The following is a 72,089-nucleotide window of genomic DNA, read 5'->3' as shown; positions in this document are numbered from 1 at the left end:
GAAGGCATCTCTCTTGCTGCTGAACCCCCATCCTCCCTGCACTGTAGGTTCTGCCACAGGTGACCTGTGCTTCTCTAAGGAGACCTGCAGTTCCTTGAATCCTCTCCCCAGTACAGACCCTTACTTTTCCAAGTAAGCACAGAGAAAGATGATTTTATAACTTTATAAGTGAAGACTAACAAGATAGTTTATCTCACTTTGCATTGTTTTGCAGGAGGACCACAGTGGTAAACTGAAGATCTGGTTTGTCTGTTTATGTTATTTACAGGATTTCTTTGGATCATTGTTTGAGTTGTTCTGAGAGGCTCTCAAATGACACCTAGAAGATGGTACCTCTGGCTCACCCAAACCTGATATCCTCCATAGACAACCTATAGGCCATTTATCCAGGAGCACTTTTCCATATTTAATCTAATTTAAGGACATAATTAATAACATAATAAACAGTAATTAAAACATATAAAATGTTCTTTTGCAAACATGACAGGGCTAAAGCAAGTGTGGTAAACCGTGAGACACTGATATTCTCCAACCAAGTTTTTTTTGATTTAAGACCTTTATTTGAGAAAACATTTCCTGGAACTGCTCATTGAGAGAACAAGGCCTTCATTTTTCTTCTTGTCATCCTGTATCAAGGTGCTGGAATTATACTGTATATATTTCTACATTTTTAATTCAGCATGAGATTTTTTCACAACTCTTGGCTAAACTCGGCTCAAGTTCAAATATAAGGAAGCTTTAGTGTTGATTTTGCTGGGGACAGATAGACCAATGCCTCTTAACATCTTGCTCCAAATGGACAATCGTAGGATAAATCATCAAGTCTGAAAGACTCTTGGCTTTAGCATGAAAATGGATTGAAGCTGAGCATTAGATCTACATGAGCATTAACCTTTCCCTCTGTTGCTAAAATCTAGGGGCTGTGGGAGAAGGTTTCAGCCTTGCTCCAAATTGCAAAGCTCTAAGAAAACACTTTGCACATGCCAAAAATTATTTCCTTTAAAATATGCTCAGATTCCAGTGAAGTAATGAGATTTGCCTTGAAAACCTTAATGGTACATCCAAAGATTTAGACCAAGACTTAGCTTTTTGTGTTGGAAGCAGGCTGAAGATCCTGGTTTAATGGCTTATAATATACCTGCAGAAGTTAGCAAGTAAAAATCAAGGAAATAAACCTGTTTTTTCTTTTCACCTCCATTTCAGGGTCATGCAGCTCAAGGAGAAAATATCACAATGCTATAGGGGCCACCACCGGTATCTCGAGAGCAATTAGTACTACTTTCTTTTCAACAAAGTTATACACAGCTGTGAAATTCAAAACATACAACAAAACTGAAAGTCAGTTTACTTCTTGGGAAGTTTAGATGTAGTTTTCAGTTGCTTACTTTAAACACTAGTCTTCTTTTATTACTGTTACACTTATTTTTCCACAGACATCTCCCTGGCTTCAGCCAACCATAACAGCAGCTGTCCTTGTAGAAATAGGTATATGGAACTTAATACAGGGAGAAACCAACAGGTATCCAAGAAAATAAATCTAACAGTCTTTTGATGTATGTGTTTCTATCTACATTGCAATCTGGAGGTGGGTGGCTATCCTGTGTAGATATACCCAAATTAACATCATTCTAGCTGTGTCTCCATGGTAGCAAGGACTTCTTATGAGATGTACAATCCCGCAAGATATGGCATGTGTATGCTGGAAAAACTGTATCTCCTGCGATCCACAGCTGTCAGATTAAAGCTCGCTTGGAGATGTCCATGTAAGACACCGTCACACAAGAGTTTTGGGTGTATTTTTTTTGTTGTTGAACATTACTGAAAGAAGGCTAGGTCACTTTTGAATGATTCAAATCCTTACAGCTTGAAGAGAGAATGGAATCTGAGGTGTTTACCCATCTGGGGCAAAAATCAGAAGAGCTTTTATCAGTTCTGATTTTCAAACAAGGTCTGTGTGGAGACGCTGACACATATCTGTAGCCCTGACTGAGAAACCTAATTGCTAAAGAAACATTCTAATGTTCTTCTTCTAATGCTTTCCTGTAGATTGAGCTGCTCAATTTTAAACATTGCTCTTCTAAGTTGTTTATCTTGTGAAATTCATTGCATGGCAAGCCTATGTATTTAACTCCAAATTTGGGGATTTACTTTGAAAACTCCTTATATCAAAACAGAGATGCTGCAGCCCTTAGAAACACAGACACTGAGGTTTTATTCTACCTAGTCCTCAGACCCTAAAATTTCCCCATTCTGCTCATCCTCAATGACAGATAGATGTATTTCATTGTGTTCCATAGGATTTCTCTCCTCTGTGCTCAACTCAGACAGGATTAATTCATATTCTGGCCCTTAACTAGCCGCAACCTGACTAGAAAAAGTGAGATTACCTCTCAGAAAACTTTCCAGGCTGAGGGTAGTAATATAGATATTTCATGTGTCACTCTCTTACCCTTATCACAAACATCTATATAAATGCATTTCTGGCATTCCCCTACTTAATCTTTTACACAGCATTACAGATTTGTAAGATTACGCTTCCTGTGGGCTCTGAGATTCCCTCTTGAATCCAGACATTCAGCATTGTTTTGATCACACTTGGACTTTGTTCCACTTTTAGTAGCAGCATGATGTCAGTCACATTTAAATCAGATGAAAACCTGAATTTTTCATATTAATTAAAGTTCAATAGATTCCTTATAAAGAATAGATGAAAGGAGCAGCAGTGACAGGGGAGTCATGTAGGCCGGATTTTCTGCAGATTAGCTAAAGCTGGTATGAACTTCCTCCCTGGCTTTCTGGAATGTTTCCTGATTTTTTGAAGAGATTGACAAATAAGGTTTTGCATAATAGCACGGGAGCAATTTCCTCATCATTTCTACAACGTAAAGAGGAGACAGGAATAAAAAGAAGAAAAAAAATAAAAAACCCCAGGGCTGTCTCTCCAAAGCATTTTTTTCTTGAATTGCTGTTAAATGCACAGAAGCAAAATTAATCTCCAGTATAATTCTCCCAGTCACACTGGGTTACACCAATGATGAATTTGGCTTTGCTGTACTTAGGTGTGGCGTCTTGGAAAAAGTCACAACTACAGTCTTTTAAAATTGTCAATTTTTGGAGACTGATAATAACTGTTGTTTCCGAAAGGAAAACCCCCACATTACATTAAAAGCCCTACTTTGGGTATAATGAGCTATATTAACAGTGTGTATGCTGGTGGATACCTGCATGATCTTACCTTCCCCTTAGGACAGTGGGTTCAAAGTCACCTCTTAGGAAGCTGCACAACCACATCAGTACAGTGAAGCAACCAAGCTAAAAGCCCTGCTGAGAGGTGCATAATCCCTCCCATACACCATTTGGTTACTGAGGTTGGAGGGCTTCTGGTCCCATGGACATGGTGGGAGTACACAAACACCTGCTCCCAATAATCTTCCCATACACAGGTTTATACACTATATTCTTCCTGGGATGAGGAACTGAGAAAACAAAGAATCACATCAGTGATTCAGTTTCACATCAGTGAAACTCAACTCTAATGTGAGCTACATGAACAAACCCTCTTCAGACCATACATACTTCAAATTATACGTACCATAACTGAAGGTTGTGTCACCGCAGATTCACATCCACCCTATGTACCTATACAAATATCATTCAGTATGTTACAGACAAAATTTTCTTAGAGTTAACCAGGACAGGAAGGCTGTAACTGGAGGCTGTACCTCAGGATTCCTGACATGAGGATACCAACTCCAGGAGTGAGGTGAAAAAAAAGGACACATGACCATTTTTGCCAGTACCTGCCAAGCTACTCTTATCACAAGTGCTGTAGGTCCATTTATTGCTTCTTGCTACAGAGTGAAGAACTTGTTGCTAAAATATTATGTCTCATTTGTCCGCAGTTTCCTTAAGTCTTCAGAAGAATCTGGTAGTTGTACATCCAGAAATAAGGCATCAGGACAGTGGGTTCAAAGTCACCTCTTAGGAAGCTGCACAACCACATCAGTACAGTGAAGCAACCAAGCTAAAAGCCCTGCTGAGAGGTGCATAATCCCTCCCATACACCATTTGGTTACTGAGGTTGAAGGGCTTCTGGTCCCATGGACATGGTGGGAGTACACAAACACCTGCTCCCAATAATCTTCCCATACACAGGTTTATACACTATATTCTTCCTGGGATGAGGAACTGAGAAAACAAAGAATCACATCAGTGATTCAGTTTCACATCAGTGAAACTCAACTCTAATGTGAGCTACATGAACAAACCCTCTTCAGACCATACATACTTCAAATTATACGTACCATAACTGAAGGTTGTGTCACCGCAGATTCACATCCACCCTATGTACCTATACAAATATCATTCAGTATGTTACAGACAAAATTTTCTTAGAGTTAACCAGGACAGGAAGGCTGTAACTGGAGGCTGTACCTCAGGATTCCTGACATGAGGATACCAACTCCAGGAGTGAGGTGAAAAAAAAGGACACATGACCATTTTTGCCAGTACCTGCCAAGCTACTCTTATCACAAGTGCTGTAGGTCCATTTATTGCTTCTTGCTACAGAGTGAAGAACTTGTTGCTAAAATATTATGTCTCATTTGTCCGCAGTTTCCATAAGTCTTCAGAAGAATCTGGTAGTTGTACATCCAGAAATAGGGCAAAGAAAAAGTGGGTGTTTGAAAAAAAACCCAGTAGTTTAAAAATGGAAAAATGTGCAAATATTTTAATTTAGTTTAGGAAATAGGTAAATGAACAGAATCATAGAATGGTTTGGGTTGGAAGCGACCTTAGAGATCATCTAGTTCCAACCCCCCTGCCCTGGGCAGGGACACCTCCCACCAGACCAGGTTGCTCAAAGCCCCATCCAGCCTGGTCTTGAACACCTCCAGGGTGGGGCAGCCACAGCTTCTCTGGGCAACCTGTTCCAGTGCCTCACCTGAAAAAAAAAACAGTAGTTTAAAAATGGAAAAATGTGCAAATATTTTAATTTAGTTTAGGAAATAGGTAAATGAAGAGAATCATAGAATGGTTTGGGTTGGAAGGGACCCTAAAGATCATCTAGTTCCAACCCCCCTGCCATGGGCAGGGACACCTCCCACCAGACCAGGTTGCTCAAGGCCCCATCCAGCCTGGCCTTGAACATCTCCAGGGATGGGGCAGTCACAGCTTCTCTGGCCTTGAACACTTCCAGTGATGGTGCATCCATGACTTCCCTGGGCAACCTGTTCCAGTGCCTCACCACCCTCACAGTAAAGAATTTCTTCCTAATATCCAATCTAAATCTCCCCTCTTCCAATTTAAAACCGTTGCCCCTTGTCCTTTCATTGCATTTCCTGACAAAGAGTCTCTCCCCAGCTCTCCTATAGGCTCCCTTCAGATATTTGAAGCCCACTATAAGGTCCCCCCAGAGCCTTCTCTTCTCCAGGCTGAACAATCCCAGGTCTCTCAGCCTGTCCTCATAGGAGAGGTGCTCCATCCCTCTGATCATCTTCGTGGCCTCATAGGTGTACTAGTGACAGATTGCCCAGTGCAGCCCTTATTTTAATAAATTCCATTTTAAGAAAGCCATTCACTGTTATTACTTAAGGAGAGTCTGCTCCTGTATTTACCTACCCTTTTTTTAAGTGAATATTTGTAAAACTACATGTAAAATAGTAATTCTATATTTTTCACAGACAGGTCAATCAAGAGTAGTGTAAATTAACTTTGCAGGGGGAGATTGTGGTTGTTTCTGTTTTTTTACCTTGGTCTAAAATCTTTAAGGTACCAGCGTAAGCCTCGGCTTGACTTCATTTTGGATGAGAGTCTTGAAAAGAGGCAATCCAAGTAGAAGCCTTTGATTCGGAGTTCACTTGCAGCCAGGGAAATTGCAAGAGTGCCTGGTACTAGAGATGCAGTGGGGAAATCCCTCCTGCCTTTCTCCTTTGAGAAAGAGGAGAGGTGGGATTTGGGAGGTAAGTCTGTTCCCAGCAGGAGAAAAGATACGCATCATTATGTACGACATACAGTATTTCTGACACATATAAGAAAATATTTCTGTTTTCTAGGAGGAGAACCATTTCTTCCCTTGCTAACAGAGCTATGAATAGTGAACTTGCTCTCTTCTCAGCTAGCCCCTCAGAGGACAGCAACTCAGCACTTATGGCCTTGGGTCACCTAGAAACCTCCCAAGGCTCCCTTAGCAGAAAGAACAGTTTCCTCACCCATCTAGGGTGACTCTGAAGCTGGCAACCATGGAGACCCAAGTCTGGGCTATCAGGGCCCTCAACTACTCCCAGTAATTTACGGGGCAGCTGGCTCACAGGTCCCTCAAGTCAAGCCAGAGAGCATGAGACAGAAGAAGCATCTTCTACCACAGCCTCTACAGTCATGTATATGTCACTCTACCTTATTTCTTTAGTCTGTACATTTACCAGATGTACATTCCAACATGACAATTTTTAGCATATTAAAAAGCAATCCAGACTATTAGCCAAGGAGTCAGGAAGGCAGGGATGTCTTTAAATAGATTAACTGCTTTCTCCATCTCTGCCAAAGCCACCTGCGCTCTGGCTTTTTACAAATAGCAAGGCTGGACTGAAGTTGCTGCTACACTGATTCTTAACTGGCATTCCTGCAAAGGAGCCAGTGAGATAACATCCATTAGACAGTGGTTATGAATATCATCTTTCCACTAAGCTGTTCCTGAGAGTGTGAGCAGCAAGGTCCAGCTGGTCTAGTATTATGGGGACCATGAAGAGAAATTCTCAGCAGAAGGATAATGCCATGCTCTATTAGCTCTCCCTCATTCATAATCAGATCCCCCAAAATCTTTGATCTTTTTCGATCAAAGCTCTGCTTTGAGAAGGCAACTTCTTGTTTCACACAGGCTTAAACACCTTAAAAAGGTTAAGCTAGACTAGGCTGTGGTAAAGACTGAGACCATCCTCGGGGATTATTATCGTCTCCTTGCACAAAACCTGACCATTTCAGGACAAGATAATACAGATGGCTTCGTTTCTGAAGTAGGTTTCTACATGGGACAAGAAAGCATGGGTTAAAAGGATCCCTAAGCCATTTCATCTTGCTGCAGTATCCTGATAGTACAATATGAGGGTGTGCTGAGAATAAAGATATCTCTGGAAAGCTGGAAGGTAACCCTCAGCAGCAGCAACAAGCCTCCAGAAAATGCTGATTTGATTTAGATCTGTAGATAATCCACCTTGCCTGGGATTTGTCTATGGCATAAGGGAAAAGCGCATACACCTTTGGTCCTGGTGTATGGGTATCTCCACACTTCCCAGAATGAAAGAGAGCCTGCTGCTCATTTCTGTGGACACACAGACCCAGAAGGGCACAAGACCACTGTACAGACCTGTAGGAAATGTTGGTAATCCATGGGAGATCCAAGCAGTAGCTCTCTCAGGTATGTGACCCTCAAAATTACCTGAAAGAACACATTACAGTGCACCACATGTCAGGTGCTCCCTACACACATCGCTCACTCTTCAGGGTAATCAAGACATTGCCATCTAAAGCCAAAGGGCAATATGACACGGACTATTGGGAATTTGCTTACTCTGTCTCCTGGAGGAAGGCCCAAATCCTCAAGAAGCATTCCGCAACTCCCTTCTAATTTAAATTCTTCCAAAGATGGAGGTCCCAGCACTACCATAACTCATCCTACAAGAGAAAGATGCAAATGAGTCTTCAACCAAGGGAAAACACCAGCTTTCTCTATTGTTATCTACTGAAATTGTATTTACAGATATTTTAAATAAGCAGTAGTATAACACGTTTCAGAACAATTTGATAAGAACTCGGATAATGTTCATTTTCCAGTCAGAAAGAGGATTATTGCTTAGAATTTCTTTAAAGAGCTAAAATAGATACGCTAGTGAGCCATGCGAAGAGAAAGTCTACTGACTATTTTATTAGGGTTTGAGGGGCTTTAGTTTTACTTACCATTGTTTATAACAGATATTCTAAGGTTGAAGAAGCATCTTTTTATTGTCACTCGCATTGAGAGCTGTCTAGAGGATTCTAAATGATGGGTAATGCAAAACAAAGTGGAAAGTTGCTGGGAGGTATCTAGCAGGTACCACAAGAGTCAGGTCAGGCCTTAATGTCTTCATTTTGGTCCAGGGGAAAAGAGTAAACAGAATACTAATGAAAGTTGCAGATGGTACCAAAATCAGTAAAGGTTATCAACACCGCTGAAATAATGCAGGAGGTTCTGAATAGGTTAGGAATGTGGGCTTAAAGCAAAATTATGTTTAGCCTGGAAAATTGCAAGCTAATCCCACTAGAGAAAAAATAATTAATGTTGAGTAGCAAAGGCAGGAAGGTAAAAAAAAAAGCCTGAAATGCTGGGTTATTGAAAGAGATCTGGGGTGAAAGAAAACTTAAAGTTAGATATAAATTTGCAGTGTGAAGCAGAAACAAAAAGTGGTGTTGAGTTAGAGACTTAGGCAAAATTCACATCTGTCATAAAACAAGATGAAACATTGTAGTTTTCTGCGTGGCAATATCTGGCAGACCATCTCTAAATGAAAGCGTCTCAGTACCAGGGGGCACAGTACGAGGAGTGAAGACATATTTTGTTCTCTTCAGGGATAATTGTTTTGTAAGAACACAATAAAGAACTTCTTGAATAAGTCATGTAAAAGTGGGCTTGAATAAGTGATGTGAAAGTGGGCATGTCCCTCCAGAAATAACTGTTTTCCCTCTTCTACTAATTCTTTCATTGTAGTTGGCCAAGAGAATGAGATGAATTTAAAGAGATCAAAATCAAGTAGCCAGTGCAACAGCCACAGCTAGAGAAGACATAAGCTTTAGCACTTCAGGCATCTGAAGGAACAAGCAGGCAATTTTAGAGCTGTGCAATAATAAAGTTTGGTAAAATTGGAAAGTAAACTAAACAGCACAGCAGATCTTTCACACCCATAACCTGTGCTACTTCATTCTGATTTAACCTTTCTTGTCAGATAAAATGTGAATTCTAGGAAAGCATGTTTCAAACTCACCTGGTCTCCCGAAGAGCCTTCCTTCAGTGTTTTCATATATGATAGAGATTTCTTTTTTGTCAGGCCACATTAGTCTAATTAATATGATAGATGACTAGATATGACCGAAGATCAGCCCTAGTATTTAGTTATTTACTGCTCCATCCATACAGCTTTGGAAATAAAACAGTAGTTGTGTGTCCCAAGGGAACGTGCTCTGTGTTCAGAGGTCTGTCCTGTTTCCTGTCCCTGATTTTCTTTGTAGTGAAGTTATTTAATATCTTTTAGACTTTCTTTTCATAATGACAACATGGAGATAGTAATATACATTTTCATAAACTGCTGTCAATGTATGGAATTTTCTGTATCAGAGAAATATTTTACATAATGAAATATTACATGTATATAGAATGACATTGTATTCTAAATTAACCATATTATTTTTGTTTTCAGTTAAACTACTGATATTTGTTTCCAAAAGCTCTTAATTCTGAATTGATAGATTATTTTTTTTATTAAATATTTTCTAGTCCAGAACAGCTTCCTCAGCAAATAGCAATTTTCAGATCAATCAAATTTTAAGCCTAATTTCTGTGTTGGAATTTTTTTTTTCCCCTCTGACATGTCCAGTTGCCATCACTTCAGTGAGAGATTCCTGTTTTATGTACAACACTTAAGAATGATTAATGAGTTTCATTGTTAAGGCCAAAACTTTAATAAAATCTATCCTAAGTGCTGTAATAACTAATAAATAGTTCCACTGAATTATCTAAAGTCAATTGAATTGAAACAAATATTGTTAAAAAAAGAAAATCACTTGCTGCTTCATTACTTAGGCTGTGCAGCATGCAAATTCCCAAGTTTGCACAAGCAACATAAATGATTTACTGCAGAGAAGTTAGTGCAGTTATACCTGGAAATGCCTGCGCTTAAGGTGATTGCTTTTTCTACTTCATGGCAAATGGTCATTTAACATCGTATAAAGGGGGTAGGGATTTGTGATGAGGCAGACATGGGGCGGACCGATTGCTGTTTTTCATGCTTGTCCTCAAGAAAATCCAGTTCTGCTCCTGCCTCATTAGATAACGGAGGGATCTGGGAAGGGCGTCAGGCTGAAATCTTGTAAGGATTAAAAAGAAAGGTTGTTCAGTCACGCAGTAGGGTTTTAGCACATATTTTGACCCCTGTGTATCTCTCGAGCTCTGTACAGGAGACCGTCACAACACTGTTGGAGGACAATTCTTTCCCTGAGCCACGCACGGAAGCTCTGGCCTGGGGACCATGGCAGTGGCACAGGATACGAGAGCAAAGTGAAGATGAACTGCAGCCTGTAAAGTGACAGCTAGGGTGCACTGATACATAAGTGCCTGGCAACTGCTCTAATTTATTGCAGTCGCTGTTATGGCTCTCTGTGAAGCCCAAAATAATCTATGAGCATTTCACATTTTAATAGTATTCATGTTGAGGGCCTCTGTGTGACTGCAGCTATATGATAACATATGCCCCAATCGGATCTGCCCTTTGTGTACAAGATGACACAATTTGTGCATAGTTAGCCATGAGGGAGACAGAGATTACCCATTTCCAGTGCAGGCAACACCAGGTCTTCTAGCCTCTCGTATACACCAAAGAGAGGAATATTTTCCTTTTCAAGAACATTTACACCCTCAGAGCTCAACAGATGGGATGTTCTTGCCCTTCAAGGCAAAGCTTTGCTGTCAGAAGAGACACACAGAGGAGACAAATATGTATAAGGCACAGAAACTACTTAAGAGTTTAATGGGATTTGGCTGATTATTAAGTTTTCTTTCATTATTATTAATTCATCTTTTCAATAACACCGAGGACCTCAAGCAAGGGACACCGTTAGGAGTCTGCACGGTTCCTAGCAAAGAAAAATGCATCTAAGAACTTTTCTGTTTATAGAAGCCAAGCACTTCTAAAAGTTCAGAAAAACTACAGTTGAGATCACTAGCAGTATTCATTCCCTCCTCTGAAGTCTGTACTGTACAATCATGCAGTCTTCACTATACAATTCCTCTTTCCAACAGTGTAGCTCCAGTCTCCGTGACTGAACCAATCCATCTGACTGTCTATTTCCACCTTACTTCCAGGCAAGCAGCCCTGCATAAACAACCTATTCTTCTCTCCAACAGCCTCGCAGTTTTACTTCTCTTTTTCCAGGCATTTCAAGTGTCCTTCCTTTCTCTGTCCTCCTGAGTACCTGTCCAGATTTGCTCTCCTAACGTATTGCCTCCAGTCCACTCTTGCTTCTCTTGTCTTTAGGTTCAGAGCATTGCTACCAACAGTCCAAGTGTTCAGTGCTTACTGAGATGGCCATAACTACAATAGTGATTGAATCATAGAGTCGTAGAATGATTTAGGTTGGTAGAAACCTTGAAGGTCACCCACCTCCAGTAACCCTGCCATGGGCAGGGAGACTCCCCACTAGATCAGGTTGCTCAAAGCCCCATCCAACCTGGCCTTGAACACTTCCAGGTATGGGGCACCCACAGCTCCTCTGGGCAACATGTGCCAGTATCTCACCACCATCTTCGGAGTAAAGAATTTCTTCCTAATAACTAACCTAAATCTCCACTCTTCCAGCTTGAAGCCATTACCTCTTATCCTATCACTACATGTCCCTCTTCAGCTTTCACGTAGCCCCCCTTCAGATACTGGAAGGCCACTATAAGGTCTTTTCTTCTCCATACTCTCTTTTCAGGAGAGGTGCTCCAGCCCTCTGATCATTTTCATATGCAGCTGTGTTAAGTGGGTAGCAACCTTAAGAACAAGTGGAACTGCACAAATCTATATGCCTAAGCCTTCCTCCCTGAACTTTCTCCCCAAAAATTAGGATGGTGTCATCCTGCCATCCCAGTCATGTTGCACCATCCCCTAAACCATGCAGGCTCTAACTTGTGCATCCTGTGTTTTTTACCAGCTTCTCCAGAGGTGCCCTCATTTGTATAATTTTCTTTATGGATGTATTTTTTTGCTGTCTCTGCCATAAATGTCCCCTTTGTGGACAAATTTCAAGTCCCTGCTTGAATCCTGGCAGAAACACAATAGTTGCAGACCTCCTGAAAGAAAAGGCTATAGCCATCTTAAGATGCTTTTCCCCCAACCTGGCTCTCAGCAAAGACTGAGTTGATTTGGCGGAAATTTTCCAACAATCAAAGACAGATCCCTAGCAGAGAAAATTTAATCCCAAAATGTAGCGTAATAAAAAGCCATAAGCAATTGAAAACAGGGTTATATGAAGGGAAACATTGTGAAATTTTGACAGGCTCCTAGCCCTTCTAATAATACATTTTTGACTGGTCTGATATTCCTTGATCCTCTTGTAAAGATTGCAAAAGATAAAGAAGATTTTACAGGCAGGCTCAAAAAATACCATATGATGTCTTTGTCTGTATATTTGCATACTTCTCACCTGTTAAGTTTTAAGCTCGAAGGCAAAAAAAGGTGTTGGTTCGGGAGCTGCCAACCTGCACTTTCTGAACTCATGATGGATCTCTCCCAGATCTATGCAATAAGGTGCGAAGACAAAAGTCAAATATCAGGGTCAGTGCTGCATCCACAGATGCCTTTTTGCTGAGGAGCCCACAGAGCACACTCCTATGGTACATGTCAGGATTTAACTGAGCACATTTAGGGAAGCTGCCAAAGTGTTTGGAGTGCTTTGGCAGCAGAAGAAACAGCTGGTCCCATCAAAGTGATCACATTCTTGGGCATTAATTTAGAGTCTGAGAGGATGGAGTGATGTTTGCCAGGGGATAAGCTTCATAATCCTAAAGGGTTAGCAACTCAGAAATTAGGGTCTAGTAAAGGTGTGGTTAAAGCAGTTGCAACTGCTTTGTTAACTAGTCACTTGAACCTTGGAGGAAAGCATATTCAGGCAACATGCAGTCTCCAAACTGATAACTTCTTTCAGTGGTAGGAGCTATAGATGGGCTGGCATCAGGCTCTGAGCACTGGGAGCCATTTTATGGAGTCTCAGTAAATAACAAGTCAGCACTAATGCAAGAATGAATTATTCATGAATGTGTATTGTGAAAACACACTTGAATGTGTCTGGAAGGTTTTCTTATGGGGACCACATGCTGGAAGTATGTGGGGATATGTTTCAGAAAAAAATGAAAGATGTGTTTGTGATGACCTCCATTAAAATATATAGGGCCTATTGCTGTCTGATTTATTGTGCCATTTCCTAAACACAAGATAAGTAGCTGCTATAAAGTTTTGGTGTTGACCTTCTCATAATGGTAGATATCTTTTCTGTTTTTTTAACCTTCCAATCTATAGCAATGAGAAATGTCCAAATACCTCCTGAGCTAATTAATAAGCCCCTTTCTGCTCTGAGGCTGTTAAGAAGAAAATTTCACAGGAGTCTGTTATGAACACCTGAACTTGATGTTGGTAAGGAGAGCAGTTATCTTCCCTTCTTCTCCTATTTTTACCAGCATAGAAAACATGCCCTTTCACCTCAGATCGAACGCTGCTATTATAACATTGCAATATTGCTGATTAATTTTCTTTCTCTGCTTAACTGTATCCAGGTTTAGCATCTGGAAGTTTCCATCAAATCATCAATTAACATCCCATCAAATGCAACCGAAAATCAAAGCAAACCCCAAAACACATTATGCACGGAGTCAACACCCTTATCTTCCACATCAGTTTTCCTGTGAAAAGAGTGGGAATTTACACACAGCATTTGTGTCTCTCTCTCGTTTTAGGGCTCTACTATCACCCCACAAACTATTCTTTAGACATGAACCTTTTGAAGGCTAACACACAAGGATGGATTAATTTATCAGAGCAGCAAATTCCATAGAGATTTTTTTTTTTAAGTTAGTCCCCTTTGCTTGCAAGAGAGCAGGAGGTACTGAGGGGACAGCAACATAGGTGTGAAAAATGAATTCAACCACAGGCAAGACAACAGGGAAGAACTAAGATGTGTAACTTCATTTATTAAATTGAATAAGATACAGAATTTTTTCTTCCTCAATAAGAAATTTTGATTAGCAAAACTACATATTATAAGATGATGATCTTTTAATGGAAAATGTAACCAGCCAATTTCTTTTCATCGGAAAAAAAAAAAAAATAAGTGATTTTTACCTACAAAGCAATCAGAAGTTTACAACCTTACTTTTCTACTTTACCAAACCATTTTTATGAGCTGGATTTTGCTGGGGGTAGGAGTGGTCTCCTGGTGGGTATTTTTTTCAGCATAGGGTGATTAACATATATAGGTCACCACATCAGATGTAGAAATCCTACAACAACACACTACTTCAGAAATAATGCACTGGATTCAAAGACTACACAGAACTGTACACAAAGTACTCCATTAACAGCAGGTGCTGTACAAAAAAGCTCTCTTTAAAAGAGCTTTTAATTACTGTATATCTTTGTTTAGAAGCCACCTTCAACTACTTTTTCCTTGAGAGCTGCAGGGGAAAGCAATTAAATGTATGAGAAAGCACCCTCAGTTTAAAGCTGCAGAAGGAAGCAATTAGCGTAACAGAAGTCTTACCTTGTACACAAAGAAATACGGTATGTGAAGTCACCAGAGGCTGGGCATTACTTTGACATAATTAATATATATTTTAAATTTTAAACTCTGTGACTACTGAAAGTTGAAAGTCATAGCTGGCTGCATGGCCCATGTTTATTCCCATGTCAACAGAGTTGTAATTTTCACACAAAATCACATTTATATCTCTCAGCTGTAAAATTCACACCTCCTTTAAATTCCCTTTACATTGGTGAAGGGTCTCAATACAGCTGTGTGAGCCCCTTTGCTTCCGAGGGGCAGGAAGGCACAGGGGCTTATTTATTTGAAGTAAGGTCATTTAGATAGATCTGGTTACAAAGAAAGACTTTACAAGAGGAGGAATGGGATCTTTCTGATCTCATTTGGTATTTGCCAAGTTTACAAGTCTTGACTTTAATGTGGGGACTAATCTCATACTAGGCTAAAATCCCTTCTTCAACCCTTTTCCCACTACAATATAGCAGCGTCTATTTAGACATAGTGCAAAAAGGGATTTTGAAGGTTTGGTGTATTGGTGTTTTGTTTTTTTTTCAAAGAAATAGGAATTTACAAAATTATTTCAGTGTTTTTAGGAGCTAATCCTTGATGGTCAATGACACAAAAGCTTGTGAAGAAAAAAAACCACAAAACAGTCGATATGAACTCCATTGAAGTTAAAGGCAAAAATATTCCTGATTAAAACAAGACCAGAAAATGCATCACACGATGGGGTTTTGGAAAAGGTACAAAGGTTAATTAGATAGTTTCTGTTGCATTATATAGTAAGAAAACACCATTAATTACTGCTTCTTTAATTTAACCGATTCATTAAAACCTGACTATAGAATCACAAAGAAAGTGTCATCTTTCCCATAGTACCCAACTTCTACAGCCAAAGCCAATGACCCTTAATCAAAATTAGGTTTTAACAGCGACACTGAATGGTTAATAGCAATGTACAGCATCACTAAAACCCTAAAATGAATGAAGCTTCCAGTCAAGTCAATCAGACTCCGCTCTTCTAAACACCTCAGTGTTTGTTCTTGTGTTTTCATGTGTCCTGTGTTACAGGAGAAAAGGTTGATATTAACAGCTTACTTTACAACTATTTTTATTTCAAGTTAATAGCACAAGAAAGGTGATTCTATAAATGTTTGATTTTATGAGCTCTTGTGCATTTTCTCAACCAATTAGTCAAATTGCCTTCTTGACTCTACCTCTTTGCTAAATCTAGCTTTTTTAGTTTTTGTTATTTAGTGCAATACCGTATTCCATTAAAGGCAAAGTTTAATTATTTGTCTTTTGAAGGTCTGAGTGCCTTGCTTAAAATGCCAAGTGCATTAAAAACAGACCACCCTTGACTTTTGCAAGGAGATATAGAAGGATAATAAGTTAGTTGGATTTAGCGGAGTTTTGAAATTGAGCACGTATGTGTATGTGTGCATGAGGATACCAAAATAAGGATTAAATGCTGTCAAGTCATCAAGAATACTTTTTTTTTGTTTCCTTTTACCATTTTTTCCTTCTTAACAAGGAGCAAAACCAAGGAAAGTCTTGTGGCTAAAACAAAAGGCAGGGAGTCAAGAGACACTGAACTTGGACAAAAAACATGTACTGAAACATTTTACTAGCATAAAAAAGCTACACAAGTGTAAAAGGAAGCAAATTTTAGGGAAAATATGCTGCATTTTTGTTGTGACTACTTGGGGAATCTGCCATCGCACCTCTTCCGTGTTATGTTTGTCATCTTTATATATTTGTATTTCCATTTTGAAGGTAAGTCTCTATGTTGTATTTCCCCTCTATACTGAGACAGAACCCACTAGGGACAGTGAAAATTCTTGTAGGCAGCATGAGTCTACTAAGAAGTCTTGGTGTTCTTTGCAGAGAGGTGGTTCTTGGCTATGCCAATTTAAACCTCATCTCTGGAATGGGGGAGATTTCTTCCATCTGTAGAAATGGCTTCAGGCAGTCATCCCTTAAAAGGGTCTGGAGGCTTTAGAAGAGATGAAAAACAACTTTAAAGTTGACTGTTGTACCAATTTACCATGGCTGGCTGTTCACGAACAGGAGCCTTATGAGGGCTCTAGGGCAGACCCTACACCTCGAGCCCTGTTGTGCAACTCCTGGTGGTAGGGGGTCATCAGAGCACCTTCAACGAGTGAAGGCTGCAGAAGGGATGATGGCAGAGTAGCAATTAGTTTCTGCAGAGTTTTTAAAAATCTATTTAGAAGCCAATTGTCTATGACAGGCATGTTCAGCCTGCATGTGTCTCTTCCTGTCTAAATGGCAAACTTCGAGTAAAACAGAGATTAATTTAATTAAGTTTAAGCATTTCAGCTTTTTATTTTATGGTTACACACATAAGTAGAGCAATAACTGAATACAAATGTTGCATATTTACTGTGGCATGATCCAAGCAATTACTACTAAAGTATTAAGGAAAAGCATCATTTCACTCTTTTAATTTTATTTTATAATTAGGTGGGAACCATATTTTGGTGAATACATTTATAGTTAGAAGTTATAGATTATGCTTCTCTTTGTTTTGGTACGATGATTTTAGCCCTGTTACTAAAAGCCTGTTAGCAACAATTAAAATAGCTATAAAAAGGCGTTTATAGCTTTTGTACTTGTTTTTCTTGTTAGCTTTCATCAAATATTTCACACTCATATGATGTATGCAGCCTGCTAATAGTTGCTAGCACAGACCTTCAAAAATGGTTTTAGACATCTGGTTAAAAACATAGCTTTTTATGTACTGTGATTGTTAGTTCACCCCTTTTACATGAGTGTTATGCCAGTTGTTCATTATCCTTCTGACTTCTGTTAGTTTTTGTTCTCAAAAATAATTTGAAAAAGTTTAGAAGGAGAACTTAAAAGCAGAGCAAAAACAATGCTGGCAACTTTTTTAAGTGCCAGAGTTTTAACTGCCTACTGTTGAAATGCTTTCCTAGTTTTTCCATTCAAACAAACGTTTTTGTACACAATATTACAGGAAGGGCTGAATGCACGCAGGCAAAGTGCAGCATGGCGAATGGCTGTGTATATTCTACATATACCATACTGCTAAAATTAATCTGTTCAGGTTAGTTTCCAGTCTGAGCAGAGCTGAGAAACACAGCCACCGGTCTCTGTCACGTGCTGCGTCGTATCAATTAAAAATAAATTAAATTTCACGCAAAGAACCCAACTTAAAAATCCCAGCAAACAACAACAGAACCTTTCCACTAATGATTTTCAGTCATCAGAAGTGGAGAGAGACTCAGACAGCAGACAGCATGGTCCCAGCATGCTTTTTGCCTTTTTTTTTGTTTGCACAGTAGCTGTCAGTTGCAGCCCTGCAGGTAGTAGAACCCAGTGGGAAGAGGGGCGGGACAGAGCGATGCTGCCTGAACTGACAGCAAATTTAAATTACTGAGCTTTCTTTTTCTTTTTTTTTTTTTTTTTTTTTTTGCGTGCCTTTTTTTTTTTTTTTTTTTTGGTATTTTTCTACTCTGCGACAAACTGAAAAGATTCTAGCACACGCTAATTTAACAACCCTGCTTCGTCGTCTTCTTTTTTTTTTTTTCCCCTTCTGCTTCCAGGATAATTAAAAGAGAAACCTGTAAAGGCAACATTCCTTCAAGCAAGTTGGTGCTGCAACGTGCTGGTAAGACGAATTTAATTTATTTTTTTCGCTTCCCCATCTTTTCTTTTCCTTTTTTGGAGCTGAAAGCTTTTGTATATCTAACGCAGTCATAAGTGTGGTTCCCCTGCTGTGGAGGGTTAGGATGTAATGAAAAGGTGTAACTGCTTGATATGTGACCTTCTCCTATTACTTAAAATGGATAATAACAGCTTTCGTGTCTGTCCTCATGATGCTTTTCTCTCTGTGAATTGACTATTTGCTCAACAGAAGCGGTGCTGTGATTGTCGCACTATGACAATGAGGACTTGATTGTTTTTTGGTTACTGTTCCATGCTCCTATCAGAAAAGATACTTGAGTTGGGGGGTTTGTGCGTGTGATTTATTTTTTTTTTTCCCCCGAACGTTGCCTGAAGCACTGATACGATGGGGGTGGAGATGGGGGTGGAGGAGATGGTCTTGGGTATCATTCTGTCTTTTCAGCTGTTTACTAGGCAGGGAAGTGCAACGCTGAAACTTTTTAAAAAAATAAATACATGTTTTTCTGCTTGCATCGAGTGGGGTCAGTGTATCCAGGATTTATTGTTGTCCAGTGCTGGGTAAAGTTCTTGCTGTCCCTTGCATTGTTCTTCTGAAGAAGGGGGGAAGGGATGTTCCACTTCATCTCTTGTCATACCATTGTAGTAGCTAATTGCAAGAAGCTGACAAACTTTGAGACAAAATACCAAGCGTTGCTTTTGTAAAGAATGAGTTTGATGCTGTGGATAGTTTCCCACAAATACAAGCCTACCAGATATGATCAGATCTGTATTATACATCTTGCAGCTCCTGCCTTGCAAGTCCCCTGATTTCCAAGGTCTGCTTTCCAGTCTTTTTTCTGACACTAATATGTTGTTACTTTATGATTTATTTTTTTAGAAAATGGGATGTGTTTTGCTTTTGCTTTGTGTTTACCCTTGTAAAACTTATAAGGTGATGTTTTTTTCTCAGGATTTCTGGGTGTAATTCTGCCAAGTATTAAATGCTACAACACCTACTGAAATCAACAGGAAGGCTGAGCTTGTCCTGTATTTAAGAGGAAATTGCTGAGTACTAACAGAACTGGATCTTATGACTGCTGAACTCTCTCTCTTTTCCTAACTGCAATTAGTTGTTGCTACACTTAAGACTGGATCATGTAGGCTTGTACTGAAATATTTAGAATACATTCTACTCTTCCAGTTACTTGTTCCCAGGTTTGTGGCCATGCTGAGGAAAACTTTTTGAACATAAGTTGGTATTTTTCAGAGAAATCTAAAGGAGTTAGAAAGCCAGTGTGATATAGCCCTCCTTGAAAGCTGTTTTCCTTATTTTATTTTTTTTTTTTAAAGGTGTCTTGAAATTAATCATCTGCAGATTGATATGTCAGATTTTCCAGACTCTACTATTTTGGCAAATGCATAATGTGATCACAGAAGCAAAGTTGTGCAAGGAGATGGGAGCTGAGGAGCAGTCAGGGATTAAACACAGACTCCCTGTCGTGTCCCTGGAGAGAAGGAGAGGATGTGCCAATGCCATATGGGAAATCACGTTCTTTCACAGCAACTTTGTTAGGGCACAGGTTTCAGGGCGCTACACTTGTAGAAGTTCATCACTCCCTGATTCGGCCTCAATTTCAAGCCTTGCAATACTTTTCTGAAGGTTTACTTCGCTTGTGCAGAAAATGTTGGTGTCTGGTGAAATGAGGTCGCTGTAGCTCCCACATCTTGCTTTTGCCCTGACAACTTGCCTCCCCCCAGCAACATCAAGGTCTGCAAGGCCCAGAAAATTAGGCTTTGTCCCTTGTAATCCTAAACTCCCATCCATTTATAACCAGAGAAGAAAAGGATTGAATTCAGTGTTCTTGTTATGGAAATAAGTTTTTATTCACTCAGTATCAACTGACAGTTAGAAGCGTATCTGATGTAATATGAATAAACTGTAGGCTGTCGACAGTAAATTATGCAGCTATAGTCTCACATTCTCCTAGAAACAGTGCTTTTACAATGCTCAAGTGGCCTAATGGGGTGAAACAACTACCAATACTCTCATTTGAGTTTCCTAATCACCCACAGCCATGAGAAGTCCATGGTGGTTGATTCCCACTGCCCATGGTGGGAATCTCAGCAATGGGCAAGCTGCATGGAGTAGAGCCTGAACGCAGCCAGGGGTGTTCAGTCATAGAGGTGATGTCAAACTTACCGTTATAAGGCAACATGAAAACATAGTACAGTCAAGTCTAGATACAAGGGTCTGGGGACAAAAATTTGTTCCTGAAGTCCTAAAGTACCTTTAAAAAAAACCCACCACCCTAACCCAGTCTACCAACCTAATTTCTCTTTTAATTTGATCTTTAAATATATATATTTTTAATTAATCTGTGTACTTTAAATTGCTGCTGGCTTCTAGCAATGCTCTCTTCTACCCAGTGCTTGGAAATTTCTAGTTGAATGGAATTGCTTTCATTGTAACAAAAAAAAAGCAAGCCAGAAAACTTGCTGTAATTTCCTGTCAGTAACACAGAAATAAGAAAACACTAGGCTAATAAAAATGATAATCTGAGTTTACAACTGTTAACAAGATTCCTGAATAGAAATGGTGCTATTATGCACAAAGAACTTCTATCATCACTAGAGGAATGCAGTATAAAATTATGAGTTTTATTATTAGGGCCCTGTCATCCAATCAGAAATCAACCCATAATCTTACTTGTGAAATGTCATAAATTTTGGCATCTTCCCTCCCTGCTTATTAATAAAATATTAAAGAAATTTTATAATTAGGAACTTTGATAACATAGCTATGAATTTTCTTTACAGGAAAAAGCTCGCATACTTCTGTGTTTCTTCCACGTCTTCAACTCTCCATATAAAGTCACTGCAAGTCTGAGTTGCACACAGCAGGTAGAATTGGGGTAAATCCCAGACTTGCCATGGGCAATAACAATGGGATTTCATCAGTTTCTTTCTCCTGAGAGAGGTCAGATTCTCCAACTTTTCTCAGGACTCTGCAGAAGTACTTAAGAATGTGCCATAGCACGTCTTTCCCTGAATGGGATTATTTATTAGCATTACATTTCTGGTCAGCTGTATCATAAAGTCAGCACAAAATGCTTAGATTTTAACCTCTCAGGATTTTTTTTTTTCATTCTAGTAATAAAAGACTTTTACATTTCTCTTCTAACTGCAAATGATTTACAGCATTATAAGGGGCTTTCTGTGTTTCCATCTGATTTAACAAATTAGCTGTGGTCCTCTTTCAGCAAGAACCACTCTTGAAGCTCTGCATCACCAAATGAAGCAAGACCACTCTACCTGGCTCAGAGTGGTCCGAAGCTGCTGATCCTCCCCCACCAGCTGTTTGATAACAGACTGCGCCACATTCCTTCCACAAGCCTGGCAGCTAGTCATGTGTCCTTCATCTCCTGGTGTTCTGTGGACTCCGTGGGACTTCTAACTCTGTCTAGAGGATTGAAAACCCTAAAAATAATTTAATACCTCCTAATTACTTTCATCATTCCCAAGGCAATAGAGAACACCGCATTTACCAGGTCACTAGATATGAATTAGGAGTATAAATAAATATTTTATACCATTAAGGTAAACAGTAAAATATTAGCAAGCCTGAAAGAAAGCGAAAAGAGAAGTAGAGCCCTGGAGATCTCAGTTCTAGACAATAACTATCACACAAAGTCCTCCTTGGTTGCTTTGCATCTCCATGTCCTGTGAGGCTGATAACTTAGCTCCCATCCTAAAGCTGATGTGCTCCAAGTGCTATTGAAGCCACATCTTTCCTGCTCCTGGTGTTGAAGACAATATCGTGTTGCTTGGGGAAGGCAAAACAGGGGTAGCAAGCCAAAAGATCTGCATATCTATTTTTTTAATTTGCTTTCTCAAACTGGGACCTCCAGCTGCATCTATATCCCCCATGTAAGTGTCTCTGTTCATAACACTTGGACACAAGAGGTAGGATTCATCTCATTGAAATTTAGGTACTTATGCTGTAGACACCTACATCTGAGCTAACCACCTCCGGGTCCCATTACAGTCAGGAAACAAGCAAGCTTTCAGGAAGTGATTTATCTGACCTATTTTCAAAGTCTATTTTCTTTGAATCCCACTGAAGGACATCTCGTTCAAGACTCAGATCATTTAACTGCCTCTTCTCCTCAAATTTTCTTAATTAAGCGTACTGTTGCATTGCTTAATTTAGGCATCTTTTCCTCAGCTGCTTGGCTTCTCTTGTAACTTCATGAAGACAGAGGACTTGAAACTCTGTAAATTACATATGTTGAAGAACAGTTATAGTAATATTGACTTACTGAGCCTCATATACCTGGCAGTGGGCTTAAAACTAGGCTAATCATAGTGAAATTAGGACTGGATTGCGTAGACAGAGTAATGTCATTCACATATTTCATTAGTCCTAAAGGGCTGCTGGGGGGATGAAGTCACAAGCGCATGTCAGGCTTTGTGTTTAATGTGCAATTAATCTTGTTTCTCATGGTTACTTTTATTAAGCTGAGCTGATCTAGTGCAAGGAGGTGCTGTGATTGGTTTATTTGTTCTACTTTACAGACTAGTGGCATTTAAATTTACGCCACAATGCTTTAAAAAAATCTAAAAGTCAGGAAACTCCATGAGTACGACGAAGTCTACCTAATTTAGGCACCAGCATTTTAATGAGCTGATGCTCCTGATAGAAGTTCCCTTACCCAGAGGAAGCTACGTGCATTTGAAAGCTTCCAGACAGACAATTTGGCTTCTAAATTTGTACAGCTCAGGCTGCATTTACGGTGCTAAAAGTGTCTGTTGCAGAGAGGTCCCTGGCTCTCAAGTATTACAGTATGCCTCACCTCCACGTCTCACCTGGCCATCTGTGGAGGGGCTCATTGTGTCCTCTTGGCTCTGTGCTTGGCACCAGGCATTTGCTTTTATGTCCTACTAGCTGGCATGGAGGGTTGTGGGTGATGCTATTGGCCTCACAGCCCACTTGAATAGAAAGTTGAATGGAGCAGGGGGAGCCACAACTGGAACAACCTTGTTCATAAAGTCTAAAGGAAGTGATACCTAAGGATGACCATAACCAGATTCAAAACCAGCTTTATCTTCAAGGAAAATTTGATTAATTTAAAATGTAAAGACACGAGCAGATAAATATATATTAATAGGTATAGATACACAGTAGGGCTCTTAGGGACGTAACACCACACTAGATAGGTAAGACATCCAGCAATATGGACATGCTGCACTTCAGACATACATGGTCTCCTTTAGGATTCATTTCTCTCTTCACTTTGGTAACCCTTCAGCATTCTACAGGTTGAGTGTAGGTTTGCTGAGAGAAACTGAATTCTACTATTCATTTAAATACAAAATTACTGATCATCGGGCATGATTGAGGCAGCTCTATTCTGAACCTGAGTTCTGCAATGATTTGCAGAAATAGCTTTTGTTCAAACAAGGACAGTGACCAGGTTTTGAAGCATGCAGAAAATGTGCTAATATGAAATAGAACTGCTCACATAATAAAAGAGTTCTGAACACAGGATTTGATGTCTTATATGTTTGCTATTTTCAGTGATTAATGTATAAACACTGTACAAGCCACTGACATAGTGAGCAATCCAGAAGGCCTGTTGCCTGTGTTTTGGATAACAAGAGACTGAAGTATAGATTAATAGTGTCTCTTAATCAATCTGAGGCAGTCAATGTTTTCCATAGGTGCTCCATTAGTAAGCAGCTCTACTAATGTCTTTCTTTTGCTGTATCCTAAGTCACTGACAATTATGAAGGACATATGTATACTATCATATAATCATAGAAACATTCAGGTTGGAAAAGACCCTTGGGATCATTGAGGCCAACCATCAACCCTACTCTACAAAGTTCTTCCCTACATGATATCCCCAAACACCACATCTAAATGACCCTTAAACACATTCAGGGATGGTGACTCAACCACCTCCCTGGGCAGCCTATTCCAGTGTCTGACCACTCTTTCTGTGAAGAATTATTTCCTAATGTCCAGTTTAACCTACCCTGTTGCAGCTTGAAGCCACTCCCTCTTGTTCTATCACTAATTACCTGTGCGAAGAGACCAGCACCAACCTCTCTACAATGTCCTTTCAAGTAGTTGTGGAGAGTGATGAGATGTCCCCTTAGCCTCCTACTAAACAAAACTTCCTTGCTTGAGTGAGGAGCAACAGCAGCCTACCCGGTGTCACACAGCAAGAGAGACCACATTCACAGGACATTAAAGGCTGGGCACTCTTGCTGAACAGGTTTACACGTTTAAGCCTTGATCCTGCAAGGACTTACACACACGCTTAACCTTACACACTACGAATGAAATCCTGGGCCTCTCAAAATCAATGACAAAACTCCACCGACTTCAAAGGGCCACTCGGTGAATAGAATTTTTGGCTTCAGTGCAGCCACACAGAGTGTAGAAGCGTGTGAGCTGATCTCCCCAACCTTCCTTGCTTGTGTGAAGTCTTAGGAGATTGAGGGAGCTGCTAAGTGTAACTTTCAAAACACTTCTGTCTCACAACAAGCCATAAGCATTCAAAGATGTTTTCTTGTTTGATCTGTCTTCTTTAGGGCTTTTGCCCAAAACCCTGTGGTAAAACCTGGGGGAGTGGTTTCTGCTGGAGAAGTCTGCGAGCAATCCATAATGCAATCCTTTGCCTGCCTAGTATTGCACTCTAAGCAGGTTGTTTTCTTTACTTTCTAGAAGATCCAGTCCCTGGAGTGAGGTGATTATGCTGGAATCACATCTTTCTTTTTTAAAGAAAGAAAAAATCTATAGCTCACATGATTTTATAGGAAATCTGGGAAATATCTACTGAAATGACTTACAGGTCTGAAAAACAATACTATGTGAATTTGTGCAGGATCTAACTGCTGTTTTTCATCTGCTTGGTGCTGGTAATTGAGATACCCTGTTGTGAAATCTAACAGCTGTCTCAGGATCTGTTGGAGACCAGAGACCCAATCCTGGCTCTGACTCCATGTGTAAAACTGTCCCCTGGCAGTGGTTACCCCTGAGACACGCTGTGGAGTTCTATGGAGTTCGGTGAAGAGCTGGGGAGTGGTATTAGTCCCATTTTTCAGCACAGATCTCTTTCCAGAGAAGGTTAAGTCAATGATCCTTCCACCTGCACTGACCTTCTGGCTCTACACATGGTGCAACACGCACCCAACCTTCATGGCAGCTGAGATATTGAAACTAGGGGGGGCGAGGGTTGGCAGCCCTGAGTAACACCAATGCATCTCAGTTCCAACAGCAAAGCTCATGCTGGTAAAAGCAGATCTCTTGAGGGAAACGGCTAACGACTGGTGTGCAGATCCACCAGTGCAACTTGCGGACACCAGGAGCTAGGAAAGCTTTGGCTGTCATCTCCCTTAGCTGGAGAAAAGATTTGTGAGGACAATTATCCCAGCGTAAGTGTATTGTGACAGGGAGTAAGGCTATGGAAAAGAGATTTATGAAGTTTTGCATCCCAGTTATGCTTTTGGATAAGCCTATGTTAGCATTTGTGTAAGCCAAATTATCACTTCTCACCTAAATTGGTGGCAGTCATTTGAAAAGAAGAGTAGTCTGGGTGAGCCCAGTGAAGCTTTTTTTTTTTTCTATTTCAGTATTTTCCTCTGACACGTTTCATTGCTCTAGCAGCAAAAAAAATCCCCAGACTTTAGTCTTTTTTTTGGCTTTTACTGTAAAGATATTTTAATTTTATCTTCATCGTGCTCCTGTACTAATGGGCTTTACATATTCCCAGCAAAGTCCTGTGTGAAATTCTTAACCATGGAGATTACAGAAATTTACTGCTTCACTGGCATGGTCAAGTTGCCACAAAATTGCATTTGTTAATGTAGCTGTGAAAACACATGGCACCTGCCATCTCTGAGCATAAGGATTTTAAATATGGCTGGGAAGAATTTAAGAAGGCCCATAAAATGGGGCTTGGCCATGTCAGTTTAGCTTTAGGAAGGAGACTGTGCTATAAAATCCTCACCCATAATTGGACACAAGTGACAGCTTTACTTAACTAGTGTTCACAAATGAACGAGCAATGAAAATGTTCTGCCTTTCTCACCCCAGAAGAATGACCATGGCAGATGTTAACACTGTTGAGAACAGCTTTATTGTAACTACAGGTGAGACAAATGGGAGATTTATTAGTCTGGGCATTGAGGGAAGGGGAGGGAGGGTAAAAGTCGTATCCAGTGCTGTTCCGAAGAAATGTAGTGTACATTATCAAACACATTGCGTGACACACAGTGCTCTGAACCAGGGGCTATTCCTTGCCCATGCGTTCATGACCGTGCCTGTTTTCTTGTTTGCTTTTTAAGTACTCAGTACCCAGGATCACAAATTGTGCATGATTCTGCTTTTTTGTTTCCTCATGCACTAGCCTGTAACCATTTAAGCTGATGGCAAATCTCTAACTTCATTGATAATACGATGTAATCAACAACTCAAAGTCTGGGAACTCAGTGACCTGCGAAAGCGTAAACAAGAGACAATGTTGTTTCTCTGATGAAAGTCCTAAGACAAGGCTTGATCCAACGTCTGCTGGATCCTTTCTGTTCATTTTAATGAGCTTACAATTGGTCCCTAACATAATGTGCATTCAATAGAAAGCAGCACTGGTTGTTCAGGCACTGATCCAGTAAAGCCCTTAATTATGTGCTTAAGATTATGGTGTGGGAATAGTCCCATAGAAGCCACTGCAACCACAGAAATGCTTTTAGTTCAGCAAGTAACTAAATGTTTTGTTGCTGGAATACCATTGTATTCTTCTCAGTCAATCCCCTCTGCCAAGCAAACCAACAAGAACAGTTTCCGGAAATCCAAAACCTTGAGATACCATAAATGTGGCAATATTCAGATTTGTACATTTTTTAGCTGCTTTATATTGCTTTATGACCAGATATCGCTAAACACTTTACTGCCATTGTGATATGTATAGCAATATTTGCAGCTTGAAATTCAAAGCTCCCTCCCCTTTTAGATTCAGGGCACACTCACACGGTGTGCTGCCGCCTGCTTGTCAGTCCCATTTCTAAGCAGAATAAACTTTTTAAATTTCGAAAAAGTAAACCTGTTTGCAGTATAAGCAGGGAAATATTCTTCTCTACAGTTAAACTAAATTCTGTTGGTTTGCCCCAAACTGTTTAACCAGGTGCTTTTTCAGAAGAGCTGCTCAAAGGCAGTTGGAGCTTTTGTGCCATGTGGAGCACGTATTGTTTTAACTGCTTCACTTCAGCTCATCCCGTTTAACTAGAGGGTACAGTATTTCTGTATTATCTTGCTTTCATGTAACCTGTGATATTCACCAGGTTTTTCAGGTAATGCTGTTTACAGCAAACACTGCCTACGGTGCTTCCAAAAGTTTCCTGCTGTCAGAAGCACGTGGGCCAAATTGAAAATATTGGTTTGGGAGAATGTAATCTTTTCAGTACAGACTTTGGTCAGCGTGATTGTGTTCAGTGTAAGTGCCCAATAGTAATGATGTCCAGGCATAGGGCCAACTGCTGAAACTGCCCCCAGAGTGAATATACTCACACTCCACAAGAGCAGCAGTAAAGTATGCTCATATTCTGGCCAGCAACATCCGAAAGCACAGCTCCCCATGAGGATAATTCTTGCCAGGAGTTTGAATAAGCTGCATTGAGGCTATGCATTATGGCAACTGCTGCATCAGGGACTGCTAAGTAACTCATAAATAAGCAGTCTCTGCTGCCCCCCAATCACTGTATCAAGCTTCAGAAGGTACTTATGTAGCTCCAAGTATGAAAGGCTTGCATAGTGGCCTCAGTGGACTTTGAGAAGTGCCAAAAGAGAGGTGGCTACTTTCCATCTCCTGCTCCTTCGACTGGCCATAATTTTTCTGGCAAGCACAAATATACAGCGCCTAGAAGGATTTGGCTTCTATTCTTCAGCTCATATTCATCATTTGGGTTGCTCTAGTGAAGTTATGAAGCCAGGAGTTCCTGTTATGGTAGGATAAAGACTCCACCACAGCTGAAATCTTTATTAATAAATGAATTATGAATAAATTCAGAAAAACAGACACACTTTACTAAACCCACCAACCATCTTGTTTTGGGCACATAAGTATATTTATACCCAGAACTACATTAAAATGTAGGGGGTTTACGTTAGTGCTCATTTCAGTTTGTTTTCTTGAGAATGATTTAAGTTCCACTCACAACCTCGTTGTTGGTACCTGCTGTCCCTCAAACCAAGCTTGAACATCTCGAAGGAGCATGTTATTTGGTACAACCCAAAGCTCTGTAGGGGAGCACGCTATCAACTAAACATCTATGAATGATCGGGCAATAGCACAACCATGGACTTGATTTTTTTAAATTAGTATACACATAACTAATAGAAACACAGAACAAAGGGACTCTTCTCTCCAGAGCACTTACCCACTCTCATTTGAATTTCAGATGGGTGCCATTTCATGCCTTGCTAACCCTGTTGTAGGGGACCTGAAAAGAGGAGATGGGAATAATTGCTGACAGGTGACTGTACTAATTAAGTAGAATGTTTCCAAATACAAAAGTATATCCTTAACCTGTGTAATAAAAATTCAGTGTGGATATATCTACAGGGCATCTCTGAACCATAAAGTTTTGGAAGATGGGAAAGCTTGCTGTACTCTTACAGCTTGCTCCAGGCATCCACTCTTGGCTACTGATGGAGTCAGGGCAGTGGGTTGGACAGACATCTGATCTAACCTGGTGTAACCCTAGTGCAGCACCCTCCTGTTGCCTCAAGGGGTGTGTGCAGAGGCAAGAAAACTTTTTACCTTCATTAGAGGAAATCAAGGATGGCTGTTGGTACTGAGCTAATGAGATCTGATGAGGGCTGCTGGAGTGGAGCTGGCTTTCAGACCAAGCATGTCCATATCCATCCAAATAAACACATCAGGTACTCACCAATACGCCCTTGTCCAGGACTAAATTGGATTATGAGCAAGCATCCAAAGATATAAAAGCACCAATGTACTGATGCTCTCCCTTTGGAAAAGTCAGCTGCATACATTTAACAGAGCAGGAGGGGGTGAGGGAGTGGGAGTTGTGTTATTCTACTCACCTGAAATGTCAGTTTAGATAATTTTTCTAATTGAGTCTTGATATTTCACTCCTTCCCGTATTTCCCAAAATGATTATTAACAAATAAACAGATCTTTATTAGTTGTCTCTGAAATAATAATGACAAAGGCTTCTTTGCATAGGCAGGAACTCCAGTTTAGGCGAAAATTATTTCTTGCAATGCAGCAGGTGGCATCATGCAGACACATCTACTAATAATGCTATTTCTTTTGGTGCGTGTTGTGCAAGCAGCTATGGCAGGACATGTTCCAATCCTGATTTTATTAAATGAACAATGCAGACCACTAATAAGTGTTATGTCAATGGAAAATAAAAATATACAATATGCATATAATATGATAACATGAAAATGAAGATGGAAGACCACATCCCTGTGCTTTGCTTTTGCAAGGGTTTTGGCAAGCTTCCTATGTAGCTGGCCAGATTAGAATTAGCAGGGTCAGAAGAGATGTCCCAAAATTTAATATATTTTGGATTTATCAATACAGACTCCTCTGAGGAAAAATACGTCCTCTTTCCACAGGACAGATAAGTCTTCCCAGAATATTTCCCCAGACAGATTCTCTTCTGCACATCCCTTTGCCAACTGGAACCTTTTGATCTCAACATCCTTAGTGCCAGATTCTTTAATGGTGTAAATGAGTGAAATTCCACCTAAGGCAGTGGAGCAGATCCCATTTACACCTGCAGAGAACTTGGCTTTGATTCTGTAGCCAAGGAGAGATTAAAACCATTGGTTCTAGTAGATTTGTTAGCCCGTAAAAATGCTCTTCATCTCCTGTTGCAGATAGCTCTGTTATCCGGTCCAAATGTGAGAAGGAAAAGCAGCAGAAAATGCTCCCGAGGGGGAGAATCCTGGACAGGGAGGGTGATACACTGGAGGATTTAACAGGATTTTGTGATCTCTATCATGTGATCGAGTATACATTATCATTATTTTTATTCTGATCTCTTCACTTGCTCTCTGTGCAGTTTTCCAGATCTCCTAATATGAATCACTTATTCCAGATTGCTCTTTGAAGAAGGCATCCACTGATACAGCAGAGATTAAATGAGTCACTCATGATGGATTGTGCTTCATGGCTTTATATACCACAGAAAATTATGCATTTTACACTACCTTGTAAAATAACCATTTATCTAAGTAAACATATTGACTCCTTTTGGGTTCATATGAAAACTATCCTGGGTTGTGAATCTTAATTTAGCAAGCTCTTGACAGGCAGGAAAAAGGACAGCTAACAATGATGGAGAAGAATCAGTTACTTAAATGTCAATAGAGGAAGTTTAAAAAATGAACTCAAAGTAACAGATCAATTTGTTCTCAAGTGTCCGGTTGGAGATACAGACTTGGCAACTTCTACTACCTTTTCCCCTCTCAAGAAAAAAAGCTTTAGAATTTGTGGCAAGCAGTGCAGTTAGATGCTGCTATGGTGTCAGTTCAGACATGACAACAGCACGTGCTGGAGAAAGAAATGAGGCCAAGCGGTTAGAACGAAGAGAAAAAGTTGAACATCATTTTCCAAGGATTCTACCTCTTATTTTTTCACACTTATTGTAGATACCAAAGCAAGATATCTCTTTTCCAAGCATCTCAGTTTGCACATGTGTAATATGGAAATTCTACTTCTGAGCCAGATTCTCTCTGGGGTTACTCCGTGTGCGTCACTATAACATTTAGACGTCTGACACTGGTAAAATTGGATCAGCATAAACGCACCCCCAATTCCTCTTTGGACCTGAAAGCCTCAGAAGGCATAGGTATTGTGCAAGAGACCAGTTCAGGAATGGGAGTATGATGGCCTCATCCCAGGCCCTTTGAAAAGCCCTATATTTGTCTGTCTAGGAAGCAGGAGTACAGGTTAGCACTAATGGAGTCTCGCTCAGCTTTCAAAAAATAACAGGTTAGATTTTCTTGTACCTGGCCATTTCCCCGTGGTACCCCAGGTTGCACGTAATTGGTGTACCTTCCTGATTTTTGTCCTCTTCCCATCCTTTGCCTGCTCAGTGTTTACACCCCTCTCACTCCCAATAGGGTCTAAGATGCTGAGTGCAGCGTTGACTTCAGCAAGCTTTGGATCAGACCTGTAATCACTTCAAGCTTCTGACTAGCTGGCTCTAAGTATTTAGGGTGAATCATCTCAGAGACAAAGGAAAATATCAGAGCAAAATATTATCTTACATATTTCTGCTTCCCCAAAGGTTTACTCTTCAAAAAAAAATCCATTGTCCTATATGTAATGTAAAATAATTCACTGTGGAGCAAAACATTGTATCATGATACAGATCTGGGCAGTGATTGAAATAATAACAGACTGTTTAATTGCTAAATTACAGTGGTGATATTATGAAATAACATATTATATCCGCATTTATAATAAATTAATCCATCATGATTAAAGGTCTCTCAATGAATACCAAATGAATTAATACATGATTGGCCTTTATAAGTATAAGCCTTTAAAATTATGCAGTATTCGGCAAGCAGCTAACAGCCTGCAGAATAAAGTTGCAATGAAAAAATGTGTCACAGAAAAACTTTTCTACATTTCATGTGGAACACCTTTTCTTTCAGAACATTTTTGCATTGAATTCGTTAGCAATTATGACAGATAGCTTTTTAACAGGAGAAAATATGTCCATAATCACACTATGTTTGGGGGAGAGGGGAAAATTACCACAATATGACTAATTTTATGAAAGACATCTGTCATTTTCTACTGTTGCAATACAAGCTGTTTAGTAAGTAAATTTAATTAACTAGATTTCTCATTTTAAAAAGGAGAAAAAAAAAAAAGGCTTTTACAGCGTGCCAGGAGCATATCCCTTGAATATAGTTTGTTTAATGTGTCCAATTAGACTGAATCATCAAATTTTCTGAACCTTAAATATCTCAAATTAATTTGTTTCCACATTGTTTTTCTATATACCATTTTGCAGCCATTTGTACTGTGTAGTAGATGTTGTTTATTGTTGGTATTACCATTTTGCAGTCTCTGCTTGAAACTGAGGCTTTTCTGTACTTGGTATTGTACATAAAGAAAGCAGTTTCTACCAAAAAGTTTCCAATGGAAAAAGACATAAAAAGAGTGAGAAGTGAGAAAGGCAAGGAGAGCAGGTGTATCTGCCCTGGGTCATAAACAATTCAGTGACACATCTGAGTCTTGGTCAGGTCTTGTATCAAATACTAGACCACACTATAATTTTGGCTTATAAAAGGATACAATCGTAAGTCAATGGAAAGCTCCTGCTTAGGAGTGTGAAATTCCCTTTGTTGCTTATAAAAGTTGCAGAACAGATAGGCTGGCCTTTTTTTTAATGAGAATAATATGGTTCATTTTCACAAAATGCTGATTGTCCCTACTTCATGTAGTTTACAGCAGAAATAAGGATGTTCTATAAAAGCCTTTTATTGGTAATATGCAGAAGCTTATGTTATAACATTGTTCCCCCCAAAAAACTGCAAGTATTTATGCAGTGTTTTACCAAGGATAGGAAACCACCAACCAACCAAACCAACAAAAAAAATATTTTATTGATGTGACTGTAATCTGGGGTAGTTCCTCTGACTGCATTTAATCTAGCTAAAATCAAAATCTGACTAGAAACCTCAATTCAACCTCAGTTAAGACAAATACTTATATAATACTAAAATAGTTTTATAGTTATAATTTAATATAGCATGTTTTCCTCTTGCTTAAAGTATTCTTAAGAATACTTAACTAGCAGAGACTATTCACCTCTTGGTGGATTTCCTTTAGTGCACCTTCTTAATTCTGCTCCTAAATACAAACACCATCCAAAATTTAATATCGGTTGTTTTGTACACAGGGGAAGACTTCCTCCCTATTAAGAAAAAAAAAGCAATCACTGCAAAAAATACCCATGCCCATTGCCAAGGAGTGTGCTGAACTGTACAGAATTTCAGCCAACAATGAAAGTATCTTTAAAAAAAAAAAAGAAAATTGCTTTCATTTAGAAGCATTTTCATAGGTTATGTATAGACAGCATAACATTAATTCTGGCAAGTTTATATTACCCTAATGTTAGATTTAGGATGTCTAATTGTACATAATATGTGTCTGGTATTTAGAGAGCATCATTCACTTAATAGTGTGAACAGAGTTACTAAATGTGGGGAATAAGTCAGTCCAGAAGGTAATACATTGCTTACTGAGGTGGAATAATCATGAAGAGAGGTGGATGGGGAAAACCAAAGGACTTTGGTTATTCTCATGCACATGCACGCATTGTAAATCTACTAGAATATCTGCAAGTTAAACACTGCATCTGTCCTTTAGACCAGGGTTTTCCTCCACACTGGGGCAGGACAACAGACTTTGACAACTCCATTAAAAGTCCCCTATCTCCTGCTTAGGGCCTTTAGGTGAGCTGCAGTGGAGAAGGATCAGAAAGTTGGCAGAAGAGAACTGGGCTAAGGGATGATATGTGGATTTAAGCACGTTTTTTTTTGTCACAGACTCACTGTATCCCCTTTATCAAGACTCTGGGGCAGTATGAAGTCCCTACATGTGGTCAGGGGAGAGATTCGGCTGCTCCTGAAGTGCAACTGATGTTTTTGTAAGGCACTGTGTAGGGGGCTCCTTAGAGGAAGAATATTAGATCCAAAGCCCTGTTTACAATGCAGGTGATTTGAATACGAGAATTTAGATTCCCTTTGCTTTAATTCCACAGCTATAAAATAACACTTTCTAAAAGTCCAGCACAGATAAAAGCAATGGGGCTTAGTATTAGAGAACATATGAATAACTATTTTCATATCCGTGCTATACAGATAGAAGAAATATGTGGTTCAGCATGTGGTGCATGTAGACATGAAGCAAACCCACCCCTGAGGGGTCAGCAGCAGAAAAGGTGTTAGAAGCTCGAGGGAATTTTATCTGCGAAACGGCAATAGGATCAAGCTCTGAGACAGAACAGCTTTTAAGTGAGCACAGACAATCCTGCAATTAATGGAGACATATCTACTCAGTATTACAGTACAGCCGACCTGCATCCTTGGCTTATTAATTTCTCCCACTAGTACAAGTAGGTTGACGTCTTCTAAATTAAAAACAGTTCCGCCTTAGGAAGAATTGCCAAAGAATTTGTACATTAGAAGTCTCAGGAGATGCAACTCTTGCATGCTGCTTTCGCTGGGGAAGAGTACAAGCTTATCCTTCAGGAAGTGTCATCTGCCAGTTATGACAGCTACGCATTTGTATTCATTTATGAATTCACAATTTACAACTGTGGCTATTTAACACAACAATTCCCTGGAAAATCTTTGGACTCTATGTTTGCATAATAAGAAAAAACTTTCAAGAAAACTCTTCTCCTTCCTCCTTTTCTGCTATTATTGTTTTGTACCCAACAAATTTTACACAGACATAATTTAGGACAGCATTTGACAGGTTTTTTTCTGGCCTCTGTGCATGTAGGAAGCTTGTGAATCTCTTGCAATCAGGGGACAACATTCCTAACAGGGTGTATTCAGGAGAGTTGATTTTTTTTATTCTGTAGAGCGAAAGCATAGTCTGGGCAGATGTGACTGTTAACTGGAGCAGGGCTCCAGGTACTGAAGCTCTGATTCTGATTCAACCAGAGATGTCCTGAATGACCCAAAATAAATCACTTAATCTAGCTGGTTCTTCATCTTTGTATAACATCAAAATACAGCTAAGATTTCTTCTCCCAGGCACGCTGTGGGAACACAAGCTGTTCATAACGATGAGGTGTTTAGATAACTCATTGTCCACTCTACTGTGCATTTGGTCCTGAAGTTGAGCCATAGTGTATATGAGTCCACCTGGGCCTACCTCTTCTGGGTGCATTCCCTTTTGGCAGCTGAGCAGATGGTTACCTCATCTGTGATGTTACCTCATTGACTTCTTTAGACCAAGAGATCAAGAATGAAAGAAAAGGCTGCCTAGCTCTCCCAAGAGAAAAAGGAGACAACTAAGTATAAAACTTACCTGTGATGAAGAAGCAAAAATCAAAATCTTATCTTATTAATTTTGCACTATTTCAGTAGATTTCAACAACTGTATTTAAATATCTGTATGCTCAGACCAAAAGTTGATCCAAAGAGGATACTTCCGTAAGTCTGACTTTTTTTTCCTTCTTGGCTTGGTGCGGGGAGCTTGACAGAGGTGAAGAGAATGTCAGTTTGAAGGGAAATAGTGATTATTTCAGTAGAATATTGGCCTCTGAGAGGCACAAGGGAGCAAATGAAAAAGAGATGTTAGCCTGTTGGTGGACTTGAGCCTCAGAGAAGGTGAAGCAACATGCTGCTTAGTGCATGTGTAATAATGGGAGATTTATGAGGAAGAGAGCAAGTATAAGAATAGACCACATTAATCTTCTGCTTCAAACTCTTCTCATTAATCTCCTTTAGGTCAGTTTTGCCATGATTTTAGCAAGTCCTTAAAGAGCTTCCCAGAAAAGAGATTAGCTGCTTCTCTTCCTCTCAAATTCCTGTGATATCCTATATGAGATCCAGAAAATTCCTAGCCAAGCTGCAGGTTTGCAATAACATGCCTCATCATCATAACTTCTTTCCATTTCTAGCTGGAAGTCCTTGTCCATTATTTGCGGTTCCCACCTTCCTAACTTCTCTCCCTTCATAGCTAATGAGACATAACAGAGCTGTAACTTGTGATTGCTGTCTGCTGATCAGCCTGAACACCATGAGTAGGTGAATTTGCATTCATGACATTGAAATAAAGCCAGATACCTGAATAAGCAGGAACATCAAAAATAAAAACAAACTAAAAAAAAAAGAAAACAAACAAACAAACAAAAAAACCCAACAAACCACTGTCAAGATAACAATTTCCTTTAACAATCCATATGAAACAACAACCAGAAAAAAACTTTAATTCATCCTGGAACTCTGTTACATGGAAGGATTACAGAAGTGCTGCATGCTGCTGAAACCATCCAGATAACTTGGCAGTATCTCGGTAAAATAGATTGGGCTAATCACTAGCCATTGAATTTTATTCTCCGTCTGAATTTCTTGGCTTTGGTGTAACTGCAAATGTTCAGTAAGTCTGTTTTTTATGATTTTCAGTTATCTTTAAAAATATTTTTTGAAGAGCGGAGGCTTTGACCAGATAGGGATCGCAGACTCCATGGAGTCATTTTTCTTCACAGAGCAGTAGAAGTAGCACTGTCACAACAGCAAAATTGTATTCTACCCAGGGAGTAAATATATTGATCGCTTACTTAGCAGAACTAGCGAACAACGCACATTACACCTATTCTCTGCAGCTCGCACTGACTTCCAATTTGCTTTTGGATGTTGGACTTGATGTATAAAGCCGTGAGTTTTGCTCCTGTGACTGTTTTTCTTCTTCTTCATTCCTTCCCGTGTCCTGTCACTAGAGATCAGTTGGGATCCCTCTGCTAACAGTCCCCGTTAACTCAGAGGGACCCAAGCTTCAGCCATAAAAAGTACTTCTCCTGCTGCCCCAGTAATTTTAACTCATTTAATGCCTGGTACAGACACTGTTTACTGAAATGATTGCCTGGAGAATGAATGTAGGCAGAGTTGAGGTCATCTATGGGAGTTCATTATTTAATGCTTTTCAGTTTGTTTTGCAATCATCATTGACATCAGTTCTCTGACTGTGACAGTTTTTACTATGGTAGATTTTTGAGTTTTTTTCCCAGCATAAAATGAATATTACAGGGATTTAGGTCTTCATTTCAACTTGAACTCAGCTTAGCAGTGACCACATAATATCTAGACACGAGTACTCAGCTGCTTAGAACTTAGATTGAACTTCTCAATCTAAAACCAGCATCTATGAAGGCTGATCTGGCTGGTGGTGTGAGCAAGGTGCTCCCAGATCCCAGAATTCAAGAAAAAACCCTCATTTAAACCATCTTTGCACCAAAGTATTGCCCAGACACTTTGGGGAACCTTGCAGCTCTTCTGCTAACATTGCTTTTGCTCTTTGGGGAAATGTAGAGCTTCAGATGTTCTGTGCTATAAGTTGTGTGTCCATGGTTTCTCCATAAGTTACAATAAAGTCAGTGTACATATGCCCACACAGGCTGTACCCACTCAGACCAGCTGCTGCCTGAACCTACCTTCAGCCTGTGAGATTTCTGGAAATATCTCAACAGTGTGAGTTTGCATTAAGAAACACTGCATTGACAAAGAAGTCTTTTCTTTTTTTTTTTTAATTGCTTTTCACAGAGATTTTACTGCAAATATCTCATTTTGGTAAAAACGAGTCACCTCAAAATAAAAGTGTGGCTGGTTGCTATGGTACTCTTCAAGGTTGTGGAAAATATGGCAGTTTCAGCACAGGAAATGAGTTCATGTCTCCCTAGGCATCAAAAGCTTGGACTGGTCAGGTTTTATCCTAAGGTAGATGATTTTAATCCCCCATATTTTCTGAAATGACTTTCCTGTCCAGCTACTCCACTGATTGCAAATGTTTGTGTCAACTCAAAAAAACACCTAAAAAACTTTACTACTGAGCCCAGTCCCTCAAGAAAAAGATTGCATTTTTGTTTTGCAGAGAGAGATAACCTTTATCTTGCAGTTTTTTTAGAAAATAAAGCTTATGTGATTACTGCGCTTGTCCTCCGGGCCACCATAACTAATAAGTCCTGAGCCCATGAACAGACTTCAGCCCAGTTTGCTGGCCACTCTGTATTTTACACCAGCAATTGGTTCTGCAGGCACAAAGGCAGGACTAGTCACAACGTGTCTTGCCTGTCAATATTTCACGGGGAGGACTAGCTTAGGGACAAGTTATTGGGGACAAAGCCCACGAGTGGAAACCCGCCGGATGTTTGTCTTCATTACTCCTGCAGTTTGTGAGGCGGGAGGGGTAAGGTGGAATTGGGGAGAAGGGATTAAGTGTTTTATATTTGGAGAACCCCTCAGAAATGGCATGTGAAGCAAATCCTCCTCTCTGCAGAGTTTCCTGGGAAATGACTGTCCCGGTCTTTCATCGCGGCTTATCTCGCGCGCAGCGTCCCTTCGGTGCCGGCACACCGATGCCCAACCAGGGCTGCATTATCGCGGCCCTAAGCCCTCTCTCCTCCTCACTCCTCCAGAGCAGATAAATGGGAAGCAGGTGTGTGCTGTATCCGGCGAGTTAACTGAGCGAGTGCTCCCCAAATCTGCTTCTTCAGCTCTCCCTTTTTATCTCGTCTTTAACACCGAGCAGCCACCGCCGATAACAAGCAGATTAAAAACACTATCAGATTAACATTTTTATGTAATAAATGGTCAAGAACCTCACATTAAAAGAGTATCTTTCCTGGCATTAAGCATCCTTCACTCACCCAGGAAGCCTTTATCAGCTTGAACCTGCTCTGCTCGTTGCATAATAAATCTCCGAACCCTGATTTCATCGTAAGGAAATTCTTCATGAGGACAGCAGGGAGCTAAATGGATGACTGTGTTTGAAAGGAAAATCAAGCAAAAAGATTAAAGTGCTGGTCTTCTTTAGTTTAAAACTGACTCTCTGTGCTAAATCTTTTAGCTGGGGGAGTGCTTAGTTTGGATGTTCCGTAGTGTGACACAGTTTTTTGCTTTCTCCAGGGCAGCTCAAATTTAGCTCAGGTCAGATTTACTCCGGATAGACTATTTTTTAATGAAAAGTCTCTGTTGTTTTTCTTCAAAGCAAAGCTATGATCCACTTACTCTTTCCAAAATGCTAATATTACTATTAGCACTTTTGTTTTGTGTGCCCGTCTTACATTTTATCTTCGATAGTTTCTGGCATCTTTTGTTTAGTAACAAAGTACTTCTCAGGCCAAACACTGGACTCCTAAAAAAGTGGAAAATCGGAAAAAACTACTTTGATAAACATGGCTATGGTAAATGTTCCACAGAAAATCCTGTGGAAAATGAGCAAAGGTCATCCTGAACCCTGTCAAATGGAAACACACTTGCAATTTAACTTGGGCAGCAGTAGTCTTACAAGTAAAATGTACTAAGAACATTAATCCATTTTTTTTCCAGGTAAACCCTGAAAAACCGTCACGGCAGTTGCCACTAACTTGCATTATTCTGGTTGTAAGGGGTGCAAGAGTGGGGGAGAAAAGAAGCATAAGAAATAAGACTCCTTTTATCTATAAGCACAGCCCCAAAGAACGAGGGCAAGGAGTGATGTTCAAGGACTGACATTTGCACCACAACCTCTGCACTTCTTGTAGGCAAATAAAGCTTCTGAAGTTCTGGCATCTTTAAATGAACACTTAACAAAAAGTTAAAAAAAAAAATTAAAAAATGTTTCAGGTAAAACATCTTTCTGGTAGACTGAATACATGCAAAATTGTCTTGCATGGAAACACTGCTTTTTTGCATAGCACATTCATGTCAAAGTATGATGATTTTCATCATATATGAGGCTTTCAGCAACTGTCCCAGAAACAGTTTTCTATTCATTCAGTGCTCTCTTGCTCTTCAAGATCTTCCTTGAAGATAATCTTCAGTCTACTTTAGCTATACTTCAAAATAGGCTGGCTGGCACAGTCCCAAGTCGCTTGACTTGTGTTGCCTGATAGATTTGATTTTCAGTCCTGAGATTATTTTTTAAAAACATATAGTGCCTGAAGGAATCTGAATTGTGTTTTCTCTTCAGGATACTGGACAGTCTCTATCCTTTATTACCGAGCTGTACAGTCCTCAGACTCAATCATTAATAACTTTCCTATATAGTGTTCTTAAAACTATATGTAAACTCTAGTACACTGCCATTTAATAAAACCCTTTTTTCATACTGAGACGTTCACAGCCACCTTTGGGAGAAGAATAAATCTTCATCTGTGAAGATATCTCTTTTTCCATTCAGTTGAAAACCACTCCAGTAAGCCCTGGAGGAAGCACTTTTTTCAGTAGCATCCCAGATGTAATGTGGGCCAGTGCCCTAACTTTTACAGGAAATAATAATTAGAATTTTTTGTCATTGTTTTAAAGATGCCACCCTTCAGGTACATATACAAATTAGCAAATCGTCCAAATGCACATCAACATAAAATGTGTTGAGAACCAAACAAAAAGGCGTTTAGTGTTTTTAACAAAATACACAATGTTTTCAGATATTGACAAGTAAATCCTACGGCAATGTTCTTAGGGTTGGTTTTTGCAGCCCATATCCACACTGGCCAAAACGTGTCTGGAGTTAACATGCACATCCCTCATATCAATTGAAACGTTGCCCTTCAGTGGAAAAACATGATTTTGGGGAGCAAGAAATTATCAAGTAATAATTGATAACACTTGCCATAAGCTCATTTTTAGTGAAGCAATGACATCAGACCCACTTGACAGTATTTTAACCCCTAGCATTTCAGAATAAAATGGGAAGGAGCCAAGCTTTTGTTTGCAGAGCACCTTTCATCTAACCAAATCCTAAAGTATTGTGCAAATGTAACTGATTGCATGAACAATGCTGTGTTGAGAACCAAACAAAAAGGCGTTTAGTGTTTTTAACAAAATACACAATGTTTTCAGATATTGACAAGTAAATCCTACGGCAATGTTCTTAGGGTTGGTTTTTGCAGCCCATATCCACACTGGCCAAAACGTGTCTGGAGTTAACATGCGCATCCCTCATATCAATTGAAACGTTGCCCTTCAGTGGAAAAACATGATTTTGGGGAGCAAGAAATTATCAAGTAATAATTGATAACACTTGCCAGAAGCTCATTTTTAGTGAAGCAATGACATCAGACCCACTTGACAGCATTTTAACCCCTAACATTTCAGAATAAAATGGGAAGGATCCAAGCTTTTGTTTGCACAGCACCTTTCATCTAACCAGATCCTAAAGTATTGTGCAAATGTAACTGATTGCATGAACAATGCAATGATTCACTGCAGTCAACAGCAAAGTTCAGGAACAGCTGAGGCTGAACAAAGTGGCCGCATACAGAAAATCCAAACAAAAGAGCATGAGGCAATAATGATTCTACAGAGGAGGCTCTTTTATTTTTAGTGTGAAAGCATATTGGGGAAGGAATAGAAAGGTTAGGCGTGGAGATTCCAGCAAGTTAGAGTGTAAGGGGCTACATGACCAGGCAGAAAGCGATGATTGGGCAGGAAGACCAAACAATAGAAGTGCTCTCAGCACCAGATGCCAATTTCCAATAAATTCAAGCATCACATAGGGTTTTAGCCACATGACTCCTATTGACTTTAATAGGAGTCATGCAGCTAAAAAACCCTCATTGCTTGGAAAGTTGCTTATTAAAAAGTGAATACGAAAAATTAATTTGAGACAGACAGGCTATTCTGAAAGATCTGGCTTGGAAATGCTATAAATTATGCCAGCAGAGAATTTGGCCTGATAGTTGCAGTATTACCCCGGACATCTTTTTCCACTTGATATTGTACATGTGCCTTCTCCAGCATTAGTTACTGGATAAAGAGGAATGTGAGCTTAGTTGACACTTTGGTCGCCTGCCAAATAAAACTTAATAGAGTTAATAGACACTAATCCTGATTTAGAATTTTTCAGAGTTTGCTCCATAAATTACTGTGGCCACCGTATGTTTAAATACCGCTTTTAAAGAGGAAAAGTGTATATGGAAGTGTAGTGCAGACAGCTGAGTGCTCCCAGGCTTAGGTGTTCCCTGTGAATTGCATTTTTGAAATCTGTTTAAGACGTTGCTATGCAGAGATGTTCTGTATTTTTTGAGCTGTTGTAACAGCAGCTGTCATTGACCAACAAGTGTTGCCTAATAGAAAAGACACTCTGAAAACAAATTTGCAGATTTCTTTGGTATCCATTTGCACTCCCACCTTCCTTACCAAGCCAGAAAATAGGAAAATGGAGAGATTTGAGCACAAGATCAGTAAAATGTTTTCAACTGGGATGTTAGGTGACAAGAAGCATAAACAGGTAGAGGGACAGCAACTCTTTAAAGATGCAATAAAGAATATAGAGATTTCCATCAGGTCATCCTCAAAGTGCCTGGTTTGCAGGGTACTCATGAGGAAAATGAGGTAAGTTCATTCTTGAACGTGTGATTGTGATATGTAAAAACATCATTTCCAAAGTTTGTTGCTGACAAGCTGAGAAGAGGAAAATACCCAGACTTGGATATCTTTTATTTCACAGGCTGGACTCTCTTTTTGGAGGAAGAAAAATTCCCAAGTTCAGTGCATGAGCTGATTTTATGAGCAAGCAACTCTCCGCAGACACAATAGCTCAATGCAACCTCAGCTGTTTAACATGCAGGTCCCTTACCTAAACTACTGCCTAATCATTTTCTTGAGGAGGGCATTATATATCAGATGCAAAACTATGATTGCAAAAAGCAGCTGCAATACTGAGTATTCCCATATTAATATGCCCATGTCATGGCAGCCAGAGCATTTTTTTACAGCATGAACCTTCTGCAAAATCTTACCCTGTATAAGCACAAATCAGGCACCATATAGGAATACTGAATTATTCTAACATCTCTAGCTCAGCAGAGCTATCAAACTTGCAAGCATTCTGAAACAGGACAGATTTCTGTATTTAAACAAAAAGTTTTTAAGTTTTACTCTGCTTAAATGTATTGATCTACTTAACTTCCTTGGAAATAACAGGTAAAGGTCAAGGTAAATTTTGCACTTCAGAAGTTTCAGCTCATAAATCAACTTGCAGTTACAAGGGGTTAGGATAAGACCACAGTGTTTCAAGAAGGGGTAGCATTCCCCACGAAGTTTCAGTTTCTAGAATGATTTTATGAAGCTTCTAAGGACTATACTGGATAATGACACGGCTTGAGAGTGAGAACAGTAGGACAATTCCTATGATTCCTTTCCTTGGTCATACCATAACCCCAATTAAGTCAGAAAAGAGGCAAAAGAATGAAAGGACACATACATGTACAAGAGAGCATGTAATACAGTTCAGTAATTATAGATGAAGCTGATATTAAAAATCTGAGACAGGGAGCTTCAGAAGGAAACCATGTGAAGTACACAGAAATGAGGCTTGCTGATATTATCACATTCAAGAAATGAATGATGCATGCATCTACAAGGATGTACTGACATTTCCGCAAGCATAAACAGTATAGGATGAAGGAAGTCTGTGAGATAACAGTGAATCCTGAAAAAATGTCTTCACTCACCCATGGGACATCCATGTCTCTCTATTTCCATGGTCGTTTGGTTAACACGTTGACTTCTGTTAATGTTAAGCTGGAAAACTATCTTCCCGCCTCTCCCCAGGATTTTAGATGACTAACTTTCCCTGCTTTTCAACATGGAAATGCTAAGCATGACAACTACCTCCTTTCAAATCCCACCACAAGGCTTGCCAATGTGCAAACTGCCTCTCTCATGCAAATTTCTGGCCAGCTTGAGGAGAGAAATAACGACCTGTGGCAATTCTGTCCATGCATCAGCTAGTCTCACCACTCACTCTCATGAAATAAGAAACTGAAGACTACTACAGAAGAAGGTTTTAAGCTGGTTTGCTCTGGTTTCTAACCTTGCTAGTCAAGGCAGGGTCCCCATTGCATTGACATGGCTCATTCATTTGTAGTGACACAGCAGAGGTGATCAAGAGAGAGGAAGGAGGTAACAGAAGGCAGGAGGGAAGAGGGAGGAGCTGCGCTCAGAGGATTTTCTTAAACTTTGCCTTACTGGATTCTTTTGGGTTACAGTAGTTCAGTGCCATGCAATGCAACTTCTCAGTTACGGTACAAATACAACAACATGCTACGTTTTGTCATTAAATGCAGGATGAACAGAGTCCCTCAGTTAGGTGAGTCAATGTGGTGTGCAAGTGCTTATTTTCCAATTCGCAGTTGTGATGAGAAACCTGAAATGTTTTGATTCCTCATTTAAGATGGTCTTCCCAAGAGACTTCAAGGTCCTTGGCATAAAGATAACTGTGTGCTTAAAAAAAAAAAAAAAAAAAATAGGGAGAGAAGCAAATATCCTAATATGCCATCCCTTGGCAGCAGAATGCAGAATACTTTGCTGCCCTCAGATATCTATCTTTGTGTCAGTAAAAATTTAAAACCAAAAAAAAAAGGAAGAAAGAATGAAACCACATAAACGAAATGCTGATTCCCCAGGGACAGTAAATGAAATATGTCTGAAGTCCAGAAATATGTTAATTGCAAATCAAAGAAGAAAGCACAATCCAATGAAGCAGCGATCCTCTGCAGGTTTCAGCTGACACCTGCATTTAGCTTCCTTGTTTTTTTCCACCTTAATGAACATATGGAGACTGCTCTATAAAGGGAGCAACATGTCATACTCTCTGTAAGGAGTTTTGCACAGTTGCTGAAATGAAACAGAATAACTGGCTGTGTAAACACCTTTCATTAATCACCCAAATACTGCTATGACACTTAAGTTAGCAGTTTGATTATTAAAAGCCTATGTTCCTGGATTACATGTCCATGTAAACGTTATTCTATTCCAATAAAACATTAGGAAAATAGTGTGTCAAAAAAGAAATTAATCAGTCACCAGCGGCTGGCTTATTTTTCCATTTCCCTTTTTCTTTTTTTTTTGTTTTTTTTTTTTTTTTTTAAGGAGAAATATCTTTAAAAACTAAAGTCCTATACATATGTGCCTAAAATCAAACAATGGAACAGAAATAAGTGTGCCCTGGCCTCCTGAGCACAACGCTATGGAGAATCTGAGGGATTTTGTGAGACTGAGATGCCCCAGGGCTGTGGAGCTTGAAGCTCACCTTGGTATTTCCAGGACTCAAAAAAAGCTGAAAGCTACCCTTTGTTGTAGCAATAAATAAAAGACTGGGGAAACTTTAGGGCTTTCTAGCTCCAGATGTGACAAGGTTGTGAGGTCTGTCTTGTCCAGCTCAGACAAATTCTCTAAACCTCTTTCATTGTTGACTACCTTCTTTCTTCATATCCCCTGTCCCACTCAGTTCTTAGGCTGTTTGTCGGGGCATTTCTCAGTTGCCAGACTTCTGGCTTTTCCTGGGAAGTGCAGAACCTTTTAAAACCTTGAGCTGCTCTAGATTCCAGGTTCCTAAAGCAGCCCACGTGCCTGGACTGTGCTGAAGCTGAGGATACCAAAACATCTTTTCTTTGAAGGCAGTTGATGCACTGAGGTTTCTCAACGCCACAGAAGATCTGGGCTTCTATCAGATAATCTGGCAGGAGGCCAAGCTCATTTCTGACAGAAACCTGCATTAGTACAATTTCAAGGAAAAAAAAAAAAAAAAAGAAAAAAGAAAAAAGAAAAAGGAGATATTTTCTCAGAGCACCATATTTAAGAAGAATTGGCATTTTTCCACAGAACCCTGCTTTGCCAGAAAATTCACAGCTGCAACAAACTCTTTGAAAAAACAGATGAGACCAAAATGTCAGAACACAATTAACAGTCTAGCAGTCAAAAGAGAAATCTCCATCTAATGGTATAGCAAAAAAAAAGTAGCTATAGAAACTTGCAGATTCTTTATTTATATTAAAATATTAGTTTATGTTAAATTATCTCTATTAAAAATGAGAGATCTCATAAACAGATTACAGAGTATCTCTGAAAAAATGTCAAAATTTCTTGTTAGAGCTGTGTCTATTTGTGTTCCTCAGGAAAAGTCCAGATTGGAGAAGCTCAATGTACTTAATGTTACCGCAGTCACCTCTAAATTGTTGTCAGTTTTTCTGCACCTATGGCTTTTGCTCACTTTTCATATATTTAAAACAACAAAAATATCCCAGTCTGCTGTTAAGAGAGTTGATGGCAATAGTTCAAAACTAGATTACTGCCTCTAGAGGTTTCTCTAAAGAAAATAGTCTTCAGTGTGGCAATAATAAGAAAGCTGTGTAGTTAGCAAGAAATTGCACCTTTTCTTGCTGAACAAATGTCAAAAGGCAAAAAGCCTGTTCTAGATTAGCGCCTCGAAGCAGTTTTAATGTTCACGTCACTGTAACAGCTAATCATGTGCAGCAGTATGAGTAGTCTTAGAAGCCAAGGTGGCTTGTGCCCACGAGTCTGACTCGTGGTAGGTAAATCTGAACCTGCTGCTTGTGAACTGCCAGTGAATGTTCCCTGCAGCCTACTAGAAAAACTGACCATTTTACTGCACAGCAGGGATTATGCTTGGTTATGCTTGAACATGACCTCTGATATCATTTGTTTATGCAAAAGACTAGTGACACAGTGCTTTGCAGACAAGCTACGTGCTCTCCCTTGTTCCTTGAGATCAGGATTTGGGTTTGGTTTTTTAAAATATATATTTATTTGATATCATATCCAAATGAGCCCACCATTAGAGAATGCAGCTTCACAATCCTATGTAATCCTCTGGATTACTAGTTGCACTGGGGACTTCTTCACTTACTTACACAACACAGGGGCATGCCAGTCTTTCTGGGGTGTCCTGTAGATGACAAGCTGGCTAGCCTCATGAATGAGTTTTTCAGTATCATTGTTCCAATATACTGAGTCTAAGATACAGACTTTGAAGGCAAGGTGCAGCAAGTGTGTGTCACCGGTCTTCTTCTGTGTCAACATAATTCACAGAAGATAAAGAATTTGTCCTTGCCCCAAGTTATAGCTTTTGCTTTCCAGTTCAAGCTGTAATTCTATTTCTGTGTTTGGCTCTGTTGGTTTAAGCTTTTTTGGGCAGCAAAGTTAGCAAATATCAAGGCCTTTTTGTTACCTCTGGTTTGCGAACCCAACAGCAGTCAAGCAACTTTGACTTTCAGAAATGGTTTTCACTCTAACTCCAGGTCAAATAGTGTGTAGATCAAAGTCCTTAGCACATCAACCAATCAAATCTTAGGTGTTTCAATAAAGGACCTTGTGGACTTTTTTGAGCTGTTCACCTAAATGTGCATAAGATCACACACAGAATCTTTGGGAGAGCGAGGCACATCACATTCAAAACTAATACTGACAATACAATTCCTTACCTTAGGGACTGAAAGGTATTTTGACCATAGTCTATACAATTCAACCTGAAAGCTCAGTCTTCTAAGACAAGGTAAGTGATTTACTTTCCTGTGACTTCTACCAGTAGTCCATATTCCCATTAACATGGCTAGCACGTATACATTTGAGATAATATATGCCTAAACTCAGTGCTTTAAAGCACTGCCTCCTATTCATCTATATGATTTCTCTTTAATTCATAGGGAAAATATAAATACTATGAGACAGTTGCAAGTCATTTTGTAAATTCAAACAGAGGCAGTACTGATTTATGCCACCTAGACTGCTTGCAATAAAATAGGAAAAAATGGCTATGACATTCAGCAGACGTTGCTTGGCTCTCTATCTTTCCTTGTTAATACAATTAACTCCCACACAATCCCTGGTAACACTCCCATTAACCCTATCCAAACAAGAAGAATAATATAAGCTTATCCTGCCCATCCTCTGTCTCTAGCAAAACTCTGAGATATACTGGCACCCATTTAAAATCAACCCTAGAGCCATTCGTTCCTAATGATTCAAAACTGACAGATTTATTCATATACTTCACCATACACATTTAGCCCCGGAGGGCCTTGGAACATTTTCTTCCTAAATCCTCAGGGAATTTATGCAAATGCTTAAGTTCTCTACTTAAGAGAGTTTCAGGAGTGGAATAACAAGGATGGTGTAGCTCAGGACCGAGGAACCATCATGCAGGGAAAGATTGCATTACACCTGCCAATATTAAAACTGGATCTTGCCAGTATAATGAGCACCCAATTTTTTGACAGCAAATTTGCATTAGAAAGCTTTTGGGGTTAGGTTATGTCAGTCCTCTTCAGACTAGCTGCTGAAGACAGGAGAGCACAACCTCTTGTTGACACGAGAGCTGAGCACATCATACTCTGAAAAATAGTTTATTCACTACAGCATTTGTCCCTGACGTTCTTTTCTAAATGATTAAGTATTTCATGTTGATGTTTTGTGGGTGTTTTATTCCAACCTTGCCTGATTAAAATCAGAATTTTCCAAAGGATTAAAGGGAGCCAAGTTGCATCTATTGATGTGGGTAGTAAATTTGTACTCCAGTTCAGCGCAGAATTACCTTTTTCTTTTTTCTTCCTAAGAGCACCTTCTTTACTTGTGAATTGGATGTTCCTCTAAAGGCACCTTGAGAAGCTGTTCCCAAGAAAAGGCTTTGCTGGAAATTGTAACTTAAGAATTTGTAGGGCATGCAGAATGACGGAGAGCCCAGAAGAAGGATCAAAAACTTCTAATGCACTTGGTGATTTAATTTTGGAAAGAAGTTTTCTAAAATGTCCCCTGGATATCAAGCAAGACAGAATAAGGTCAACCAATTGGCAGTATAAGTTGTGATCTAGAGAAAAAATGTAAAGAATCTGGCAATTAGAAATAGATTTGCAAAATGCAATAGTCAGGAAGTAGTGAGGAAGAAAGGAGAGATTGTGCATAGCAAAATGAAGGGTGTAGTAGTCATAGCAGAGAAGATAACGTAGAAGACTTCTGAAGGACTTAGAGGAAGGTCTTGTGAAATATTTTAAGCCAACCCTCACGTTATTTTTACAGTTGGAACTAATACATGAGTTATCACAGATAAAGCAGAATCCTTGACAGCAAGAATGTTTTCTGATTTCAATCAAGGAAGACATTTCAAGACATACCACATGCAGCTTTAAAGAAAAGGCAAGAATTAAAACCTCTGCTAAGGCAGGGAATGTTAAAAACAGATGTGCTTTCCTTTTTACATTTATCTTTTAGATCATGAATGACAAAACATCATAAAACCAAACAAAGTTTGGATTTAAATCACCAGGTGTCTGAACTTACTAAGAAACACAAGCACCCCCAGTAAGGTTCATCTCATCCAAATTTCAATGTAGAGGTCTCCATTCCTGCTAGTCACAAGAGGGTCACCTCTATAGTCAACAGAGAAAATCAGGCATTTTTAGGGTATGGTCTATTTTAGGTATCTGCTGAAGGATGATATTAATTTTTTCTGTGAAACATCTCTTTCCTCCTTTGATAAACTGAGAGTCTAGACTCCTTGTTCATGTTAGATGCCTGTGTTATAGATATCTACAGTTGTTTGAATCAATGTCATGCAAGGGGCAGCATTTTACCCTGGAAAGCCACGCTGTTCAAGCCAAACAGAGGGTTTGCTTTTAAGGTTTTTGAGTCTACTGACTAGTGACCTCTCTTTACTGCTTCTTCATGTCTGTTTATGTAGGCCTAGTAGTTTCATTCCCTTTTCTGTCATAAGGAGGGAGAGAGAGTAATTGCTATAAAAATGTTGCTCTTTAAACTACTTCCATGAAGCTTTGCCAAAGAGCAATCCATTTGAATCCATTCGAGAGCTAGACTCAATTCCTACACTCTCAGGAAAGCCAAGGGCGTCCATTCGAGAGCTAGACTCAATTCCTACACCCTCAGGAAAGCCAAGGGAGTGCAACACTAAAAGCTGCTCAAGGATTCATGGAAATAGAGCTTCTTCAGATGGATTATGCTGAGCACAGCAAGGTCTGACCACAGCAGCAGGGACAGTGCTCTGGGTATACATAATGTCACCTGACTGTGCATCCCTGGGTCACCACACATCAGCAGAGTACCCTGACTTAAAGGAATAAAAGGTGAACAAGGGGGAAGAGGTGATGCTGTTCTTCACACAGATGATGTGTAGCTTTTTGGAAAAGACCCGCTTTACTCCTTGGATAGAAGTAGCATGGAAAAGGTAGTTTGGGTTTAATTGACAGATAAAAAATTACCTATGGTAAACCAGAGGTTGTTGGGCATCTGCTTTCCCAAGACAGTAAAATTCTTCCTAAATGTAACTGATTTACACATATTTATATTAGTCTTGCAGAAAACCAAGACAAACTTTTAAAAGTTAATTGATATCACTCTGGACTAAAATAACATAAGTCTTTTAGAATAAGAAGAAATGGGTATCTCTTAGAAAAGCAGAATAGTTATCACTAAAATGAATCAATCCCTAATATATACCATCTACATATATGTGAGAGACAGTATATTATGGATTTGGCGAATTGTTTTAATGAACATAAATGCTATATGATTTTTCTAAAAGAAGATGTCTCACAGCTACCAACATATTGATAAGCTGTCAGCTCATTGTAGTGTGTTATTAACTGGCAAGGATGAAGCCTTATTCAACAGTATTGGTTCACGTAGAAGCAGAATGGTGGAAGAACTGTATTTCTCAGGTGGTACCTTGTAAGGTACCTTGAAACCCTCAGCTGAATATGAAAAGATTTATCCTCTTGCCTCTCCCGTCAACTAACTTTGACAAATAAGAAATCTGTGACTTCTGCCTATGAATCATGTAGCTCTGTTTCTGTTGCTATAGGTACAAGTTTCCAATTAACATAGCTCTTTTCAGAGGAGGATCTGAAAACTTTTATGATAAATATTAATCAGAAAATTTCTCACTGGTCTTTTTATCCCTTCTAAGTAATTGACACACAGAACTCAAGAGAAGATGGTGAATTTCTAAAATACATACAATATAAAAGAAAAAGGAGATATACAAGTAAGCAGATGAAGATTTGAGAAAGGCTGAAGAAAAGAACATGATCCAGAGGATATATTTTATATGGATTTTTTTAATAAAATGCTCCACAAATGGCTGCTGACTTCAGCTGACATCCGTTGCTGTCTTAGTAAGGATGCGTTATTCTATAGAGGTCAAAAAAATTCACGATCCAATAACCTTTTAGATTCATCTAATCTTTGAATAGTTTGCTCATTAAACAGCCTTTATAGGGTGGTTCACTTTGTGCAGACTCAGTGAGGTTTGTTTTTATTGTTCTAAATCAAAATTCGATCAAATATACCACGAGGGGAGATCAAAGGTAGTGGGTTAAAGTGGCCCATCCTCAAATCCCTTCTGCAGTGGGGGCTCAATTTATCACTTCCATGAAAGTATCACATCTCTGGCATATGAGAAAGTGAGTACTACCATAGCAAGTCACCTAATCACACTTGTGTGCTTGAATATCTTTATGCCCCTGAATTTATTTACCCATCCTTCCCTCAGGTTGGCTAGAAGGCTAAGATAACAAGTAAAAATCAGGTCCCAACTCCAAAATGAAATTTGACACCCTTGTTTCTCAGTTCCAGTTCCCCTGGAAACAAAAATATATGAAAAAATTCAAAATACGCAAAACATTTTTATTAAATGGGCCCATTAGACAGGTTCACTTGTTTGATTTTGTTCCCAGTCTCCTCTAATTGAATAGAAAAGTTTGAAATTAAAAAGAAAAATCGAAATAAAAAGCAGGGACTTGGCCTCAGACACTTTCTTGTTTGTCCAAAATCTCACTCCAAATCTGCCTCTATTCAAAACAAACACACACCTTCCACCTTCCCTTGAAGCATAAAAAGCATGTTTTATTAAATAGAAAGTATCTGTTATTTTAAGGTCTAATTCTTGTTAAAATTGGAGTTAATATTTAACTTGGAGTTCAACAAGTCTTATTGCATGGAAGCTAATCACATGCAAAATGTTATTCTTCACCATCACCCTGATTCTACAAAGATTCACATTTGTGCTTTACTTTAACCACATTAATTATCATACTGAATCAATTAAGTTGGTCTTGTGCTTAATTTTACGTGAATATATGTGAAGTTTGTGTCTTAAAGAAAAAGAAGGATGACAGCAATAGTACCAGGTTTTTATTACCACATCTTTATGACAAGGTGCTGAAATGGAGATAAAATTTTTGTAGCTTTTTTTTTTTTTTAAGTGCTGTTGTATTTTTCTTTAATAGTTCTTGTCCTTAGAACTTACTCATTTTTTTTCCTGTTACACTCACTCAGGGCAGCTATCATATCATAGCCAGGAAAGATAATTGAATGAAGAATTGATTTTTATTGCCTGTAATAAAAAGCAGTTCTTATTACTTTTACAAATTACTCATAATTACAATTGTCTAGAGAATGCCTTATCACCCTGAGTGGAGCTGAAATAAGCTGGATGCACAATAGTACTTCTATGTCTGTGATTTAAAACTTGTGTTCTCATTAATGGCAATGTAAATTAGCACTATGGCAAATTTGGTTTGTATCATTTTACTGGACAGATTCTAATACTGCTGGGGAAGAATCTTAAACAGACACGCAATTTATTTCTGAGTGGCATCATTCCGGCTGGAGCATGTGCACTGAGTCTGAGAGGTATCTTTAATTATTAAGGAAGTAGAGTTGTGCAAGTTACACTTCATGAAACATTTTGATGATATCTTTTAAAGTCCAAGTGCTGGAAACTCTGGAGTGTTATAAGAAGGTATCAGATTTGTTACATTGCCGACATGCAAAGCTAGTTCCAGCATTAAAATTGGTCTTATTAGGTCCAGCAGACATATATTGAATGGCCTTTCCTAAAGTCTTGTCTTTAAATTTCACAGAAAAGCAGCAGTAAGTTTGCACCTGCCACATCTGAATTCTTTTTTCTTGTTTATCATGCAGTAAGGCTAATAGAGAATATATCTGGGGGTTTTCGGCCTTTTTTTTTTTTTTTGAAGTAAAACAGGTAACTCTGGGTCACTTTCATATACTTGATCTGTTACAAGAGAAGAAAAAGCCAGAATTAATCACATCCTCACTCTCCTCCTTAAAGAAACCTGAATTGTTAAAAATCCCCTGAGCACTCAGTCTTCATTAACTTCTATGGCAGAGTTTTGTGCCTTGTTTAAATGTGTCATTCTGATAAATTAAGGTATCACTTGATCATAAATAAAGTATCTTTCAAGAAGAATGAGAACCAGTTGTTGGGATGAGATGATATTTCTTCTGTTATGACCTGTTGTATGGCTGAGAAATATCTGGCCTCTCCTTGTTAAATAGTGTAAGCATAAATGAGGGTTAATTTTCTGAGAAGTGTTTCATAGCTAAATTAGATTTTCTAATTTTGTTCATGTTATACTTTATATTTTATGTGTATTAACTCACTCATTTAAAACTTACTACCTTTAAGGCAAATATTTATGTTAGACAGTACTGTGCAAAGTAGGATTCATGATTATTTTTTACCAGCCAACAAGTCCTATTAATTCACTAAAACCTGCCTAAGGATATAATCAGCAATTTAAAGAGCAGTTCATACATTAAGCTTGCATACCAGACACCTAGACATATCCTAACCACGCTGCGCAACGCAAACAGGCAGTTTATGTAGGCATGTGCTGGGCTTCTGCAGTTATTCAATACTACAATTAAATTATCAACTTTTTATTAATGTATGTGGTATTTCTAATGCTCTTTGTCTCAGGCATTCTAATGAATAAAAACCTTTCATTTCCTGTGTTTGCCAGTGAAAGCCCCAGTTTAAAGCATTAAAAATATTTAAAAAAAACAACCCAACCCTTCCTAAGGCTTCTCACAGGATATCCTACTTGAAATTTCAGTGAAGAAATGCATACTTAGACCTACTTAACAAAATCTTGAAATGTCACTGTATACTCAACAGGAGCATTTTTGGCTGCTTATACTAAAGGAAACAAAACAAAATATAACCTTGGAGACGAGAGCTCTTTGAGTCCACTTAGTCCTGGGAATCTTTGAAGACAGAATCTGCTCCCTTGCTGGATTCAGTTATGTCCGTGTTGTGGACTCGGCAGCTTCTTCTAAGGTTTTCTATGGCAGCCTTCTGCTCTGCATCCCTGACGAATGGAACCAACAGAGGAGACAACCCTTTCTTGTTCCCCGTGGACACATGCTCTCAAGTAACATAGATCACATCTATGCCATCATACACATTTAGGTTTAAATCTGCACTACAGTCCAGACTGCCCAGTTTCTTGCTTTCCAGCTTGAGCCCACAGTGGGTTATGTAGGAAATTGGGAAGAAAAGTTCTTCATGGTGGGATCATTATGCTCAAGTTCTGCCTCTACATGTCCCATAGATGTAACAGCATTGTCATGAATTCTCTTGCCCTGTCAGTCCCCTCATCCCAAGAAATATCAAGTTTTATCAGGCTTCTACAAAGGAACCGTAATTATGAAGGAACCCTTCACCCACTGTTATTGCTACATCAACTCATGGGGAAGGACCGACGCTGGCCCTTAGATGGAACCATGGTGTAGGTTTCTGTCAAAGACCTATGGAAAAACTCTCTGAAAAATGAAACACTACTGTGGGAAGCCAGGCTGAGAAGCTTGTGTCAGTTGAGCAGTGCTCGGTTGAGAAAACAAAAGGTAAAAAAAGATATTCCCTCAGAAGAAGGACTGAGCCAATTAGGGCTGTGAGATGCACTTTTCCTTTTTAAGATGATCTTTACAAGATACATGGATGGTAGCTCAAGTGTTCACAGACTGTTGTCAGCAGCACAGAGCTGAGTGTCCAACAGAAGTCCTAGGGCCACCTTGGCAAGGGGTCCTCGCCACAACTCAGGCTCAGACCACTTTCAAACTCAGACCTGGTGGCATCGTCCAAGAAATGATCTTCCCAGATCTCTCCAGGCACAGCCCCTTCCACAGCCCAAGAGCTGGCCGCTGGTGAGTACATTTATGGTGGAGGGGACATGGAGAGGGGGCATGTGAGCGGGGGGCACATGGATCCTGCCAAGGGACCAGATGATGTATGTGGCACTCTAGGCATGACAGCTGCAACAACAACAACATGTCAGCATTTTGTCTTGAAACTTCCCACCATGACTTCAGGAACTGATACCCTCCCCAACTTGCTCTGAACCTCTAGCTGCATATAAAGAGAAACTCCCTTTAATCAGACAGCATAGACACGTAAACACAGCCAGAAGGAAATTCTCAAAGCAAGCAGTTTTGTCATGATCAAAAATGTTATTGCTGCTTCAGTGTTTGCACATGGAAACACTGGTCTGGTCATCTCTCACCTGACCAGATGACCCCAGCCTGGAGTGTCCTCCTGTCTCTCCCTCTCCCAACACCAAACATATGTCTGAGCTGGGCCACCCAGTTCTGCCCTCCAGAGATCCGAAAAGATGGAAACCTAGGTTCCAAAAGACCATGAGGTCAATTAGCTGCAGAATCAGATCATGGGCCACCCAGTTCTGCCCTCCAGAGATCCTAAAAGACGGAAACCTAGGCTCCAAAAGACCATGAGGTCAATTAGCTGTAGAATCAGATCGTTATTCAGTGACATATAGCAGCAGCACCTCTTTCTCACCCCATTTTCTCACCCTTCTGTCTGGACTCCACTCATGTACCTCACCCAGCCCACCGAATTCCATCTTCTGCTGACATTCCCAAGCCTTATAGAGAATGAGGTCTAGTAGGAGCTCATCCCATTTCACTCCACCATTCTTTGCTCCATCCCCAAGAGCATAACCTGTAGATTATAAAAATGTAAAAGGCTTTTGTCTATTTCTACAAGACTCTCTTTACTTGTAGTTTTCTGATGATTTGTTCTTTGTATGATCTCCAAGGTAACACAATCAGGTTTGGGCTCCAGATGCAAAGTTACAAAATTTGACCTCTGGGTAGAGGTCTCGGTAGTACATGCCTGGATATTTATGTGGTTTATTATCTTCTGTCTTCCTGATCATGCAAAGAAATAACATAGTTGGGTTTTTTTCTCTTTTTCTCACAGACATATATAAAGGAGAGACATTGATCCAGGATGCTTTCACTATGCAATTTCGAAACTAATTCTACCTGTTGAACTGCACCAAGAGCAGATGATATGACAGAAACTGCAAGACAACTAGAGGACTGAGTTTGGGTCCAGAAGGACTGTGAGGACTGACATAAAGTCAGCTGAGAACAAGATGGGATGTACCAGAAACTCTTGGCCTATGAACATGGGACAAAAAAAAGAGCCAGAAAAGCAACTCTTAAGGGATGTCTCGTTTTAAGTGCTGGACAGTGCCAGAGCTGCTACCAGCACCTGGTGGGGTAAGGGACAAAGCCCCATGACCCAGAAGAAATTTTGTCCACTGAAACTTTTTTCAATATTTCAGGCTACACCTTCAATGACTAGAAAAGCTGGGATAGTCTGGTTCCTCTTTCACTTACCATGATGGGTAGGGACCACATGTACCATCTCTGAAATAGACCATGTGACTGCTGTTATTATTCCCTCAGTGATGTAATACCTCTGCAAGCATAATCAACCCTTGTTCTTAATGTTCTCTTATTAGTCCAATTGACTAACACTTACTGTTTATGAAAAAATAAATGTGTTTCAGCTGTTGGATTTGTCTGCAGTGTCTTAACTCTCCTTTTCTGGGTCCTACTGAATTTTCCTATTGGACCTCCTTGCTAACTAAGAAACAGATTAGAAACAGCCTTACTTCAGTGAACAAGAGGAATTACAGTTGTTAACAATCTATTCAAGACATATACATATATATCTTTAAGTATTATTACTTCTTATGTGATGTGTGTTTTCTATTTGTATATTTTGATCAATCACTGTAAATCACAATCACTGCAAAACTTAAGTAATGAAAGTAGATATTGTTTTCAGGCTTTCAGGTTCTTGTCCTCTGTGGCTGGTACTCAGTCTTCCGCAAATGAACTTTCATATTTTTTCTCTTTGCTTCTGCTCCAGTCCTTCATTTTTTCCCCTAACATGAGTGACTTCTCCTTGGATATTCCCCTGACTCCTATTACTGCCTTCTCAAAGGACTGCTCCCTCTGCAGTGTCAGCTCTGACTGCGTTGGCTAATTCATTGGTGCTCTGGTTCACTCACAGTTAAATTGTAATATGGCAAATTTAACTGTTTGAAACCTGAAGCCTACAGTCTTTCAGGATGTAAGCAATGTAGGGTAGGTAACACTATACTACCCCACAACTTTCCACTTGCACCAGTGATGGCAGTGTATTGCACGCACTGGAATGCCACAAAATTCAAGGGAATGAGAAATCCCCATCTTGTTTCTTAATTTATCTCTTTAAAAATGGATACAATAGAATAGGCTGATACCTTATTGCTTGCTGACATGAAAAGTCAGTCTCACAAAAATTGTCATCTGCTTTCCCTATTTACAACATTTCCTCTCCTCACCCCCCTATCAAGCAAGGTAAGAGTGATACTGTACTGCCTTTTAAATGTAAATTATTTATTCTTGGGCAATAGGCAAGTAGGATGTTGCAAGTAGGTATCATTTTTAAAAATAAGGCGAACAAAGTCACAACGAAAATCAAAATTCAATCATAAGAATTATTCTGTCAAATTGTTCATATTGTTTATCCTTTCCTTTGTCCTCCCTGACCCCTTGAAGGAAAAATTCTTCATAAAAGGGCTTACCTAATACCTATCCAATTATTTCTTAAATTGTGTTCTGGAATGTATTTCATGATCAGTTGTGGTTAGTGTTTTAATTAAACTTTTGCAGTGTATCTGCATGAAAATATAGCTAGTGAGACAGACATACTTGTTCTACTGGAGTTGATTGACAGAAGGGAACAGATTGACTTGGCATGTTAGTAAGACTCATTAATCTTCTTCAAGTACATACTGGGAAAACACAGAGTTCTCTCAACAAGCTGTTACCAAAACAGAGTTTCTGTTTGAACAGTTGGAAAACTAACAGTACAAGTGGAAGTGGTAAGCAGAAAGTGAGATGCTCTTGCATGATGAAGCATTGTAGTTTGGAGGGCTTTGTCACTGTGTGTAATGTACTTTAATATTTAAAACAGGGTGGTGCTTGTTAGAAAATAATTTATTATCACTTAGATCTGAAGGTTTGTTCTCTGAGTACAAACCTGGACCCCAGCCATTGAAATGGTGTTAGGAGTTTTGATCTACAAATTATTGTATTCATTTTAGAATAGATAAACATGCAGCATCTTTAAAAATAAAGTATCCATAATGTGCTTTCATACCTATCTAATGTGACAAAAGTATGGAAACACAGATATCTTAGATGTAACGCAACAGAAGGGCTTAAAGGAAACTGCAAGTACTCGGACATACACCTAGAGAATCAAATTATTTCACTTAGTACTTCTGATGAGCTTCCCAGCAGACAGAATTTCAATCTCTCTCATATGTGACTTGTATTGAGACAATTTTTCATGTTTCTTACACTGAACACTTAGCAGAGAGGCTTGAATTTTTTTTTATTCTTTTTTTTTCTGGAAGTGACTTGTATTGAGACAATTTTTCATGTTTCTTACACTGAACACTTAGCAGAGAGGCTTGAATTTTTTTTTATTCTTTTTTTTTTCTGAAAATGGGTTTCTGAAATGGGTTAATAGCTAATATTTTAACCACAGGCTGCATCTGACAGTTCTCCACAAGCTACTTTTATAATTTTTTGCATCTACTAAGAAGGTATATATCTGAAAAAAAAAATGCCCTGTTAACACAGAATGCAGAAAGTCATTCCAGCTGAGATATATCGAGGGGAGAGGTATCATGAAGTATTTGGGAAGAGATACATACACAGGCACAATAATATTTATGATGTGCCCCTGAAATCTATCTCTGATCCGGATGCAACCAACGCAAAGACGCTAACCTTGCAAGGGTGTATGAATGTCCTTTTACTCCCACAAAACTTAACAGGATGGTACATGACAAAATTCCCTCAAGAGAGAAAAATACCCAAGAGCCCAGACAGGAGTGGCCAGAAGGAGGAAACAAGGCTAAAGTTCTTTCCACAAGTCTCCTTTCCATATTATAAATTAAATTTATTTACATCATAGGCCAAAAAGCTAAGATGATCTAAAAAGTGATTACAAGGAGACTGTGGAACTGATTTTTTTTTCTTAATTATTTTTCATTGCATTTCCCTGAAGGGGACTGCACTTACCAAATTCCTTGCTATCTCAAACATATGCCTTAGTTCTCTGATATTTTACCATTCGTAAAATGAAGAACATATTTTACTGATGCTGTAAATAGTTCAGGCAAATTAGATGATATCAAAACCCCCATGAAACATTCAAAGCAGCATCAGCATCTGCTTTGCATACAATATATTGTAAAAAGAAGTTTTGTCTGCTTTCTTACAGGAGAGATTTTTATGTACATTCATTGTATTTGCAGAGCTTTCTTTTCAAATGCAGTGTCAATTGAATGGTTATACACTATAAATTTTAGCAGGCACACAAACACACACAGAAATAATACAGACTGCCATACACTTAAGCAGGGGATATGTATATTGGAGCAAAATTGGACATCGTTAATAGAGGTTTCCTGGTAACAGAACTGCTGTAATATGAATTTTTATTCACATTTGGTTTAGCAGGCATGCTCAGGGTGTCATGCTCAGTTCTGAAATGTAATGCTGACAGCAAGATACAATGCACAATAACACTGCAGGGAGAACTCTGCTGTGTCCTCCTTGGTCCTCTTTTAGCGTAGCTATCTGCAGTTCTTTACTTCTGCAAAATTAGGCTTATGAATACACTTCCCCCCAAGAGGGGTGAGTGTCACTGGTATGAATTTTAGAAATCACAAGAAAAACAAAGACATTTTCAGTGATGTTCATCAATGTTGACTGCCTCCTTTTGGGATGTTCAGTGGATTATTACATCCTGCACTTTGAAAGACCATCAAAGGTCTTCAGCCATCTGGAATCAGCAGGCTTGTGTAGGTACTCATTACTTTTGAAAATTAAGTCCATCGTTTCAGCTGAGAATCCAAACAGCAAAACACATACGTATTTGGGAAGTGTTCTTCAGGGTTGCTTGCCAGTGAGAACAAAGGAGCTCCTAAATAAATTTGGTTAGAACTTTTTGGACAATGTTTGGCAAAGTTCATAGTCAAATTGATCCTCAATCTTTGCTGAGATATACTTGTAACATTCTCCTTAAGTGAGTTTTACAGATTTGCAATGCTTAGGAGGGGAAAAGAGAAAGCAAGCAACAAGGACCAAAAGCTTTCAGTTTATAGACAATGGAAGAGCCAAGTACAGCTCACAGACTCTCAGAAGTGTTTGTGTGGACACTTTTGGTTTATGGTACCTTAGTAGACAGATAGCAACTGATCCCTGTTTTTCTGACAACCCATTTTGGATAAAGGGTTGGGAAGAGGAAAAGTCAGGTTTTGATTCCCATTCTGCTTGATTTGGAAAGAGATTTTTTCTATGTGTCATGGCAATTCCTGAACTTCTATGCTACACTAGACATCAAAATCAGAGAAGTTCTTAAGAAACTGGTCATTGCCATTCAGGCAGCTTGATAAAATTTAGACAGTAACACAGTATTGTGTGTATCTTCTCTGGCCCATGCTAGCATCCAGCCAAAAGTCCAGTGTTCAGCTGTTTGGGTTTTGCCTTTCCACCTCTCACTCATTTTTATGCTGCACATTGAATCATTCCCCTCCTGCCTTCGCTTTTCTCCCGTGTGTTACTTTACGTCAGATTTCTTCCTTTGATATGTCAGTGTTGCTGTCTAGACCTCTCCACCAAAAAGCAGAGAGTTTTTAAATTTGTTGTGTGACCCTGATCCAATACCCCTAACCCATGTATTATACCAGATAAGGCTCCTGTGAAACACAAGGTCAAGAGTTAGGCATTGGTGCATTTCAACAGATCTGAGATTTAGAAACTTGCAAACACTCTCTGAGGCCCCTTCATATGCACCCAAACAACAGGATTTTGGTGGTGTTGAGACAAACAGCTTCAGTCAAGATCGGTGAAGCTTGAGCTGGAGTACCAAAGAAGGAGAGACAGAAAAACAATATCTGGAAATTTCTGTATTCATAACCCAGTGACATTTCAGGAGTCAGCAAAGGTCTGTGCTTCTGGAATCAAAAGCTTTATTTGAACTTGTTTAAGAAAGTATTTGAGTTGGACCTGAGTTCAGCTTTTGCCACTTCTCGTTTCTTGAGAAATTTCTGTCCAAGATTTCAGACCGGTGCTCTGTCCTTACCATTCATTCACCTCCCTGCTCTTCTGTACACCCCAGGAAGCAGAGATGGGAGCAAAGGTAACAAGCCAAATGATTATGTTAACACCTTAACCCACACCCACACTGAACGAAGGTAGAAGAACAGAACAAATAGTACCTCTGATGGGGTACCACAATAAGAACATAAACCCAAGAGCAAAGGCCACCAGAGAAAGAAACTCTTAAATGATGAGTATTTCATACTGAAACCATTCAGAACCTGAGATAAATGGGATAAGACAGCAAGAGATGCATTATTTTGACTATGCTGTAAAAAAGTACTTGTGAAGCTTTAGGCAAAATACTGTAGTTCAAGCTCTTCAAGACAGAGACTGACACTGATACCAATCAGTGAAAGAAATATTAAAATTAAAAGTAATATTCATATCTAGGGCACCTGGTGCTGTTAATCCAGCTAAAATAGTTTCAGAAGCACCAAAGCTGCTTATGCAAAAGTTATCTGAGAAACTGTTGTTGAGTTCTTATACCATTTTCATAGATTGACAGTAGAGGCTGTTATGCTAATTCAGAAAGTGCACAGTAATGGTTTCGTTATTACCAAATAATTCCTGTATTGCTAATTACATGGAGCATTTTGAATAAATTATTCATACACAGTTTAACCTTTTTAAAACAAATTGTTTTAATCTGTTTTTTATCTGCTGTATGCACCCTCTGTTTTGTTCAAGTGCATGCTCCCAGAGTAAATAATACTGATACTAGTAACTAACATGGGCTATTTTGGGGGAAGGATATTCAAATATCCAGTTCTTCCTTCTGTATGGCCACTTGGCTATGCTAAATTGTAGCACAGACTATGAAGTAGGTAGAATCAGCAATGAAACTGCCTGTAAATTAATCGAATGTTGTCTTTGTCACAATGATGGATCATGTACAGTCAAAGATCTGACACATTATGGGTTAGAAGGGACTATTCCTCCACCTTACTTGCTCTATTTTTCAAAATTCATATGGCAATTTGCCTAGAAAATCTCTAAACTGTTGGTTGGTAGGCTTGGCAAGTCTGGTTTTGTGTGACATTTGAATTGCAGTTGAGGTATTATGAAAAGCTGCCTAACTGTCTAGGTGCTGAGCACTTTTGCAATGAAGTACAAATTATCTTACAGGATTACCAATGATTTATACGTGCTTTTCCTAGTCTTCTGAGTTTTGATAGGATTAGACTTTCGGTTATTATTTATTTCCACATTTCTGCAAAGATAAAAAGTGGATTATTCATTTCTGTGTCATAGACTCATATGGTTGGGAGGGATCACGGAGGCCATCTCATCTATCCCCCTGCCCTAAGAGGAATCAGCAGCAGATGTGTTAGTCCTGACAGATGCTTGTTTAAGGTCTTCTCATAGATTTCCAGTGATGAAATCAGCACAACTTCCCAGACAGTCTGCCCGATGTTTCCCTGTCCGCACTGTTCGAAGGAGGGCTTGGAGTTTTTTTCTCCTAATGTCTTTGCTTTGATTGAAACCCATTATTTTTAATCCTTTCTGGAACTCACCTGACGAATAGATTGTTCCCCTTCACACTGCAGCAGTTATTTCTGTGTCTGAAGACTGCTACCATTCCCACATCAGGTTAATAATTTCTTTCACTCATTTCTCATAGACCAAATTTCCTTGTTCTTCTGAAGGTTCTCTTGCTTGACCCAAACCCCATGAGGAAAATGTAGACACTGAGTGGGATTTCATCTTCACTAGAACTTCATTCCAGTTTCTGTGATGCAGATGTCTACAGCTGAGCAAGTTATCATAGGCTGCTTTTACACTCACCAGAGAGCTTATCCTTAAAATCATCGGTGTTCAGAGAAGAAATGGTTTCATTACAAAGTGGATGCTCACTTTTGGCCAGATGAATCACATCTTAAGTGTCAACGTCTGTATTGGGGAAGACTCATTTGTGTACAGTAGGTGTGTAAGCAGCTTATCTTGCAGATGCCAGAATAAGGTGATATGAATTCTGAAACAACAATTCCAGAGATAATTGATTTTAGTTTTGTGCTGTTGTCATGTAGTCACCTAGTTCAGCCACCTAATACCCATACAGAGAGTAGAGGCTTATCCCACCGGGTCTCCATCTTCCTCTTCAGAAAGGGATGAGTCTCATACAGCTCCTCCATGTCATCTATCCATCCCATACAGAAGTCTCAGTATCCCAAGGTGTCTAAAATGGCACTACCTGCCTGCGTTTAGGCAATGGAATCCTTCTGTTTCTTGCAGGTTATGCTCTTCTCTATATTTCCCAGAATAGCACTGGCCCTTTCTGAGACACTATAAAACCCAGCTCCTTTTCCATGGAAAAGCTACACAACCAATTGTTCTTCATTCTTTACATATACATACATATATATGTATACATATATGTAGATGTTAAGTACTTCTGCTGAGATGGTGTATATTGAGTCACTACTGATTATGTAGATCTAAATGTACGTGAGAATTTAAATAAATGTACTTCTGTTACATCTCCTTTGAATGTGTGTACGTTTTAGCAGTGTATCTTTCCTCATCTCTGTGTAAATTTATTCTCCAGAACTCTAGACCTTGTTCCAGTGCCTGTGCTTCATGGTTTGGTGGCACAAAACACTTCTACAAGTTATATGCAAAAAAGTTGCAGACTGTAGAAAGTCCATGGGGATCAGGACACCCAGGATCTCATCCAAGCTCATTCAATGATTTCAGCCTTAGACAAATTTATTTCTTGGTTTCCCTTTGTATCTCCACCCTGTGAGATCCCTGGGACAAAAGGATATCTCTTCCATTGCATTGCCTTCTCTGCTGAGACTTCTAGTGCTTTTGGAAAGCAATTAATTATAATATATTATATTTATAATAAACCTGACATTTACAGAGAGAAAAGCTACTCATTTTTGTTTCTGAGCATGCTAGATATAAGGCCAAATATATCCTACACCGGGAATACTTTTCTAACAGAGGAAGAATTTCTGACCCATTGAAGGAAAAGTGAGTTTTGCAGCCAGAATTTTAACTGCAATCTATTATTAAGCCCAAAAAGAGGAAGGTATGATTATAGGGTACAATGTACCAGGGTTTTATCAGATAACTGTAGAATAAGTCATGAAGGGGGCTTTTCCTAGGTTTTAGAGGATATTCTTATGGTCTGTACCTCTGGCTGGTTGTCCAATACTGTATCCTTTTCTAATAAGTTTAAAGTTCAGGTTGTGTCATTGCTTGTGCCTACCTATGCTAGATCTAACAGCTACGAAGCATTCTCTGATATTCAGTTTACAGTTTTCTTTATTGATAGAAATGCCCCCTTAGAGCTTCATTTTAAAGGCTTATCTATTTCATAGAAACAAATGCACTTTTCATTTTCTAGTATTTGGTATTAAATGCAGATAGCAATCTTTGCATTTTTTTGTGGAAAAGGTTATTATTTTTCTTTTTATCACATGGATGTCTGTAAGTAACATGTAAAATTATCTCTACTCTTGTAGAATTGTAGACACATAGTGCTTGACTGCAAAGCTCTGTAATTTTCATGGCTTTTTTTTTTTTAATACCCTGCATTTAAAGTTTCACATCTGCAGATCTGAAGAGGAGGATGTAAAATAAAAAGCACACAATGTTCTCAGGAAAACAAAAGACGAGTGGGTGGCTTTAGATAAAACGATTGCCTTGTACCTCTGACACTGATTATTTTGTTTGGTGGTGCATAAGACTCTAAAAGAAAGAGTCCGTTTGGAAGAGACACACACTCTCTGAAATTGCCCAGTACAATGGGATACAGGTTAGTCTTTGGCTGAAGAAAAAAGTCAGCTAAATTCAGACAGAAATGAATGTTCAGTGTTAAGTAAAGAATACTGCATTCCTGAATGGGTGTTAAATGATGTGTCAGGCAGCTCTAAAGCATACCCTTTAAAATGAAAAGATAGTATTGCCTCCATGTCCTACTTGCTTATTTGTACTGAAGCATCAGTGACAAAATATGGATTGTTTCTCTGATTCTATCCAAAACAAGGCTTTGATTATCCTCAGCTGCCAGGCAAACTAAATCTCAGGTATTATCACAAGGCAGACTTACTTTCAACTTGAGACATAATTTACACTGAATTCATGGTCAAAACATTTATAGCTGACCTGGGCAGAGACAGAATCATAGCTGGAACCCAAGATATTTTTCAAGTAATGGTAATTTTTTTATTTCTTGTGTATTTCGATCCAGACTTTGAAAGGCACCTTTTTCAATATAAATTACAAGGATTTCTCAGGGAAAAGGTGGATGTTTGTGTGTATAAATGAGGAATTATGAGATTTCACTGCGGTAAACCCAAAGGGAATGCATTTTTTTCTTACAGGTCAGTGAAAACAAGGTTAGTAGAACTTCTCGTTGAATAATCAAAAAGCAATATACTATACATCCATGTAAATCTTATCTGATTCAATATTTGCTTTAATTAGGCTTGCTGCAGCACTTACAAGGGCTAGTGATCCCTTTAGAGAACCAGCATTTCAGACTAAGATTCCACTGAAAGACTTGCTGTACTTGTCAATCAAAGAAAAATCCCTCCCCCACTTTCTTCTCCTTTTCTTGCAAGGAAAAAAAATGAAATAGCAAATTTTAAGCATTAAAATAATACTTGCATCATTAAGTACTAACTAAAAATAATTCAAAACATGGTATTCCATACTTTTTCAGAAGGCTAGTCTAAGGGATGAAGAGGCTACACAATTTAATCTAGTTAATGTGAGATTTTAAAAGGAGATTCAGGATTGGAATGTAAGAAGTTTGCTTTTTATTATCCAGGGAATATACGTAATTATCATTTCATAGTTAAGAATAGCATGAGAACAATCTACTGCTGTTAGTTTGGGGTTTTTTTATATAATTCCAAATGTGTGGTGTTAAGGATAATTTAGACAAAAGGCAATGCTTCCAATTTGTGGAAAAATCCTTATTCTTTTTGGAAAAGCCTGAATTGGTCTGAAAATGTTTTATGCCAGAATTTTCTGCAGAGTAGAAGCTCTCAAGAGGCATTGAAATTGGCAGCCTGACTACATGTATTTCTACAAGGAGATCAGGTTTACAGGACTGCAGCAGGGATTTCATAAGCTCCCTGGTTTTAGGGCAAATCACCCAGGAAGACTACCCCAGAAGTGAGGACCTCATATCTCCACGGTGTCTGGCTTTAAGTGCTATTCTGCCTCACAGCTAAATCAGCATTGGAGGTGTCTCACAGAGGGCTGCATCTGGACTGAGATGTCTAGTTTCTTTTTGTTAGCTTTGTCCAATCACTGCTAGCATAAAGGATAGTAAAAAAATTCTCCCTCTTCTTGATTTTATGAGGACAACTGAATAAGCATTGAAAACATCTATTAAGCTACCTTTCAAAGGTTCCTGTTCCCTCACAGCCTAATGAAATAGCCTTTAGATGATAGAGCTTTAAATGAGACAATAAACTTCACCCTGTTGATTTTTATTTTTTTAGGCTCTTTTCAGATCACTGCTAGGATAAGACTTTTAACATTCATAGTTTCAATAGTAAGCAGCAAGGAGTAAAATCAATGGATGTGGGTTTCTAATGCTTCCAAAGCATTCCCCAGGCAATATACATACTGTTAGCTATAGGTGCTTCCTTTTGAGTAAATAAAGATTCTGCTTTGGAATTAAAATCCTTACTGCCCTAGGTATGCAGATATTTACAGGTCTGGCATTAAAAGGTATCCTTCGGGTACATTGCTCTTTGCATTCCACTTTCTAAGCACAGCGTGACAGAAATACTGAGGGATGGGAGTTCGTCCTGGTGGCAAAGAAAATATCATGGACATTGTTTGTCCATTCTTTGTCACTGTTGATGCGTAGCAGAAACTGGGCAAAGCAATGGAGTTAGAAACAAAATGGGAAAGGCATGAAAAAAAGAAAGTAAAAGGAAGCCTGAATGAAAGCCAAAGGTGTAAAAAATCACCAACTACTACAAAAAAAAAACCAAACAAAAAAAAACCACCAACAAGTGAAATAAGTCAATAGAAACAAACAGAGATAACAGCTCAAAATGAGAAAAGAAAGAAGGATGCTGCTTCTTTTCCGTGTATTAAAGGAATGGTAAACTTAAATGGAAAAGTTCAGGAAAAAATCATGAATGCAGGAAAAGAGACCATAAAATGAGGGAGAAAAATAAACCCAAGAAATGCTATAATAATTCCAAGCATCTTATTTACAGGAAAGTGCTTGTAAATATGCTTTCCATATGCTTATAAATATTAATGTTACATATTGAATATATAATAAAAAGGCAAGCAAAGAAAAGAATCTAGCTTTAATGTGATTGTGATTTTCTAAGCTGTGACACTTTTTAACATTGACATAATACAGTAGGAATCTAACTGAGCATGAAGCTTAAGCATATGCTGAAATTTAAGCATTTCAAGAATCCTATTCACTGCTGTAGCTGATTAAAGCAAGTATACGCTTAAATGTGTTGCTGGATTAGGGTTTCTGGTAACAGGTTAACTTGCAGTACCTACAAAAGAAGATAATGTTTTAACTCTCATTCGAAGCCTTTCTATGGCAGCATAGGTTTCTAAGCAAATATTTGGGATCTCTTCAATTAAATGTCTTCCCGTACTAGTTGATTTTAACTGAAATTGAAAGCCAGCTTTTCAGGATAGTCTGTTTTTTAACCAGGATGCATCTTATAGTCCCACTGCCATCTTGTTCGCAAAATTCTTAATTAAGAAAATAGATTTACAAGACAAAGCTGCTGTAGGAAGGGAACATTTTCAGCTCCACACACTGAAAATTAATGAGGATGGGAGGTTGAATTGAAGGGATGGGGCTTGGAAAACGTAGAGCAAAATTGCACATGCACAGGATTATTACTCCAGTACATCCACTAATTAATCATAAAAACAAGGTGATGGCAAATACCAGATTTCCCAGTCTGTGTTCTTGTTTGCTAGCAGATATCTTCTTAAATCCTGCTTATATTATGACTTCTTTGACACAGCACTCAGATAGGGATATATCAGCGGCATCAGTGCCAAATTGCACAATTAATCTAAGGTGACCTGAGTAATTCAGCTAAATGAGGCATGATCTGAATATGACAAGGTAGAAGGCATGTAGAAAAAGAGATCAGAGCACAAAAGGAGTGGGTCTTAGCTTAAAATCAGCTGCCAAGATTCTGGTTCACTGTTTCCCTGCACTTTTTATATTTATTGCATCTCTGTACAAAGTGGATGTTACACGATACAGAAGAACAAGTAAATGAAAATGCATCTCAGTGGTGCTGTTCAATGGTAAAGTAGGACAGGGCTGTAATTTAACACATGGGGACAAAGCTATGCTAAAAAGCAGCTAAAAAAAAAAAAAACCTGCACTTTAGCAGTGTTCTCTCTGCTCTTTCATACCTCTTCACCATAACTTCAAGCCTCACTCTCACAGGTTTGTATAAAGATGTCAGTCAATTGAATTTCCCTTCCAACAGCCCTAATAGCTGATCATCTTTTTTTTTTTTTTCTCTCTGATTCATTCGTGTCTTTCCAGGGTACATTTTCTCCAGCTGAAAAACCTGTATCAGACTTTCTTACCCCAGCATGCCCCAGGCACCTCCAACCCATGCCTCAGCAGAATAATTCAATACCTCTGTTCTACCAGTGCTGCTTTTGCAGACCTGCACCATAACTCAGGTTTCTGAAATGGACTTTGTTTAAATAAAAATAAAAAAAACAAAAACAAACAAAAAAACCACCACTCTCACAAGGATTTCACAGTTGTGTGGAGACAAATGTGACTGACACATGGTAAAGGACAAGGAACTTGGAGCACAGAAGTTTGGGGAAACCGAGGAAAAAAGACTTGTGAAACCACAACCTAAAAGGGTAACATACAGGCCAAACACCAAAAGAAAAAGCAGTGCTGAATTACAACTAAATGTACTCAATTATAGGCAGAGTTTAGTGAGCTGTCTAAAATCTGTGAAAAAGAAATGGAAGAACCCGATTTTGAGAATCCCTGCACCCTAACAAAAAGATCGTCATTTCTTCTTCCACTGATGCAGTGTTCAGAGGAATGAATAATTCCTGGGGTTTTTCTGCAACAGAAATGGGCAGATGCTAAAGCAGCAACATTATATACCTTTGATGGTGCTGGGGCGTCTTTCAGCCAATTGTCTTTTTTTAATGCCATTGTTATTAGGATCACAGTTTATTTCAGAGTAATTTTAAATGTATCCTTATCTCTTTCTTACATCTCTGCAATAAATCTTATCTGCTGGCTTTGTGGAGGAGGGGGCAGTATAGAAGAATATTGTAAGAGCTGTTTGCTTTATGAGCCAAGGTAAAATTTACAAGGTACAGTCCATCCAACTGCTGGAAACGTGCTTCTTTTCACATGCAATTCAGTAAGTCCTTTTTACAATTTTTTTTTATTTTATTATTTTATGAAGAGAGCTCTTGCAGTCCATTATAAGCTACTACCAGAATCAATTAAACATGGCACAGTAAAACTGCAGAACAAAGGACAGAAGCTTTGCAGGATACAGTATGTTCAATTAATTATTCCATTGCGAATTAGAGGCAATTAAGATTGAAATCTTTTTCATTGATTTGTGTTAGTTTATCTGTGATTGAGCCAGTAGATGAATTGCATAAAATGACAGGAAGAAGAAGGAGGAGTGAAACAACTTCTAAGAAACATTTAGCTTATTTGGTTTTGTTTAAGGTCAGAAACCATAAGAGGCATTTCTGTGACTTGAGAATTGAAGCAGAGGTTGGGAATGGTTGTGGTAAAGAAGATGACTAGCTCTTAATTGCATAAATTTAATGTATAGGACCAGAATAGGCTGGCCAAATACCATGCAGTTCTGCTGGAGCTTTGCACTGTGTTCTGGAGACCACGAGGGTCATAACCATCTCCCGCAAATATTCAGGGGGAACATCTGGGCTCTTAAAGTGCACTTTTCTATGTGGTATTTAAATGCCTTCAGGACAGCTGTGATGGAAACAACTCATCTGTAATTTGAATCTTGCAACTTTTGCTTTCAATATGAAAATCAGATGCCTAAATCACTGAGCTGGAAGGAAGGATACTGTAAAACCTACATTAGAAGAAGTTTGCAATAGTCTGGATCTCTAATTTGGTTTCCTGCCAGAAACATACTGTTTCTGACCCTAATTATCTCTGACCAGTTCACAAATCTCCCAGGTACACAGTTTCTGAAGAGACAATTTTTCACCATATACTTTCTTTTTGGTGAACTATAGTTTATTCAACTATCCCAATCCAGCTCCTTAGCTGGAACTAGAAAGCAAGGTCACAATGCTACACTTGACAAAAATACATGGGCAAAGGCAGTCCTCAATACATTTATTCTACAGTGGGTAAAGTACTCATAATAAAATGCCATTATGGTTTATTAGGCTTTTTGTGGACTGTGAAATGCTTTGAATGCAAAGGGAATTGCTACATTTTCAAACCCTGGAATACCCTCAGTTTTGCTGCCTCTGAAAAGACACTAATGCCAGAGAAAGAAAAAAAATATAAATATATATATTTAAAGTATTTTTCAGTCACTTATAAGACACTATATTTATGAATGCATGAGGCTACTCAATAAATTGATGCTTGGATCTCAGCAGCTATGAATCAGTCAGAAGTTATTACTGTCTGGTGGCCATTTAAGAAAGTAAGCAAAATAGTCCACATCCCTGTAGGCAGAACAACATCCCAGTAACCATGGTCTACGCTCTGCTGCTATTCCTGCTTCCATTCTCAACACTGAAAGATGGAAATGACCTTAATTTTCTCCCATGGCCATGTCTTCCTATCAAGGCTGAGCTGCCTTGGCATGCCAGCGCGGGTAACTGTGCGTTTGCACCAATACACGTGGTTTGCAGGGCACAACAAGGATTTGAGACTCCAAAGGTTAGCAGCCTGCCCACTTCCACCACCAACGTCTGACACAAATGCACAACAGAATCCTATCCTTCTGGATGCAAATCCATTTATACAGCTACAGGGTCATGAAAGAGATTCCACGTGGAAGAAGGTTAATTAAACTCTTCAACAAGTTTTTCAAACTCGATTTTAGTTCCTCCCTGTTTTCTTTCTCACGTGGAAGAAGGTTAATTAAACTCTTCAACAAGTTTTTCAAACTCGATTTTAGTTCCTCCCTGTTTTCTAACGTGCAGGCTCCACTTCCTTGAAAGTAACGAGTGCGGCATAGGTGCAAGGGTAGGAAAGGGGTTTTTTTTTGGTTTTTTTTTTGTGGTTGGACTCGATGATCTCTGAGGTCCCTTCCAACCACCACAATTCTGTGATTCTGTGATTCTGTGCAGGCTCCACTTCCTTAAAATAACGAGTGCGACATAGGTGCAAAGGTAGGAAAACACAGATGGGCCCATTAGAGCTTGAATGCACAGACCCACCTGGAGCTTCTGAGTTACGTCACTACTTCTCTGTGCACACACTTATGGGTCACAGCTGTAGTAAAAACATCATTCCCTCATTAACATTTTAAGTGCAAAGAGCAGTGCTGTCTTGTTGAAAGACCAAAGTGCGTACATAATGAATTGTGCTAAGCTGATTTATTGCTGCTCCATTATGCTCCTGAAGAGAAGCTTTTTTTTACATTGGCTTTTCACAACTCATAACAATTCTTACACAGTTATATCTACTACAGGTGCACCTACCTCTTTGTTTTTAAATACATACCGTCATACATCTGTAGATTCATATACAGATGTACATAGAGATACACACAAGAAATAAGTAGTATAGCACCCTAGATGACAATAAATTCTTGTACATTCAATAAGGAAAACTTTCTTTTATATACTTACTTTATATATGTATATATTTCATAGTACATAACATTGCAATTGCGGAATACATTTTGGCATTAGTGAAGTGTCATTCCACAGACAAGCTATTATACTCAAACTCAGAGTAACAGGTAGGATTTCGGACATTTTCAGCATAAACCTCTCTATGTACTGCATGTCTGTTCCTGTTCCTGGTGTTACAACTCCCACCAGGTAAATGCCAGGCTTCTAC

General features: G+C 39.1%; 1 long non-coding RNA gene across 1 annotated transcript; it reads left to right on the top strand.

Annotated features, from left to right (window-relative positions):
- The first annotated feature begins 18,049 nt into the window (after window positions 1-18,049).
- LOC106892126 lies at window positions 18,050-56,403 on the top strand. Its single transcript, XR_001412820.1, has 2 exons — window positions 18,050-18,187; window positions 55,800-56,403. It is a non-coding gene; the product is annotated as an uncharacterized LOC106892126 (long non-coding RNA).
- Window positions 56,404-72,089: the final 15,686 nt, after the last annotated feature.

The sequence above is a fragment of the Calidris pugnax genome, unplaced genomic scaffold (assembly GCF_001431845.1).
Source record: "Calidris pugnax isolate Ruff unplaced genomic scaffold, ASM143184v1 scaffold125, whole genome shotgun sequence".
Taxonomy (NCBI): domain Eukaryota; kingdom Metazoa; phylum Chordata; class Aves; order Charadriiformes; family Scolopacidae; genus Calidris; species Calidris pugnax.
The sequence above is the reverse complement of the archived record's forward strand: the minus strand, read 5'-3'. Positions and strand labels throughout refer to the sequence as shown.